A 72,089-nucleotide genomic window follows, 5' to 3' on the forward strand; every position below is an offset into this window, starting at 1 on the left:
GTTTCCATGCCCGGAGATGGCACCTATCTTTTCCATTCTATGTGCTACATATTGCAAGGCCATATCAGGCTCACTCTTGATATCTGGAGAAACATTGTGTCTTATGTATTGAATGACTGGGACAGGTTCAAGGTGTGGACTGATGACGGTACAGGAGATAATTATACTACACAGGAGCACTATAAGAGTGAAATGCGCCCTTCACCTATGGTTCTGCATGTGAGTTGATGGCTGCCGCTGAATTGTTCAGTTGTCGCTTTCAAGTGTACCGAAATGGCCAAATATTTTACACCTTTGGGCAACTGCCAATGCCTCTTAAATCGTTGTTTGGAACACACGCATTTCATGTCTGTTCCGTTTCTACAGTAATCTGTGTCAACACATTGTTAAAACAGAAACTTTTTATATTCTAGTAGTAGATGACAAAATGTAGGCATAAACTATATAATGTATGAAGCCTGAAGTCCAAATAGCAAAGAAACATTTTCACAAGAATAACACAATTGCACTTTTATTCAAACATATAACTGCAGAAAGAAAAGCCGCCTTAACATGCGACATTGACACCAGTTTACTATAACTGACTCGTGGTTCAATAGATACAGCCCCGCTTGGGAATCAAGGTCACGGGTTCGATCCTGCCCTCCCTTTGAGAAGTAAACTGTTCTTAGTCTTACTGTTTTAGAATAAAACATACATTTGATTTCAGTCTGTAACAGCCGTGCAATTTATGATCTTTGTAAAGGTTAGCTTTTTTTTTTTTTTATTCACTTTTCACTCTCTCAGTCGCGTTCAGAATCAATCCATACAACCCCATCTGACACGGCTGTTTTCACTAAAGACGCTATAGCTCTGCAGTGTACCACGATGCATACTAACGCCCCCCCCCCCGGTTCTGACACACAAACGCTGGCGAAGCTGCCTTCTTCGTATCTCACCGTCACTTGCTTTTCTTTTATTCAGTTTTATTGAGTGTTCCTGCCAGTCCCCGCATGTTGCTGTATGCTTTTTCTTTTGCACCCAGGACATGCAGAAGAAAGAATGGTAAAGACCAGTAACTTCGGCGCTATATGCAATCATCAGACACTCCCCATCTGCCCGTGTCGCTCAAACACAGGAACATATATTGGTGTAAAGTATAACAAAAGTGCACTTTTATTCAAGTGCACTTTTTCCATCGCCTTTTCCTGTAAGAAGCAGTGTACACACTTCTCTCTATGCTGTGGTTTCTATTACACACCTGAAAGAAAGACAATATATGTGAAAATATAATCGCACTAATGCAATATTATTTGAAAACGAACAGCGTCAGATCGGGTGTGAATTTATGCAGGAACTGGAAATTCTCTGATGCGGACCTTCCCCAGGGAAGAAAGTACAGTGTCAGGTGCTCATTCAGTGTAATAGAAACCATAGCACAGAGAGGTGTGTACACGGCAACAAGTACACGGTCGTAAATGTAGGAAGGACGGTCCTTGGGTGTGTGGGAACTGTTAATATTTGAATGTGATGATTTTATATAGCACGGAATGAAAATCTGCACTTCTTAGCATTGCACCATGCAAGATGTCGTATCAATCGCCTACTGTATCTTGCTTTTTTTTCTTCGGTTATACAGGTAGTTTTGAATAAAAGTGCACTTGTTTTGTTTGCGAAATGAAGTGTCTGCGTGCACTTTTCGTGGCATTACACGTGTATTTTTTGAGCATGCCCGTTTGAGCAGTATAAAAGTATTGAAAAGTATAACAAAACAACGGGCAGATGGGGAGTGTCTGATGATTGCATATAGCGCCGAACTTACTGCTCTTTACTATTCTCTCCTCTGCGTGCCCTGGAGTACAAAAGAAACAGAATACAGACGCGCTATAGCTCTGTGCTGTACCACGATGCATACTAACGCCCCCCCACCGGTTCTGACACACAGACGCTGGCGAAGCTGCCTTCTTCGTATCTCACCGTCACTTGATTTTCTTTTTATTCAGTTTTATTGAGTGTTCCTGCCAGTCCCCGCATGTTGCTGTATGCTGGATATGTTCACATGTATTGTCTCTTTCTTTCAGGTGTGTAATAGAAACCACAGCATAGAGAGAAGTGTGTACACTGCTTCTTACAGGAAAAGGCGATGGAAAAAGTGCACTTGAATAAAAGTGCACTTTTGTTATACTTTTACACCAATATATGTTCCTGTGTTTGAACGACACGGGCAGATGGGGAGTGTCTGATGATTGCATATAGCCGAAGTTGGTCTTTACCATTCTTTCTTCTGCATGTCCTGGGTGCAAAAGAAAAGCATACAGCAACATGCGGGACTGGCAGGAACACTCAATAAAACTGAATAAAAAGAAAAGCAAGTGACGGTGAGATACGAAGATGGCAGCTTCGCCAGCGTTTGTGTGTCAGAACCCCATGGGGCGTTAGTATGCATCGTGGTACACTGCAGAGCTATAGCGCCTTTAGTGAAAACAGCCGTGTCAGATGGGGTTGTATGGATTGATTCTGAACGCGACTGAGAGAGTGAAAAGTGAATAAAAAAAAAAAAGCTAACCTTTACAAAGATCATAAATTGCACCGGCTGTTACAGACTGAAATCAAATGTATGTTTTTATTCTAAAACAGTAAGACTAAGAACAGTTTACTTCTCAAAAGGGAGGGGCAGGATCGAACCCATGACCCTTGATTCCAAGCGGGGCTGTATCTATTGAACCACGGAGTCAGTTATAGTAAACTGGTGTCAATGTCGCATGTTAAGGCGGATGTTTGAATAAAAGTGCAATTGTGTTATTCTTGTGAAAATGTTTCTTTGCTATTTGGACTTCAGGCTTCATACATTATATAGTTTATGCCTACATTTTGTCATCTACTACTAGAATATAAAAAAGTTTCTGTTTTAACAATGTGTTGACACAGATTACTGTAGAAACGGAACAGACATGAAATGCGTGTGTTCCAAACAACGATCTATTATTTCACTCTAAAACTCCACTTCACTCCCAGATACTCAATCAAGGCATGAGCTGAGAGAAGTTCGTGCACGTTCTAAATTGGTGAGGGGATGGAATAGCCGGCTTCTCTTTATCAGCACATTTAGAAGACAAAGGGCGCTGGCGGAGAGGTGTGAAGGGATTTAAGAAGCAGTTTAAGGTGGGACGGAATTACGAGTTTTTTCGTAGGCTCTGGTAATTCTAGTGTTAAACATCTTAGATTCACAGGTGACGATTTCAGTAGTGGACACTACTTAAAAAAGTTCTTAATAAAACGTTTAAGGCAGTACTTCGCCACTGCGAAGCGCGGGTATTTTGCTGTATATATATATATATATAGATATAGATATAATGTGTGTGTGTGTGTGTATGTATATATTGTGGAGGATTGCCGGCTTCTCATGCCGGTCCTCACCCCCAGGCCGCCAGGAGGAGCTCTCCCGACAGCAGGATAGTGCCCCGAGGTCCAGCAGGGCCTCATGGACTTTGTAGTATTTATACACAGCCCTGCTGGATACCTTGGGGGCCACCAGGAGTCACTGTGGGGGGGCATATGGGCTCTTTTGTGCCTTATGACCCGGGAGTACGTCACGGTCACGTGACGGGAAGGAACGACATGCTCCCGGGGTGAAGAAAAGGACTGTTTGCCCTGAACCGGAAAGAATAAGGAACTGTGGTCTGATTGGACAGGAACGCCTCCGGGTCAGGGGCTATGAAAGGACTAGAAGCCAGTCCAGGCACTGAGCTGAGCTGGGAGGTAGAGGAGCAAGTTTCTGGGCGAGGAGGAGAGAGATTATTGTGTTTATTGTAGTAATTTATGAGTAGTGTGGAGGGTGCTTGGTGCACTGTGAAAAAGGAAAATAAAAAGTCTTGGACTTTTACCTGGTGTCTGGAGTTGTCCCTGAGGATTCAAGGGAGCACTAGCCCCCCTACTGCCACTATATATATATATATATATATATATATATATATATATAGAGAGAGAGAGAGAGAGAGAGAGAGAGAGAGAGAGAGAGAGAGAGAGAGATAGAGAGAGATAGATAGATATAATGTGTGTGTGTGTATGTGTGTGTATATATATATTGTGGAGGATGGCCGGCTGTTTATCGCGGTCAATACCCCCGAGCCGCCAGGTGGAGCCCTCCTTGCAGAATGGAGGTCCCCAGAAGACCAGCAGGGCATCATGGACAATGGAGTTTTTATGCACCGCCCTGCTGGATGCCATGGGGCCACGAGAGGAGCTGCAGGGAGGACCGAAGAGTTCTTAGGTGCCCTATGACCCGAAGTTCGCCATAGGAAGAGCGACGGCTTCCAGGGTGAGAAAAAGCATTGTTTACCCTGACCCGGAAGGAATAAGGACTTATGGACTGTTGGATTGGGAACACTTCCGGGTCGGGGGATATAAAAGGACTGTGGGAGCTCCCAGACGACGAGCTGAGTTGGGAGGCAGGGTGGCTAAGCGTCTGGGAGTGGAGGATTGGTTTATTTATTATTGTGGTTATTGTGATTTATTGAGTATTGTGGAGAGGAGGGTGCTTTGTGCACTTTATTATTATAATAAATAACTATTTGGACTTTTATCTGGTGTCTGACGTGTGGTCTGAGGGTGCAAGGGTGCGAGCAATAACCCTAATCTGTCACAATATATATAGATATTGTCAGGGATGCCAGAGGCCATGACCCGGCCGGGACGTCATGAGGGACCGGATGTGGGTCTGTGCCCACCCTGGATCACGTGGGGGTTGCCTTCCGGGTTGCTCTGGGGGCCACGGGTCGAGGGCATGGAAGCCCTACCCTGTAAGGGCCCGTGGTCACCGCCAGGAGGTGCCCCAATGCCTTGGGGACCTGTTACCTCAGCACTTCCGCCACACCAGGAAGTGCTGGGGGGAAGACTTTGGAGGATACCCGGAGAGCTGCCGGGAGAAAAGCCGGCACTTCTGCCACGCTGGGGCGTGGCTAGAGGAGGAATGCCGGGAACACCTGGGGCTCATCCGGGTCCTGTATAAAAGGGGCCGTCTCCCTTCATTCGAGGCTAGAGTCGGGTGGAAGAAGGACGAGGCAGAAGAGAGTGGAGGCGGCCCGAAGAAAGGCATTTGTGGCCAGGACTGAGTGTTTTGGGGTAATTGTGCACGTGATGGAGGTCTGAGTGACCATTGGCTGGGGTCTTAGTGACCATTATTGTAAATAATATATTGTAAATAAACGTGTGGTGTTTTAAACAACATGTCCGCCTGTCTGTGTCCGGGTCAACTTCCACAATGGCGCCCGAACAGGGACGATCCGTCTGGTTCAAGACGGGGACCCCCAAATTATAAATATTTTGTGGATGGCCTGGCGCAGCAGGTGCGCCCACACACGTGCCGCGGGTGCTGCGTGCACACAGCCCCGCGGGGTAAAGGAACCCCACGGACCGCCAGGGGTCCGCAGGAAGGCCATATTTCCCTGATGCGGGCGGGCGGCGTGCCTACTAGGAATGCAGCGGTCTCCAACGAGTGCGCTGTTGCTGGAGGCGCCCGGGACGGCATGGCGTCAAGAGAGGCCACGCCGAGGATGGTTCCTCGGTTGAACGAGTCCGGGGAGGTGAGTTCCCTGCCTTGTGGCAGCCAGCCCGCGGGGGCTGGGCGTGTTTTCTTTCTTACAGGCAGGGACTCCCCGGATCCACGTCGGTGGCGGGCGCATGCCGGTCTGCAGGGCTCCGGCAGCACGGCGGCAGCTGCGAGGGCTGCGGAGGAGACAACGCTGCAGCTCGAGAGGCGCTGGCAACAGCAAGGCTGCCGGCAAGCACGTCACCGCCGCAGAAGGGGAGGCAAGATGGCCGTGGACCAGAAGTCCCTCCCTCTGATAGGCCCGCGATTGGACGGTGTGTCTTGTGTGCCCGCCGATGACTGCAGAGAGGCGGGACCAAGGAATGTCCATCACGGGCAGGGGAGACCCGATTGGGCCGGAGGAGAAGGCCCACAGGAAGTGGCCGGCGTCGGAGGCTGACAGACAGGTAGGCTCTGCGTCGGTTAACTTCCTGTCTTTTCCGGCTGCTCTGGCGGAGCTGAAGGCGTCCCTTCAGCCTGCGGAGCAGTGTTTATTACAGATGCTACGTGCCCTCTGTGCTGAGGTGCTGGAACTGGAGAGGAAGGCGCTCGCGGCGCTGAGGACGTTTCGATTGACAACGGGACGACGCAACGCTGGAATCTCCAGCCGGAGAGGTACGGCGGAGATGGTTACAGCCGACTCCGTACAGCATGTGGGAGGGTCTGTTGAAAATGGCTGTGACGTTAACGATCAGTTCCGAGTAAGCAGCCCTCCGATAGGAGGTGCGGCGCCGCAGGCTGTATGCACGGTGAGGGGGGAGTCCGAGAGGACGATGAATGGACACGGGCTGCTAAGTGCCCAGTGTCCGAGCGCCCTCCGCCCCGAGTCGGCTGCGGTCTCGCGCCGCACTGCAGGGACGCAGACGGGACAGAGGCGCCTTCTTTTCCATAAGGAGTCTCAAACCATCATGGCGTCCCAGAGTGAACGGAGGAATAAGAGGCTGGGTGCCGATTCCTCCGATATGTTGGGACGCGGTGCTGAGTGCACGCGTCCGGGTGCTGGCCGCCCTCTGCGGGGGGCGAGGGAATCCCTGAGGCCGGCGGAGAGAGCACAGGCGGTGCCGGCGATTCCACTGTTAAGAGGGACACGGAAGCTGCGGAGAGGGTGCCGAACAGGCAAGTGCCGGGAAGCCGGTTGGAGGGGGGAACGCTGCCCGTGTGTGGCACGGGAAGGGTGCTTTGGCAGCGGTTCTGCCTCTGTCTTCTCTTTTATAGGGATGGACCCCAGGTGAGCCGTAGGACCCCCTTTGTTGGGGACCTGCCCTCTGATATCAGAAAATCTGCGGAAGGATCTCTCTGTTGGTGCGCGAATGTCGTCACGGCTGGAGGAGGCTGCAAGGGAGCGAGTGACTCCGACCAAAAGGGCGTGGAGGCCTCGGAGGGGGTGCCGATCAAGGAGGCCCCAGGGTGCCGGTAAGAGGGGAGAGCACAACCTGTGCGAGGCGCAGGGGAGCAACAAGTGGTGGTGCTCAGGCCGTGTCTCCGCCCCTGTCCCTGCTTGGAGTGCGGGGCCGGACCCCGGCTATCCTGGAGTTGGACCCGCCCGGCTGCGCTGCCCTCGCTGGGACGGGTCGCTCTTTCCCCCGAGTGGTCTTCGCTGGCTGTGGGGCAGTGTCAGGGATGCCAGGGGCCATGACCCGCCGGACGTCATGAGTGACCGGATGTGGGTCTGTGCCCACCCTGGATCACGTGGGGGTTGCCTTCCGGGTTGCTCTGGGGGCCACGGGTCGAGGGCATGGAAGCCCTATCCTGTAAGGGCCCGTGGTCACTGCCAGGAGGTGCCCCAATGCCTTGGGGACCTGTTACCTCAGCACTTCCACCACACCAGGAAGTGCTGGGGGGAAGACTTTGGAGGATACCCGGAGAGCTGCCGGGAGAACAGCCGGCACTTCTGCCACGCTGGGGCGTGGCTAGAGGAGGAATGCCGGGAACACCTGGGGCTCATCCGGGTCCTGTATAAAAGGGGCCATCTCCCTTCATTCGAGGCTAGAGTCGGGTGGAAGAAGGACGAGGCAGAAGAGAGTGGAGGCGGCCCGAAGAAAGACATTTGTGGCCAGGACTGAGTGTTTTGGGGTAATTGTGCACGTGACGGAGGTCTGAGTGACCATTGGCTGGGGTCTTAGAGACCATTATTGTAAATAATATATTGTAAATAAACGTGTGGTGTTTTAAACAAAATGTCCGCCTGTCTGTGTCCAGGTCAACTTCCACAATATATACTGTAGATAGATAGATAGATAGATAGATAGATAGATAGATAGATAGATAGATAGATCTATACTAATAAAAGGCAAAGCCCTCACTCACTCACTCACTCACTCACTCACTCATCACTAATTCTCCAACTTCCCGTGTGGGTGGAAGGCTGAAATTTGGCAGGTTCATTCCTTACAGCTTCCTTACAAAAGTTGGGCAGGTTTTATATCGAAATTCTATGCGTAATGGTCATAACTGGAAGCAGTTTTTCCATTTACTGTAATGGAGATGAGCTTCAACGCCGTGGGGCGGAGTTTCATGTGACATCATCACGCCTCCCACGTAATCACGCAGTACATAGAAAACCAGGAAGACCTCAAAAAAGCTCTGAAGAAAACATGCATTATATAATTGAGAAGGCAGCTAAACAATAAGAAGCGAGCGAGTGACATATACAACCATATTCATGAGTTCTGCTACTGAAACAAAGCACGATGTAAACCTACACTTTAAATTAAGTTCATAGACAGGCTGCGCTGGCGCTTGTAATTTAGTGCCTGCCCATATAAGGCCGTCCGTCAGCGCAATCCAATAGCAAACTGCCACGGGTAAATATTCACGGGTGAAGGACTGTGCTTATGGAGAGGAAGATGAGATGGTCAGGGTGGTGTTTGACACAAACTCAGCGAAACTGCGAGAGAAAGTTTTAAGTGCCAGGACTAAGGTAACATTAAATACAGCCATGGACATAGCACGAGATGGCACCAGCACAGCTGGGAACCTTCGATGCATGTACACCGAGCTCACGGAACTGACGCAGTGCACAGATAAAAGCAACAGTTCCAAAGAGCTGAACAAAACCAATTACACAATTGAAAAGGCAGCAAAAATATGAAGCGCCTGATACATACAAGCATATTCATAAATCCAAAACAAAGCACACGTGGAAAAAGTCAATGTCCCGCTAAAGGAAGACAGTGTAAAAAACCCGTGCATGCAGTGTGTCAGGTCTCAGATAAAGAAGAAGACGAGCTGTTTATTGATGCAGTAAGAAACGAATCGATGAATGAAACCTGTCATCTTTACAACGATTGACAAACACGGAATGTAACTTGAACACAACACATCCTACAAATACGAACCTGATTGAAAGAAATAATGATAATCAAATCCTTGATGACAGCAACACTCAGTAACACTCACAAAACAAATACTGTATATTGACAGTCATGTTACGCTATTTTTAAAATGTTCCCTTTTCTTTTCTAGCTTTTTAACACACTACTTCTCCGCTGATACGCTGGTATATATATATGTATATATATATCCCGATCTACATACTAATAATGGATACTTTATTCGCCATCAATGATTGTTTTGGTAAAGCCATACTCAGTGTATTCATTAGATGAACGGTAAAAAGTAAGAGCGAGGGAGGATGCAGGCTGTAGTGCGCCAACTCTATCTGAATTGCGCGATCACATTTGAAAAATATATCTTTTCAAGTTCTATTTAGTCCATATGTGTCAAACTCAAGGGCCACGGGCCACATCCGCCCGGCGTAATTATATCCGCCCGCAGATCATTTTATATACTGTATTATTGTTATTAATGGCCCAGGTATATGAAGCGCTGGTAACACAATAAACTACAGATCCCATAATGCAGCGCTTCAGCTGCCTTGCCAACACTTACCGCTAATCAAGTCTAGCTTATGATGCTGCAAGTTATTGCGGCTAGCTCACACGATGCTGAAGAGAAAAGTTGATTCTGAAAATAGAGCCTTTAAAACCGATGGGAGGCTGAGTATATGTTTACTGAACCCGTGTGTCTCATTTGTGGAGCTAATGTGGCTGTAATTACAGAATTTAATCTAAGACGGCACTATGAGACAAAACATCAGGGTAACCTGAATGCAATGCAGAAGATACAGAAAGCAGAATAATTAAATAAGAATCTGACACTTCAGCGGACGTTTTACCCGTGCACAATCACAAAGTGATTTCAAGTGAAGCTGCTTTTATGGGAGACACAAATGCACCTTGCCCCACTTTCCCTGTTGCCAAGTAATGTTAAACCAAGTCGCCACTACGGTGTTCCCAAATACGCACTTTGCTGATAAACTGAGCGCACTGAGTTTGCACGGCGCTTTGGTGACTTTGAAGAACAAAAAGTCCGTCTACATGCGGCTCGAACCTTGTGCATGTTTGGTAGCACATATCTGTGTGAGAAGCTCTTCTCAGTGATAAAGACTAACAAAACAGCACACAGGAGTCGCCTCACTGATGAGCACCTGCAATCCATCCTGAGAATCTCCACAACACAGAACCTCACACCAAACATAAACGAACTTGTTGCCAAAAAGATGCCAGGCGTCCAGCTCTAAAATGACATATGAGCAAAGACAACTGAATGATTTGATTTGTTATTGCTGAAAGGAACACATTTTATTTATATTTCCAGGTTTTGTTATGCAGCATGTTCATATTTGAATTTGTATAATTTTGACAGGATATATTTTTATGGAGAGCAAAATCTTTTGGGATATTTAAAATCTAAGTTTATTTTTATATAAAATTACATAAGAGTAAAGAAATTTGAATGTTTGTTCTTTTAATGTTTACTTTATTTCTAACTTGTATAATTTAGACAGGATATATTTTTATGGAGAGCAAAATATTATAAGTTGTTTAAGGTTTGAGTTGATTTATTCAGGAATAATATTCCTGTCTGTTTTACCATTCCTACCAAAGATATTTCTGTCGACTAAATAAAAATTCCTTCTATTTAAAATTTAAATAGAACTTGAACAAATACGATAGTTCATAATATCCACGCAGACTTGCACGTAAGAGCGGAGTTATCCATTTTAACAAGCAGCGTATTGCACTGATACTGAAATAGCTGTGTGTGTATATATGTAGATATGTATGTATATGTATATATATGTTTATATGTGTGTGTATGTATGTGTGTGTATGTATATGTATGTGTATATATGTAGTATATATGTATGTATATATGTGTATATGTATAGATATGTATATATATATGTTTATGTGTGTGTGTGTAATATATATATATATATATATATATATATATATATATATATATATATATATATATATATATGACAACAACACTCATCACTCACAACAGTGACAAAACAATTACATTGACAATCATGTTACGTTATTTTCAAAATGTTTCCTTTTCTTTTTATTGCTTCTTTAACACACTACTTCTCCGCTGCAAAGCGTGGGTATTTTGCTAGTATATATATATATTCACATACACACATACACACATTATATCTATATCTATACTAATAAAAGGCAAAGCCCTCACTGACTCACTCACTCACTCACTGACTCACTCACTCACTCACTGACTCACTGACTCATCACTAATTCTCCAACTTCCCGTGTAGGCTTATTCCTTACAGCTTACTTACAAAAGCAGGTTTCATTTAGAAATTTTACACGTAACGGTCATAACAGTCGACAACGTCCGCCATGTTGAACTTTCTTATTCATGGCCCCATCTTCACGAAATTTGGTAGGCGGCTTCCCTGTACTAACCGAAACCCATGTACGTACTTATTTTGATGGTATGACGCCACTGTCGGCCGCCATATTGAACTTTCCAACATCACTAATATTCCAACTCCCCGTGTAGGTAGAAGGCTGACCCCATCTTTACGAAATTTGGTAGGTGGCATCACTGCGCTAACCAAAACCGATGTAATGTATCTTATTTCGTGGTATGACGCCACTGTCGGCCGCCATATTGAACTTTCCAACGCTACTAATTCTCCAACTTCCCGTAGGTAGAAGGCTGAAATTTGGCAGGCTCATTCCTTACAGCTTACTGACAAAAGTTAAGCAGGTTTCACTTCGAAATTCTACGCGTAACGGTCATAACAGTCAACAACGTCCGCCATGTTGAACTTTCTTATTCATGGCCACATCTTCACGAAATTTGGTAGGCGGCTTTCCTGCGCTAACCGAAACCAATGTACGTACTTATTTCGGTGGTATGACGCCACTGTCAGCCACCATATTGAACTTTCCAACGTCACTAATTCTCCAACTTCCCGTGTAGGTAGAAGGCTGAAATTTGGTACTTATTTTGGTGGTATGATGCCACTGTTGACCACCATATTGAACTTTTCAACGGCCTTTGTTACTTATGGGCCCATCTTCAAGAAATTTGGTACACGGGTTCCCAACGCTAACTGAATCCTACTTACGTACATATATATGTCCATAGCCTGCAGCTCGGTCACGTGTGGCGCGTTGGGTCCCTCATCCCAACGCCTCCCACATTGTTGGCTGCCTGCCTATATAAGGCCGTCCATTGCTCCAGTCTCTACATTCCCTTCCTTGCTTCGCCACGGGATTCACGTCTCCCTGCTACTAACTACAGCCTTTTTATTTAATCCATGGCTTCTCCTCTGTTTTATTGTTCAATTATTACGATTATAGTTATTGTGTGGGTATTTTAGACTTACTTTACATTGTTCAGGTACCCATTTTCTTTATCATTCCAACCGTACCCCCATTAACATGTCCATCACCATCGATCAAAGAACTGTCACTTTCACTTACCGAGTGGTTTCCATGCCTGGAGATGGCATCTACCTTTTCCATTCTCTTTGTTACATATTGCACGGCCATATCAGGCTCAATCTTGAGGAACATTGTGTCTTCTGTTTTGAATGACTGGGACAGGTTCAAGGTGTGGACTGATGACGGTACAGGAGATAATTATTCTACACAGGAGCACTAGAAGAGTGAAATGCTTAAGCCCTTTACCTATGCATCTGCATGTGAGTTGATGGCTGCCGGTGAATTGTTCAGTTGTCGCTTTCAAGTGTACTGAAATGGCCAAATATTTTACACCTTTTGACAACCGCCAATGCCTCTTAAACATCTTAGATTGACAGGTGACGATTTCAGTAGTGGATACTTTGATGTTTATGAATGTTTAAACTCTCAAAAGCTGGATGTAAAGTTATCGATAAAACAGGTTGTATACTTGCAACGCTTGACAGATGCCGAATGTCTCTTCAACACAAGTCCTACAAATACTGTCGTAATTGAAACAAACCATGAAACTCAAACCGATTATGACAGCAGATTTGAGATTTGAAACAAGATTACTGTTCACATGGCCAACTATACGTTGCATGCTCAAGAGTAAGCTCAGCGCACAGCTTGGTCATATTACAACTGAAGGGCCGAACTCACAATGTGGTATACAAAGAGATCCTTAACAAATAATTATTGGTATATTTTCCCTCAGTTTAAAAAGGTTTAATTTTCTTCTTAATAAAAATTTTAAGGCAGTACGCCGCCGCGATGGCTGGTATTTTGCTAGTATATATATATATATATATATATATATATATATATATATATAAATAAGGGCGCATGGTGGCGCAGTGGTAGCGCTGCTGCCTCGCAGTTAGGAGACCTGGGTTTGCTTCCCGGGTCCTCCCTGCGTGGAGTTTGCATGTTCTCCCCGTGTCTGCATGGGTTTCCTCCGGCGCCCGGTTTCCTCCCACAATCCAAAGACATGCAGGTTAGGTGGATTGGCGATTCTAGATTGGCCCTAGTGTGTGCTTGGTGTGTGGGTGTGTTTGTGTGTGTCTTGCGGTGGGTTGGCACCCTGCCCAGGATTGGTTCCTGCCTTGTGCCCTGTGTTGGCTGGGATGGGCTCCAGCAGACCCCCGTGACCCTGTATTCGGATTCAGCGGGTTAGAAAATGGATGGATATATCTATATATCTATATATATCTATATCTATCTATATATGTATATATATCTATTTATATATATATATCTATATCTATATACACACACACATACATATACACACACATATACTGTATATATGCCTATTGGGGTGCGAGCAGCTGTTGCTGGGGGTGCCAGAATCCATGAAGGAAGAAAAATTAAAAACATTATTTGTACAAAATTTTAATTTATCTATCCATTCCTAAATAATTAAATGGGCAGGCTATTTCGTATCAGTGCAATAAACTGCTTGTTAAAACAGATGACTCCTGCTCTTATGTGCACTTAGTGCTGCGTGGGTATTATGAACTATCGTATCTGTTCAACTTTAGGGCTGAAAATGTCCGCTCGACAGAAGCAGTGTACATGGGAATGCTCACCGCCAAATATACCAATGTGAACAGCTGCCCCATGCTCTCATTCAGATTTTTCTGATGAAGGAAGTCAAGGAGATCAGTGGGAGATTTTCCTAAAAAATCATCCATGGCATACATTACAGTCAGTTCTGTTTTAGCCGAGACAGATCAAAAAGCGCTCCGTGGCTCTTGTGTTAAAGTGGAGAAGGCTGCATGCAAGAAATTTTTCTTGTATTCCCGAAACTTCTGGGGCTCGAGGAGCGTGACAAACATTAGGTTTTCGTGGTCTTGAAATCTGGTCTGTGTCTGGCAAATAATATTGTCCAGAATCCAGCCATGGAGTTGGCCGTAGTGCATGCCACAATCTTTTGCTCGGAGCATTTGTGGTGCGTTCAGTGGCCTCATAGAGTTCCTCATATCGGCTTCTATCCAATCAATGGGTCTGAATACGGTGACGTTGCACACGCCTGCTAGAGGGCCCGACTGACACCAACTCAAAATCTGATTGGTTGAAGTAACAGGTTAATCGACATTTATTCTGTGTTAGAGTGCCTAAACTACGGATTGTGAAAGCCTCTCTGCCTGGCAACAAATGATGGCTGAAATGTGTTTGGTTAAATGGTTTAATACGAAACTCCACCTCCCACGGCTATGGAGCTGCAGTCTATTCTCTCTGCCTGGCAACAAATGATGGCTGAAATGTGATTGGTTAAATGCTTTAATACAAAACTCTGCCTCCCACGGCTATCGAGCTGCAGTCTATTACAGTACAGTATATGGACAAAAATAGGTTCCAGTTATGACCATTACGCGTAGAATTTCGAAATGAAACCTGCCCAACTTTTGTAAGTAAGCTGTAAGGAATGAGCCTGCCAAATTTCAGCCTTCTACCTGCACAAGAAGTTGGAGAACTAGTGATGAGTGAGTGAGTGAGTGAGTGAGTGGGTCAGTGAGGGCTTTGCCTTTTATTAGTATAGATTCCTTAAGAAGACAGAACCATCAAACAAAATGATTTAGACTTGGGCCACAGTCTGCATCCAACAAAATGTGCCTGGGGTGACCAGTGATGCACAGAAATAGACAGTTTCAAATTTCAGATAAAGTTGCAAAAAAGACTTGCTACAAGGCGTGGGATTCAAAATGTTGTTAGCTCAGTTTATAACACCCATCCAGATTATTAGCACTTACTATACTGCCAGCAAAGTTTATTTAAGGGACTTGTGCAAAGATAAATGCAGGAGGGATGAAGAATTGGAAGTCAAGCACATTCAGAAATGGAAAACATGGGTGGATGACTTACAGCTACTAGCTGACTACAATGTAAACAGGTGCATCAAATCTGCACAGTTTGGAACTATAAGGTCTGCACTAATGCACCATTTTGCAGATACCAGTGAAAATGGATATGGCACTGTCATATATCTTCTCTTGTCCAGTGAAAGAGGTGAAAAACAGTGTTTATTCCTCATGGGGAAGTCAAGAGTTGCACCACTGAAGCATATCACGATTCCAAGATTGGAGCTCACAGCGGCCATCGTAGCAGTCAAAATGGACAATATGCTAAAAAGTGAACTCCAAACACCCCTACAAGAATCTACATTTTGGACTAACACTCAGTGCTAAAATACATTTCAAATGAAAACACTCAATGCAAGACCTTTGTTGGCAACAGAATCTCAGTGATCAGAGATCATTCATGACCTAAATCCAGCTGATCAAGCATCCAGGAGGCTATACATAGCTTTCTCAAAAGCATCACATGGTCACAAGGTCCAAGTTTCCTATTAAGGCCAGAACAAGAATGGCCAAAAAAACCAGATCAACTGAATGATTCACTTTCTGAAGATGACCCAGAAATTAAAATGTCGGCTGTCAACATAACAAGTATGAAATAAATTTCTGAACCTGTAAATAAACTCATTATCTGTTTTTCAGAATGTCTACATTTGGTACGGTTCCTCAAGTTTAAAGACATACTGCTGCATTTAAAAAATGAAAGAAAGACATTTCAACATTTTTCTCATAACAGAAGCACATGACAAAATACAAACTGACTTTAATACCAAGCCCAATTTCTCCAGAAGACTTGGCTAAAGTCAAAACTGAGCTTATCCGCCTCAGTCAACTACAAGAATTTCCAGAAGAATTAAAGACTTTAACGAAAAATGCCCCAGTGAAAAAGAACAGTCAAATCTTCAAACTTGATCCAGTCATACAAGATGGAATACTTAGAGTTGGAAGAAGATTTAACAAAACTGCAATGCCAGAGGAAGCTAAACATCCTGCAATTCTCTACAAAACGTTCACATGTTACATCTCTTTTATTGCAGGTAATACTCAAAGAAATTGAACACTTTGGGTGCAATTACATGCTTACACCAGTTTGCCTCAAGCAAACTCAATTATCAAAAAAATAATTTCAAAGTGTGCAACATGCAGAAGATACAATGTGAAAGCAGGAGAGCAAAAAATTGCTACCTGACCAACCACCTTTCTCCAGTGTTGGAGTTGATTATTTTGGTCTCTTTCAAGTTGAAAGAGGACTAAGTTTGGTGAAGAGGTATGGAGTAATTTTCAAATGTCTAACAATCAGAGCTGTACACATAGAGATTGGATACACCTTGGACACTGACTCTTGTATCAATGCCATATGTCGATTAATTTGCAGAAGAGGACAAGTTAAAATCATGCCCCCAGGTAATGGAACAAACTTTGTTGGAGCTGAAAGAGATAAAAAAAAAAAATCAGCAACATTATGATGAAGAAAGAAATCAAATGGATCTTCAATCGAGCATCGGCCTCTCATCAAGGTGGAGTATGGGAAAGGCAAATTAGAAGCATAAGAAAGATTCTAAACTCAATACTTAACCATAAAACACTTGATGATGAAAGTCTCCAAACAGTGGAATCAATCATCAATAACAGACCCCTTACAAAGATATCAAATGATCCAAATGATTTGGAGGCAGTCACACCTAATTACTGTTACTAAAGACACAGTCCAGCATGCCAAATGGATTCTTTTTTAAAAAATGGCCAGAACACTCGAAGACATTGGAAGCAAGTACAATACATGGCTGATTTGTTTTGGAAAAGATGGTCTAAAGAGCATTTTCCAGTACTTCAAGAAAATCAAAATGGGTAGCATCAAACCAGAAGACATTCTAATTGTAGATGATTCTGCACCATGTAGTTCTTGAGTAATGGGTTGAGTCATCAAGACAATGCCAAAGGCACAGTCAGAAGAGTTTGAGTGCAAACCAAAACCAGCACACTGGATAGGCCTGTGAATAAACCATGCCTGCTTCAAGAAACAGCCAATGTTTTAAATATTTTTTTAGATATTTGCTTGCAGTTAAATTACTAGATATTTAAAGTATAGAGATAATTTATGGTTCTTATTGAAGTAAAATATACTCTGCTCCTGCATAAACAATTAGGGGCAGGAAATGTAAGAGCCAATCTTTTAAAGTTAATACTTTATGTTAAACTCATGTTATAGTGATTGCTTAATTTGAATAGAATATAATTTTCTTTCATAGATAAATATTAAGGTATAGCCTATACACACTGTGGATAACGTGAAATGTGTTAATTGAGTCAGTTTGAAATTAATTTCGTTGCTAGCAAACTTAGAGAAATGAAACAAAATAAATCCATAAACTGAATTTTTCTTTAAACAAGGACTTTTTAATACCAACATTTTCTATATTTTTGTGTGAACTGTTTTACTTTGAATTTTTACTAAAGCTTTTAAAAACAAATATATCTTGTCTTTGAATCATTTCAACATGTCACACTATTGCCAGACTCTCATGAAGCAAACTAAGGATGCAGAACTTTGGTAATTTTGGGTAAACACAGCTAGAGGGAGCTATTACTCTAACAAACGCAGGATACAAGGAAGTTCCAATGATGTCATTCTGCATTCGCTTCTTTCTCAGATCAAAAGAATCTTGCCTTCCTGCAAAGAAAGGAGAGAGAAAGTGAGCCCAAGACAAGGTCAATGGCCAGTTTTAAATGTTCCACCCATCAACCAATGGGTGACAATTGTGTTATATAGTGAGCTGGCAAATTTGCAGTTGCACCGTCAGCGGGCAACCAATCTCTTCCTGCGTTAACAGGGTTTTGGTGCACAGCGAGTGTGCGACTCAGGACTCCCACTTAGGACACCGACTCAGGCTGCTCCATGTGTGACAGCATATCGATTAAACACACAGGTGTATCAGGAAGGCTTGCTTTGAATCGTCACAAAGGGAACAAAGACCAGCAGGCACATAATTTTCAGTATTCTTTAGTAAATGATCATGCTGCATTCAAATAACTGGTTCAACAGTGCAGTAATCAGCGCCTGGCCATTTTATCCCTTCAGACATATGTATAAACTCAAAACAGTTGTAACTTACTCATGAGCAAACAACATACATACATTTATATTTCTTCTTTAAATAAAACATTGAATTGCAAAAATTTAACTTGTCTCTGCCATAATGGAATCCCAAGTAACTCTGCCTTAATGTACTGTACCATGCCGCCCACTGCACACCAGCTATTTTTCTAAACACTCATATACTCACTGCATCCACTTCCTGTGTATGCAAACTCGAAGTGCTCTGCCTTTCTTACAGCGAGGTTTTGGAGTTGTTGATGTCTCAAAAATCTCATAATATAAACTGGAACTTTGTAAAAAAGAAATGCTTAGGTTAAGGTTATGTTAAATTGATAGAAGCATCTCCTTAGTTATGTTAATATATTTTCCTATATATTAATCAATAATTTATGGGAGATTCTAATTTGAAAACCAACACAAGCTAAATTAAAATGTAATAAGCTATTTTTTTCTGGTCATTCTGACTACGGATTAGTCCAATTTTATGATCTGCCTTGCAGTTGGTAAGGTGTGGAGGGCAAGCAGTTTTCAAACAATATCATAATGAATTGACCATATTGAATATACTGTATGTACTGAATGTATTAAGTAAAGTACATGTAAGTTTGCCATAGAGAAATATCACAACCCTTAAGTATAGAAAGTAAATTAAGTTTAGCAAAAAAAAGTGAAATTTGTAAAAGAACATTTTTTTCCTTTTTTGCCTTTTATCCTGCATATGTAACTTTTTTTCTCTATACTTGTGTGAACTGTTTTACTTTGAATTTTCACTAAACATTTTTAAAATGAGCATTATTGGACTGAGAAATTTGTTTTGTTATGAATTGTAGTACTGGGCTGCTTGATTCTGGGAACCTGGGAAAGACACAGCTACAGTAGCATTCGGTTTTGAACATAAAGTAAGTCATTAGGTAATTAACAAAAGGTTTAACATTTTTAAGTTAGAAAGGATCAAATAATAACTGACATATTTCAGGAAAGAGTGGATGTAATATTAAATGTACACTGGCATTACAGACAAGCTGCACAAGTAATGTGTTTATCACAAGAGAAAATGTTTAACATTATACTAGATAGTTTATTTTCCACAGATCAACATTCAATAGCAGATGCATGGATCACATTGGATATCAGCAATACAATATACATAAATTTAACTTAAAAAGAAGTGGGTAAAGAAATCAAAACTATATTAAACTCATGAGTGATGAATATTTATGCACTAAAACATAAATAAATAAATAGTTAGATTTGTATAATAAATATATGTATACTGGTGTGGCTGACACAAGTAGTTCCTTGAAGAGGCATGAGCCTGTGGTCAGGACAGAGAGATGTTTTTATTTTTAACATTTAAATTATAATTAAAGGCTGTCTTCAAGGTTTATCCTTTTATCAGTAAACAGTTTATGTTTCTTCATTTTAAAAGAATAGTTAACAATTTTAATACCACTGTTTCAACATTTTCTGTACGCTAAGGCAAACGGTCCTTCACCCATACATTCTGTAAGTACAGTATTTAAGCTCAGTGAGTGACTGCCCCTCTCCAGAAGAATGTATTTTGTATTTTGCTAATGTCTTATGCTTTTCTACGTGCGATGAGAATAAATGTGTTGGAATATACTCCGCTGATCCTTTTAGGTTTATTGCACACTCAGGTTTTATTGCTACTTTGAAATTTCCTATGGAATGTCTACCATCTTCTGCAAGTTTCCTCTGAGTTTGTGGCATAAAACACATTGATGAACATAACCTCTTGCCAGCAGCAATCCCCGGATCAGTTGCCATTATAGCTCTCTATAAACTACTGTTCCTGATGTTTCACCTTTTCATGATAATGGCTCGTTAATGGTCTGGTGACATTACTTTGGTTTGGAAGAATGACTGTATTGTTTACCTATGGATCAAGAGAAGCATGCTTTAAATGTTGTCCTATCCTCATCAGGTAATCAAATATTAAAAGGGTGAAGGTTCAAAAGTAAACTTGTGCCAGCAATCTTGAAAACTGGCCAATGCCAGCATTCATTGTTTTCTTAGATTACAGGTGCTTTCTCAGCATGCTTACTTTAAAAAAGCCTTTTCAATTAATTATTTTTTTCATTTAAAAGGCAAGTGTGCAACACAGTTGTCATGTTGGACTCTACAGAATTATCATTCCATGTTTTTTAAAAAGAGCTCATCCTCAAAGGAAATGGCATGCTTGTTGTTTTGAGTTCTCATAAATGCAGTGTGCCCAAGTTTGTTCTCCAATTTCACACTAATGGAGACCCTTATGAACACACCTGAACAAAGACACCATCACTTAGCTTCCTGGACAAGATGAGAGTATATCTATTTTGAATGTGTAAAGGTAAAAAAAATTGATCCATGGTGACCAGAATGGACAATGGTGAATTCAATTTATAGATGATGGCAGGTCAGCAATTTTAGATATGCCTGGCTTACTAATCCATTTTCTACACTCCACAGACGTTTTCTGGTGTTTCTCCACAGCCTTACACCCTCTATGTATTTAGCCAGTTCTTCTTAATTCTGCAAATACTCTTTCCATGGAGGCATATAAAAAAGGCATTGTCATAGTCTTGAATTATGAGTGTTGTGATCGGGTGTTGTGGAGCTAGAACAACAGGATGAAGTGCATCTTTTGATAGTGCAGTGGCCTTATGGAGTCTGCCACTTCTGATCACACCCAAAGAATGGTCTAGCACTGAAGCAAATGAACTTAAACAGCTGTTAGAAGGGACAGATTTGTTAACCCACAGAGCACTGATTTCTTCACAGAAAATCTCACACTATGATCTATAGATCTATCTCTGTAGACATGGGAGGAGCAGATACCTCAGGTAAAGCTCAATATTTAGCCATAATGAGGTTGTGCCACGATTTGCAATTAGTCCACTCAGATGTGGGAGTGATACATTACATAACTGATACATTACTACAGAATGTGAACTTATGGAGCTCATCTGATTCCTTTTTCTTCACTATAGGGCAGATAAGCAAATGAACTGGAAACTGATGTAGGGATGCTGGAATGTGATTCAATCTGCTAGCCTAATATAAGCCCTGAAAGGTCTTGATATGGGTAAAGTTGTCAACAGGATTACCATCTGAATCAACATATTTCCAGTCCTCAGCTCCAACCAGATCATGCATACCAGTGACTTGTGTACCCACAAATACTTTATAATGTCATGACTCAGACTGAACCCAGTACAGCATTGTGGTTGAATCTGACAACGTGGTTGGTTGACTAAGTTTGAATGTGAGATGCTCCGGATTCAGTATCTTGGCCAGTTGATGCTGTGCTTGAAATGCTTGAAATAGGGCATAATGTAGATAAATAACAACAACATTTATTTATATAGCGCGATTTCAAACAAATGATGTAGGTCAAAGTGCTTTACAAGATGAAAAAAGAAAAAAGAAAAATAAGATTAGGCAATACAAAGTAACAAAGAATAAAGTAAGGTCTGATGTCCAGGAGGACAGAAAAAAACAAAAAAAATCCAGAGGGCTAGAGAAAAAAAAAACTAAATCTGCAAGGGTTCTGAGGCCACAAGACCACCCAGCCCCTACTGGGCATTCTACCTAACATAAATAATCTAAATCAGTCCTCATGGTTTACAGGCTTCATGTGGAAGAATTAGATAATGATGGTCATGTGGACATCTGGCCTTCAATACATCAATGTAGGGACTGCATGGTGCCTTGATCGTGGTGGTAGTGCAGATCGCCACCACAGAAAACCTTACAGAACTGATGTTTCGAAAGATGCCATTATCTTCTACAGTGACACTCTGGATCTTCTGAAGTCTAATAGAATTATTGAAAATCACCATGCTAAATATTTCTTTTTACTAATATGGTGTGAAAACTGTTCTCTTTCCACCAGCGTGAGGCAGATGCTCCATCCTGCATCATACATTTATGAATGTTTTTACTTATTTTTTTGTACAATAATAGCAGTAAATGTGCAACATTGAAGTAAAAATATAATTGTAAGTGATTACACACCTGTTTTTCCTCTGAAATGTTTGAATGTTGGAGGACACAGTTGACTTTTGTCCACCCTCTAACATTGTAAGGTCATGGTTGATCACATGGACCACAATTGTTGCCCTCATTTAATCTGAGACAAATTGAATTACCTCTTCTGCCTATTCACCTGCCATGTTGTCTAACCCTCACCCTAGCCCCACCATGCATTCTTATTCCCCTTCCTCGTCTTCTTCTACCATGAGCAGACTGTTGCTCCTTTATAAAATTTTCCTGCGCTGGTTCTTCTATTGTAACAGCTCTGTTAGAGTTCCGGTGCAGACTGTGAATGTTTTCCAGTGTATAGTGTAATGCATGACGTACATCTGTGAAGTTGGTTGCATGCCCATCCCAATTAGTTGAGCCATGATAAGACACACGTCCTTCATAATTGGAGTTCATAATTAACTGTGATTGACGTTTTTATAATATCAGACATACCACAAACAATACCACATCACTGCAATGTTTGGAATATTATAATGAAAATTTGATTAATTATTTTGTATTTGCTGGCTTAAACAATAATTGCATACATACAGAGTTTTTCTAGTGGGACTAATTCACTGGAAACATACAGGATCCATTTTTATCAACAAGACTTAAGCACCTGAGAGCTATGCCAAATGATGATAATTGTACAATACCATTTTGAATATACTTACTAAACATGATGACATTTGTAGGAGACATTGAGAAATAACATTCTGTTATTCACAAGTGTCAGAATGGTGTGGAAATAAGATGAACTGTTTTGTAAAGATTATTAATTGAGAAATGTGACAAAGGAATTGTATAAAACTGTAACTAAAATGATAAATGTCCCTGCTAAATGGAACATGTCCCACTTAATTGGTTAAATATTGCACTTAGCTAGTCAACCTAAATGTTAAATGTCTGTGCTAAATGCTAAATACCTTATTTAAATGGTTTAATACCCCATTTATATGCTAACTTTCCAATGTAAATGGTTAAATGTCTAAGTTAAATGATACATATACAACTTAAAAATTGAAATATCCCACCTAAATGTTAAATATGCAGCTTAAATGTTAAATGTCACCCTTAAATCTTAAAAGTCACAACTTAAACAACAGGATTAAGTTTTGCCTGGTAATTACTGAGCAAATCTGACCATCTTACTGACACTGACAAGCCTGTGTTCAACAGCAGCAACTCTTACATTCAAGCCAGAAGTTTTTATGTGTGGGTGTTTTTTTTCTTGAAGTTCTGTTACTAAGCATTTTATTACAATGTACACTAGCCAGTTAGATTTGATTTGATTTGATTTGAATATCCAACTTAAATGCTAACTGTCCAACTTAAATTGTTAAATGTCTAACTTAAATAAAAAGATTACTTTTTGCATAGTATGTTTTCTTAATAAAGGGCGCATATCTTGTGTTAACGTTGCATGTAGTATTGAAAGATAATGTAAGTTATAATCTTTAAACTCCAAAAATAAAAAAATCCTTATTTGAACCTGGAACTGTGTTTGGCTTTACTGTGTCTGGGATTTGGGGAGGTCAGTGGCACCATCTACTGGTTACAGGGCAGAACCGTTTGAAGCACCAGATATTGAAGGACAGGTTGTGTGCTGCATAATTTCTGCAAGAACCGCAGTGTCTTGGTCGTTGTAAACTTGAAGAGCTTTTGGTCTCTTTGGTTTGTTTCCGCTTTGACTGACTGCACACTACCCAGTCTGATTTGATATTGTATACGATATGGCATTGTCAGACATGATAATGTTCTTATTGAGGCAGTATTCTATAAATGAGTCTTTATATTTAATGGGTAGTTTAGACAACACTGAATGTACATGAGACCAACAATGAAATTCAGACCTAGAGGGCATATTCATAAAGTTAAGTAAGGCCATAAAAGTGTTGACAGCAATAGCAAAGTCCTCAAATCCTTGAGCATTACATAGCCATAGTGTTGGAGTATTCAGGATTTACTACAATTCATACTGAATTGTTTGTCTTGATTGACTATATGTTTGTTCCAAAGCCACAGCACTGGTATATGTAAATGGACTATTGACACACCTTTAGCTACAGTAGCTGATACACAGCTAGTAGCTCTAGAGTATGTAACAGTGCTTGACACTTACAGTATACTCCTTAGTTAAATGGGGGTAAGGGGCTACAACATTAGTCAAACCTTTCTTAATCATGAGAATGTCACTCTGTTTACCTGATGAAAACAACCCTTTGTAACTGTGGCTACACTGGGGATAGTGCAAATAGCACAGGTGCTGACTGGGAATGTGGCTGCACTGGAGGTGGCACAAACTGAACAGAAGCTGGCTGTAGAAGTGGCTGCACTGGAGATGATGTAGACTACATGGAAGCTGTCTACAATTTTTGCTACAAAGGAGCCAGCTAGGGCTAAGAATATGATCTTGGGAATCAAGTTTAATGTCCATAGGGTTATAAGCCTGACAGGGCTGCTACACTGGGTGAAGGAGGTGGTGGAGAACATTAACTGTGCCCTGTGTTGCACAAACTGATGCATAGGGGATTCAATTCCTGTGTAAAACTTTCCACAGCAATCTCATCTCATTACTCAGAACTCTCCAAAGTGCCTCTAAGAAATGTATTTTCGCCCTTCTAGCACTGTGAGTAAAATAGTTCCCATATAAGTCATAATTTTTTTATGATCAATTATTTATTGAATATTGCCAAAACAGTTAATTAAACAAAATTGTACAGAACATTTATAACAGATACTGTACCCTAAAGGTGACCCCTGCACCCAATCTAAGGTGGGAAGCACTTAACCAAGAGTAAAATTAATGAGCATCAGTATTCTTAAGGACTGAACATCAGCCCTGAAAGGTTTCCATGGAACCTTTGTTAATGCACGATTTAGATAACTCCATATGTAATAAACGGTGAATTTTACATACCCAATTATCAGTAGTTTTAGTCTCAGGGAATTTCTACCAAGCAGCAAGAAAATGTTTAGCAGCACAGATAACAGTCTTCCTGGAAGGAGGTGAGATACAGGGAAGGCAGGTCTAAAAGAATGAAGAGACAATGGCCATAGGGGGAAAAAACAGGAGGGTAGAAAGAGTGGTTGAGGGAGAAATGTATCTGGGACACCCAATGTGCAACAGTGATAAAAAAGATCAGGATCAAGACTGATCAGATAGCACGGTGAGTAGAGTAGTCTTTGAACAAGCTTTAATTGGGTTTGTTGATAATTAGGATTTAAATTTTTTTTAATAATTTTTCATTATGAAATATCGTCATCAAGGCAGGAGGAGGAGTAGTACTAGGAGAAAGGTCTCTAAGCTAAACTTAAATCAAGGGGAGAGGTTTATAAGCTAGAGTTACATAATACAATATAAAGGCTGGAAATGTAGTTGTATGCTTAGATGGAGATAAAAAGCAAGATATGGAGTCAAGAGAATGAGAAGGCAGAGCAGAGGAGAGACACTGCATGTTCTTAACTATGAAAAAGAGCAAGGAAGAGGCAAATGTGGCTGGAGAGACTGAAATGACAGCAGCAAAGCATCATTAAATAGGTCACCGAATGTACTAATTCCTGTAGCTTGCAAAGCACAGTAGCCACTGGTGATAAGATCATTGTTATGAAAAAACTAAGGTGTGAGAATGCCATTTCATTAATGTCAAATGTGAAGGGCATAAGAGACAATAGGACCCAAATGTAAAACCTATAGCATGTGGGTTTCAATGGAACAAAGAAAGTCCACACTAGACAGCAATGGGTGACAATGGAGAGATTGATTTGAAACCACAAAGAAGGAGGAGGGGAAGGAAGAGATAGCCAGGATCAGATATGACGATGACAGCCCAATGATAGTATTCTATATTGGACAGAGATACCCCGCCATTAAACCTACTTTGAACTAATTTGGCATTTTTAAGATTAGGACTTTTTCCATTCCACAGAAATGAGCAAATAAGGGCTCTAACTTCAAACCAGTAATTAGATGGGGAGAAAGCAAAATCATCAAGCTTACAAAATTAAAGCAGAGGCTACATTCATTTTAATCACAGGTATTTCACTAATTGCATAAACGTCCACACCTACATTCCTAAAGCAGTTAGCAACAGGGGAATAGAGGTAAGAAGGCTTGGTAGGATAAATTATTAAGTAACAGGGAGGGTTTTGTCCAGTTCATTTTATAAAAAGATACGTTTTCATAAATTTTATACTTAATTTCCCAGAATTGCTTTCTGTCTATTTTCCAAACACCACAGAATTTTATCTAATCATAAAATCTGACAGTCTTTAAAACTAAATATTATGAATATTAATGATCTAATGAGGTCATTTGTACCTGCTTGGTATTTCAGTTAGAGAATATCATTTTACTAGGCTGACCCGCCTTTTAAGGCGAACGACTTTTAAGTTGACCACTTCTTAAGGCAATTCAATATGTAGATCAATTTGATATTTTATACAAACTCATTAATTTGGTTATATTGCATTTGGGCGGTATTACTTTAATACTCGTAGTTTCTGTTATTTTTGTGATGAAATTTAAACTTTTTTTCTATATTGAGGTCACCCTTTTGAACCCCCCTGATATTTACTACGCGGTGAGGCATTTGTACTCCATCAACATTAATTATTTCCAGAGACATAATTTTGTCTATTTTTCTAGCGCATCGCGCACAAAAGCAAGGGAACGATGGGAGCTCTGAACTCTGCTCACATCATGTCGCTTCGTACCACAAGCTGCAAGTAGTAAGTCTGTGATAAGCGGAATACCGCTACGCTTTCCACTCACAGGACAGAAGGACAATCTCGACCACTTTTATATAGTAAGAAAGAAGAAGAAGATATCGCACAGTCTGGAGTAGAAAATCATCTATTACCTGGAAAAACGAAACTACAAATCCCATCGTGCATTGCAAAATGAACAGGGCGTGTGTGAAACTCCGCGCCTGCGTAGCACTCACGGGACAGAAGGACAATCCTGACTGCTTTTATATAGAAGGATGAGTTCTAAGAAATAGTCTTGGTCACACAGTTTAAGGGCCATTAGATAGATAGATAGATAGATAGATAGATAGATAGATAGATAGATAGATAGATAGACAGACAGACAGACAGACAGACAGACAGACAGACAGATACTTTATTAATCCCAACACTAGAACAAAAAACACAAATTAATTATTACAAGTCATATTTAGCATACTGCAAAAGCTAAATTTTCCAACAGTATTATACTTGTGATTCGCAACCCAACCACAGGGGAAGCACAAACCAGTGTGTTTCTTCATGCTGGTCCCAAGCCCGGATAAATGGGGAGGGTTATGTCATGAAGGGCATTCAGTGTAAAATTTTGTCAGATCAACATGTGGACGACAATACAAAGTTCCATACCGGATCAGTCGAGTGCCAGGTTAACAATGACTGCCACCAGTACTTGTTAGCCAACAGAGTGCTGACAGAAATTGGGCTACTGTTGGCTGAAGAAGGAGAAGAAGAGGGTGGAGATGTGTCCAGAGGAAAGAGGAGAGGAGGAATGTAAAGAGAGTGGAATTGAGGGTAGGAACTTTGAATGTTGGCAGTATGACTGGTAAGGGGAGAGAGTTAGCTGATATGATGGAGAGAAGGAAAGCTGATATATTGTGCATGCAAGAGACTAAATGGAAGGGAAGTAAGGCCAGGTGGATTGCAGGTGGATTCAAATTGTTCTATTATGGTGTGGATGGGAGGAGAAATGGGGTAGGAGTTATTCTGAAGGAACAGTATGTCAAGCGTGTTTGGGAAGTGAAAAGAGTGTCAGACAGAGTAATGATTATGAAGCTGGAAATTGTAGGTGTGATGATGAATGTTGTTAGTGCATATGCCCCGCAAGTTGGGTGTGCAATGGATAAGAAAGAAGATTTCTGGAGTGAGTTGGATGAAGTAATGTAAAATGTACCCAAGGGACAGAAAGTGGTGATTGGACCAGATTTCAATGGACATGGAAGGGAACAGAGGAGATTAGGAGGTGATGGGTAGGTATGGTGTCAAGGAGAGGAATGAATAAGATCAGATAATAGTGGATTTTGCAGCAAGGATGGGCATGGCTGTGGTGAATACATATTTTAGGAAAAGGGAAGGACATAGGGTGATGTACAAGAGTGGAGGAAGATGCACACAGGTAGATTACATTTTATGCAGAAGAGTGAATCTGAAGGAGATTAAAGACTGCAAAGTGGTGGCAGGGGAAAATGTAGTTAGACATTATAGGATGGTCTGTAGGATGATATTGGAGATCAGGAAGAGGAGGAGAGTGAGGACAGAGCCAAGGATCAAATGTTGGAAGTTGAAAAAGGAAGACTGCAAGGTTGAGTTTAGGGAGGAGGTAAGACAGACACTGGGTGACAATGAATAGTTACCAGACAGCTGGGCAACAACAGCAGAAGTTTTAAGGGTGACAGCAAAATGTTGCTTGGTGTGTCATCTAGACAGAGGAAGGAGGAAAAGGAAACCTAGTGGTGGAATGAGAAAATACAGGAGAGTATATAGGATGGCGAAGAAGAAGTGGGATAGTCAGAGAGATGCAAAACGTAGACAAGAGTACAAGGAGATAAGGCACAAGATGAAGAGAGAGATGGTGAAGGCTAAAGAAAAGGCATATGATGAGTTGTATGAGAGGTTGGATACTAAGGAGGGAGAAAAGGACCTGTACCGATTGACTACACAGAGGGATTGAGCTGGGAAAGATATGCAGCAGGTTAGGGTCATAAAGGATAAACATGGAAACATACTCACAACCAAGAAGGTTGTGTTGAGAAGACGGAAAGAGTAATTAGAGAGACTGATGAATGAAGAGAAAGAGAGAGAGGGAGAGAGAGAAGCTTGGATGATGTGGAGATAGTGAATCCGGAAGTGCAATGGATTAGCAAGGAGGAAGTAAGGACAGCTATGAAGAGGATGAAGAATGGAAAGGTCGTTGGTCCACGTGACATACCTGTGGAAGCATGGAGGTGTTTAGGAGAGATGGCAGTGGAGTTTTTAACCAGATTGTTTAATGGAATCTTGGAAAGTGAGAGGATTTCTGAAAAAAGTAAAAGAAGTGTGCTGGCACCAATTTTTTAAGATTAAGGGGGATATGCAGATCTGTCGTAACTACAGGGGGGTAAAATTGATGAGCCACAGCATGAAGTTATGGGAAAGAGTGGTGGAAGCTAGGTTGAGAAGTGAGGTGATGATTAGTGAGCAGCAGTATGGTTTCATGCCAAGAAAGAGCACCACAGATGCAATGTTTGCTCTGAGGTTGTTGATAAAGAAGTTGCCTTGTGCCTTTTAGGACCTGTAGAAAGCATATGATATGGTGCCTTGAGAGGAGTTGTGGTATTGTACGAGGAAGTCAGGAGTGGCAGAGAAGTATGTAAGAGTTGTACAGGATATGTACGAGGAAAAAGTAACAGTGATGAGGTCTGTGGTGTGAGTGATGGATGCATTCAACATCGAGGTGGGATTACATCAGGGATTGGCTTTGAGCCCTTTCTTAATTGCAATGGTGATGGACAGGCTGACAGATGAGATTAGACAGGAGTCCCCTTGGACTATGATATTTGCTGATGACATTGTGATCTGTAGTGAGAGTAGGGAGCAGGTTGAGGAGAGCCTGGAGAGGTGGAGATATGCTCTAGAGAGGAGAGGAATGAAGGTCAGTGGGAACAAGACAGAATACGTGTGTGAATGAGAGGAAGGTCAGTGTAATGGTAAGGATGCAGGGAGTAGAGTTGGTGAATGTGGATGAGTTTAAATAGCTGGGATCAACAATACAGAGTAACGGGGATTGTGGAAGAGAGGTAAAAAAGATAGTGCAGGCAGGGTGGAATGAGAGGAGAAGAATGTCAGGAGTGATTTGTGACAGACGGGTAACAGCAGGAGTGAAAGGAAAGGCCTACAAGTCGGTAGTGAGACCAGCTATGTTATATGGGTTGGAGACAGTGGCAGTTGCCAGAAATCAGGAGACAGAGCTGGAGGTGGCAGAGTTAAGGATGCTAAGATTTGCATTGGGTGTGACAAAGATGGACAGGATTAGAAATTAGTGCATTAGTGGGTAAGCTCAAATTGGATGGCTGGGAGACAAAGTCAGATTGCGTTGGTTTGGACATGTGCAGAGGAGAGATGTTGGGTTTACTGAGGAAAGGATGTTAATGATAGAGCTGCCAGGCAAGAGGAAAAGAGGAAGGCCTAAGAGAAGGTTTATGGATATGATGAGAGAAGACATGCAGGTGGTGGGTGTAACAAAACAAGAAGCAGAAGCCAGGACGATATGGAAGAAGATGATATGCTGTGGCAACCCCTAACGGGAGCAACCAAAAGAAGAAGAAGAAGATTATACTTGTGATTCTTATCGACCAACAGAGGACATGTTCCTTCTAATACCAAAAGTCTAGATTCTTAATCAGAGATTGCTTGGCGTTTAACATCGAATTGGTGAAATGAAAACGTAATAGTGAAGTCCAGGTAAAACCCTTTAACTGTGCTAGGATCATCTACTGATTCCTCATGAAAACCCAGAAAATTGTTTAGTTTGTTTCCAATTTGCTCAAAAACTGCCTTGTTATTTAAAAGAGATGTGTTAAATTGCCAGCGAGGAACACATAAAGGGGAAGGAAGTGGGTGCAGCTGCATAAAAAAGACCCTGTGATCTGAAATGCATTTAAAACTAATAGGGCTTGACATTTATTTCTTCACAAACATAGTACATATTGTGATGCTTTGGTCACTGTCTTTAAGCCGAGATTAGATGCTGAGTCCAAAAGCTTCAATAAAACCAACTTTATTCCCATCAAAATAGGAACAGTCAGGGTATTTACGGGAGCTACCACTTCAATACACACAGCCACAGCAAACAAGCAGTGACGGGGTCAGGTCAGTGGCCAGGTTAAAATACTCTCTGCATCAACCATCAGGTGACAGACACGTGAGGCTACAAACTTACAGTTGCCTCAGTGGTTCAGTAAATCTGCGGTTTCTTCGCAGACAGATAAGCAGTTCTCGATAGACGTGTCAACTGTGTTTCGGTGAGCAGCACAGCTTTGTTCTCACCTGAAAGAATGAAGCAACAGTCCAAACCGGGCTTGACCAGACACATGAAAATGTCAGTGTTGACGTGCGCAGAATCAGGATGGTGGCTAACAACAAAAGTAAATGACTACACGCTAGTAAACCAAGTGAGCCGGGCATTCGTATCCTTCTATCTGTAGAGCCACTGGAGGATATCCACTGCCCCCTTAATAGCTAGATGTCCTGGTTGATCACAACAAAAGCCTTTGTGCTTAACCCCAGCTGTGGACTTCCTATGATAGCATCTTCTCCTTGCAGATTCACTTCGTGTGTCCCCACCAGTGGCGTCAGTGATGGTAGAAGCCTGAGCTTGAATAGGAGGGGGACAAGGAATGGAATAATAGCAGATAACAACAACAACAACATTTATTTAAATAGCACATTTTCATACAAATAATTGCTTTACATGATGAAGAAAAGAGAAATAAAAGACAAAATAAGAATTAAAATAAGACAACACTAATTAACATAGAATAAGAGTAAGGTCCGATGGCCAGACGGCTGGAGAGAAAAAAAAAATTCTGCAGGGGTTCCAGACCATGAGACTGTCCAGTCCCCTCTGGGCATTCTACCTAATATAAATGAAACAGTCCTCTTTGTATTTAGGGTTTTCATGGAAGGACTTGATGATGATGGTCATGTAGGCTTCTGGCTTTTAATCCATCAATGTAGGAATATCATGGTGCTTTGATTAGGTGGTGGTGGCACAGGTCGCCACCACAGAAAACCGGGAAAAGAAACATAAGTGACAGTAGAGATAAGTCTGGATTTTAGAGCCACCATGAGTAGTTATGATAATTAATTAAAAATACAGAGTATCAGGATTAAATTAAAATGAAGTTATGAGAAGGCCATGTTAAAGTAATGAGTTTTTAGCAGTTTTTTAAAGTGCTCCACTGTATTAGCCTGGCAAATTCCTATTGGCAGGCTATTCCAGATTTTAGGTGCATAACAGCAGAAAGCTGTCTCACCACTTCTTTTAAGTTTAGCTCTTGGAATTCTAAGCAGACACTCATTTGAGGATCTAAGGTTACAATTTGGAATATAAGGTGTCAAGACATTCCGATATATAAGATGGAGCAAGATTATTTAAGGCTTTGTAAGCCATAAGCAGTATTTTAAAGTCAATTCTGAATGACACAGGTAACCACTGTAGTGACATCAAAACTGGAAAAATATGCACAGATTTTCTTTTCCTAGTTAGGATTCTAGCAGCTGCATTCTGCACTAGCTGCAAACGATTTATGTCTTTTTTGGGTAGTCCTGAGAGGAGTGCGTTACAGTAATCTAGTCGACTGAAAACAAAAGCGTGAACTAATTTCTCAGCATCTTTCAATGATATAAGAGGTCTAACTTCTGTTATGTTTCTTAAGTGAAAAAATGCTGTCCTAGTGATCTGTTTAATATGCGATTTAAAATTCAGGTTACAGTCAACAGTTACTCCAAAGTTCTTTACCTCCGTCTTGACTTTTAATCTTAATGCATTAAGTTTATTTCTAATAACCTCATTATATCCATTACTAGCAAAATACCCGCGCTTCGCAGCGGAGAAGTAGTGTGTTAAAGAAGCAATGAAAAGAAAAGGAAACATTTTGAAAATAACGTAACATGATTGTCAATGTAATTGTTTTGTCACTGTTGTGAGTGATGAGTGTTGCTGTCATATATATATATATATATATATATATATATATACACACACACATAAACATATATATATACATATCTATACATATACACATATATAAACACAAATACATATATATATATATATATATACACATACATACATACATACACACATATATAAACATATATATACATATACATATATATCTACATATATACACACACAGCTATTTCGTATCAGTGCAAAATGCTGCTTGTTAAAACGGATAACTCCCACTTCTTACATGCAAGTCTGCGTGGATATTATGAACTGTCATATTTGTTCAAGTTCTATTTAAATTTTAAATAGAAGGAATTTTTATTTAGTCGACAGAAATATCTTTGGTAGGAATGGTAAAAACAGACAGGAATATTATTCGTGAATAAATCAACTCAAACCTTAAACAACTTATAATATTTTGCTCTCCATAAAAATATATCCTGTCTAAATTATACAAGTTAGAAATAAAGTAAACGTTAAAAGAACAAACATTCAAATTTCTTTACTCTTATGTAATTTTATATAAAAATAAACTTAGATTTTAAATATCCCAAAAGATTTTGCTCTCCATAAAAATATATCCTGTCAAAATTATACAAATTCAAATATGAACATGCTGCATAACAAAACCTGGAAATATAAATAAAATGTGTTCCTTTCAGCAATAACAAATCAAATCATTCAGTTGTCTTTGCTCATATGTCATTTTAGAGCTGGACGCCTGGCATCTTTTTGGCAACAGGTTCGTTTATGTTTGGTGTGAGGTTCTGTGTTGTGGAGATTCTCAGGATGGATTGCAGGTGCTCATCAGTGAGGCGACTCCTGTGTGCTGTTTTGTTAGTCTTTATCACTGAGAAGAGCTTCTCACACAGATATGTGCTACCAAACATGCACAAGGTTCGAGCCGCATGTAGACGGACTTTTTTTGTTCTTCAAAGTCACCAAAGCGCCGTGCAAACTCAGTGCGCCAGTTTATCAGCAAAGTGCGATTTGGGAACACCGTAGTGACGACTTGGTTTAACATTACTTGGCAACAGGGAAAGTGGGGCAAGGTGCACTGGTGCATTTGTGTCTCCCATAAAAGCAGCTTCACTTGAAATCACTTTGTGATTGTGCACGGGTAAAACGTCCGCTGAAGTGTCAGATTCTTATTTAATTATTCTGCTTTCTGTATCTTCTGCATTGCATTCAGGTTACCCTGATGTTTTGTCTCATAGTGCCGTCTTAGATTAAATTCTGTAATTACAGCCACATTAGCTCCACAAATGAGACACACGGGTTCAGTAAACATATACTCAGCCTCCCATCGGTTTTAAAGGCTCTATTTTCAGAATCAACTTTTCTCTTCAGCATCGTGTGAGCTAGCTTCGCAATAACTTGCAGCATCATAAGCTAGACTTGATTAACGCGTAAGTGTTCGGCAAGGCAGCTGAAGCGCTGCATTATGGGATCTGTAGTTTATTGTGTTACCAGCGCTTCATATACCCGGCCATTAATAACAATAATACAGTATATAAAATGATCTCGGGCCGGATATAATTACACTGGGCGGATGTGGCCCTGCGGCCCTTGAGTTTGACACATATGGACTAAATAGAACTTGAAAAGATATATTTTTCAAATGTGATCGCGCAATTCAGATAGAGTTGACGCACTACAGCCTGCATGCCTCAATAAGTCATCCTCCCTCGCTCTTACTTTTTACCGCTCATCTAATGAATACACTGAGTATGGCTTTACCAAAACAATCATTGATGGCTAATAAAGTATCCATTATTCGAGTATGTAGATCGGGTATATATATATACATATATATATACCCGCTATCGCAGCGGAGAAGTAGTGTGTTAAAAAGCTAGAAAAGAAAAGGGAACATTTTAAAAATAACGTAACATGACTGTCAATATACAGTATTTGTTTTGTGAGTGTTACTGAGTGTTGCTGTCATCAAGGATTTGATTATCATTATTTCTTTCAATCAGGTTCGTATTTGTAGGATGTGTTGTGTTCAAGTTACATTCCGTGTTTGTCAATCGTTGTAAAGATGACAGGTTTCATTCATCGATTCGTTTCTTACTGCATCAATAAACAGCTCGTCTTCTTCTTTATCTGAGACCTGACACACTGCATGCACGGGTTTTTTTTACACTGTCTTCCTTTAGCGGGACATTGACTTTTTCCAACGTGTGCTTTGTTTCCGCAGTAGCTGGATTTATGAATATGCTTGTATGTATCAGACGCTTCATATTTTTGCTGCCTTTTCAATTGTGTAATTCGGTTTTGTTCAGCTTTTGGAACTGTTGCTTTTATCTGTGCACTGCGCCAGTTCACGTGAGCCGCTCGTGTACATGCATCGAAGGTTCCCAGCTGTGCTGGTGCCATCTCGTGCTATGTCCATGGCTGTATTTAATGTTACCTTAGTCCTGGCACTTAAAACTTTCTCTCGCAGTTTCGCCGAGTTTGTGTCAAACACCACCCTGACCATCTCATCTTCCTCTCCATAAGCACAGTCCTTCACCCGTGAATATTTAGTGGGAGTTTGCTATTGGATGGCTGCTGACGGACGGCCTTATATGGGCAGGCACTAAATTACAAACGCCAGCGGCAGCCTGTCTATGAACTTAATTTAAAGTGTAGGTTTTAAATCGTGCTTTGTTTCCGAAGTAGCAGAACTCATGAATATGGTTGCATATGTCACTCGCTCTTCAGAGCTTTTTTGAGGTCTTCCTGGTTTTCTACGTACTGCGTGATTACGTGGGAGGCGTGATGATGTCACACGAAACTCCGCCCCCACGGCGTTCAAGCTCATCTCCATTACAGTAAATGGAGAAAAACAGCTTCCAGTTATGGTCATTACTCGTTTTTTCGATATAAAACCTGCCCAACTTTTGTAAGGAAGCTGTAAGGAATGAACCTGCCAAATTTCAGCCTTCCACCCACACGGGAAGTTGGAGAATTAGTGATGAGTCAGTGAGTGAGTGAGTGAGTGAGTGAGTGAGTGAGTGAGTGAGTGAGTGAGGGCTTTGCCTTTTATTAGTATAGATTACCAATCACAAAAATTTCTGCTTTCTCTTTATTTAGCTTGAGAAAATGACTATTTATCCATTTAGAAACACAAGTAAGACATTGTGTTAGTGAAACAACAGAGTCAGTGTCATCAAGTGCTATTGATAAATACAGCTGCGTGTCATCAGCATAGCTGTGGTAACTCACGTTATGCCCTGAGATAATCTGACCTAACGGAAGCATGTAGATTGAAAAGAGCAGCGGACCCAGGATAGAGCCTTGTGGAACACCATATAGGATATCATGTGTCTTTGAGTTGTAATTACCACAACTAACAAAGAATTTTCTACCCCTCAGGTAGGATTCAAACCAATTTAAGACACTGCCAGAAAGGCCCACCCACTGACTAAGGCGATTTCTAAGAATGTTGTGATCAATGTTGTGAAATGTGGCACTCAGATTTAAGAAGATGAGAACAGATAAATGGCCTCTGTCTGCATTTACCCGCAAGTCATTTACTACATTAATGAGTGCAGTTTCTGTACTGTGATTTGTTCTAAAACCTGACTGAAATTTATCAAGAATAGCATGTTTATTGAGGTGGTCATTTAACTGCATAATGACTGCCTTCTCTAGAATTTTACTTAAGAAGGCAGGTTAGAAATGGGTCTAAAATTTTCAAAAGCAGAGGGGTCAAGATTATTTTTCTTGAGTAGGGGTTTAACTAAAGCAGTCTTAAGACAGTCTGGAAAGACCCCCGTATCTAATGATGAGTTTACTATGTCAAGAATACTATCAATTAGCACACCCGATACTTCTTTAAAAAAACTTGTTGGTATTGGGTCAAGGACGCAGGTGGAGGGTCTCAGTTGAGAAATTATTCTATGTAATCAGGTAAATCTATCCTAGTGAAAGAATTTAATTTGTTTATAACGGAGTACTGGGGTTTAGGAGGATCCGCAGATTTGGGAAGATATACTATATTATTTCTAATATTATTAATTTTTTGATTGAAAAATACAGCAATAGCCTCATAGGTTTCACTGGAAGTATTTTGGAGGCATTCCTTTGCATTACCTGGGTTTAGCAGACGATCAATCGTAGAGAATAAGATTCTGGGATTACTAGCATTGTTATTTATAATCTTAGAGAAATAACATAGCCTCTCATGATGGACTGTGTTATTGTATTCTGTTATTTTAACCTTCAATATCTCATAGTGGATAGTTAGTTTAGTTTTTCTCCATTTAAAATCTGATCTACGGCATGTTCTCTTTAAATCAGACACTCTTTGGGTCTTCCATGGTATAACAATGCTAGAAGATTTTTTAACTGTCTTTTCAGGTGCAACTATGTCAACAGCAGCTCTCACCTTAGTATTAAATTTTCCACCTTACTATTTACATTATCCTCACTATTATAGTTAGCACTATAAATGGACTGATTGCTTAGAATGTTTGTACGTTTTAAAGCTGCTGATGAATCAAAGAAGCGTTTTTTAACAATATGCTTTTCATGAATGTTTTCTATCAATAGTTATATATTAAATACTAAAAGAAAATGGTCTGATAGACCAATATCAATGATCTGCTTTACATCAACTTTTAGTCCTTTGGTAATTACTAAGTCTAATGTATGACCTGCTTTATGTGTAGGCTGATTAACAAGCTGTCTCAAATCAAATGAGTCCAGGAGGTTCATGAATTCTTTTACTTTTTGGTCACACTGATTATCGATATGAAAGTTAAAGTTGCCGACTATTAAGAGTGTGTCATAGTTCGTAATTATAGTTGACATTAAGTCTGAGAATTCCTCAAAGAAAGACGCATTAAATTTAGGAGCCCTATACACGGATAATACTAGCAAGTGAGAATCTCCATGAATAACAATGGCAAGATACTCAAAGGACTTGAATTTACCAAAATTGACATGTTTACACTTTAACTGGCTTGAGTAAATGTTTGCCAAACTTGACACCCTTGTTTCCCTGGCGATCCGTACGAGTAAAACTGTAATCCGGAGTTGCAGATTTGATTAAAACAGCCGCGCCATCTGAGCTAGGCCATGTTTCACTTAGTGCAATAAAATCAATTTTTCTGTAACTAATAAGATCATTGATGAAAAACGTCTTGTTGGTTAATGCTGTAACATTTAATAGTGCCATATTTAATGTTTCGGAGGAGCATAGCTGATTTCTATGTGCGTTATTGATATTTGGAACAGAAACCAAGTAATTTTTATTACTGCTGCTCTGTGTGTATTTTTTATTTAATCTATAATCTGTTTTTATAGTTTTAATACATTCTTCATCTAAAGTAGTAATTGTATTTAAATTATTAGTGTTTATGCCTAGCTCTATCCTGCCTAGATTTTTTACGTGCATTGAGATTAGTTATTAGAGTATTAATGTAGTGCACTTTTACGGAAGACTTTGTTAAAGAATTATCATGTCCTAGCAAAGCATTAGCATTACGGAAGGGGTTAAGAGTATAAATAGACAGTCAAAAGAGACAAATTACCTTAGCGATGTTTTCAGAGAGGACCCGGGCGTCAAATCTATTCGGATGCAGACCATCCCGCTTGAAGAAACGCAGCCTTTCCCAGAAGAGGTCCCAGTTGTCAATGAACCCGATGTCTTGATTCTCGCAGAAACCTTTCAGCCTGTTGTTTAATCCCAGCAGACGACTGTAGTATTCATTTGATCTTCTAACGAGTGGTAGTGGACCCGAGATGAAGATCCTTGCCCACGGGGCCTTCTCCTTCATGTCTTTGATTAGTGCTGGGAAGTCAGCCTTGAGAATCTCCAACTGTTGGTACCTCAAGTCGTTTGTTCTTGTGCTTCTCAGAGACTTTCGGCGCACATTTCATAACATCTCGGACACGAGCACCGGGAAAAAAAGAAGCAAAAGATTTCCTATTAGGGCATGCAATGTTGAGATTTCTTACAATTGAATCACCCATCACGATTACATCACACAGGGTTGAAGGCAAAATGGGGGCAAGAGAGGGTCGAACCGGTTCTGGGTCGAGATGCTCGTCTGTGCTGATGGAGGTGTTCTAGCCTTGAACCCCTGCCTGCAAAGCTGAAACACGCCAAGGTCTTCATTGGTGGTTTCGTCGCTCCAACAAGGCGCAGGGGTGAAGCTTACATGTCCTTGGAAGTTAGCGGCACAACGTAGAGTCATTTTTACTGAAACCCGGCGTGTTACATCAATTTCAGATGGCGAGGATGGTTTTTCCAGCAGCCAAGCCTTCAAATCCCTAAGGTACGTTTGTCTGGACAGGAGTTTCTGGATCTGGTTGTCGAAAGCCTGGAGTTCTTCTACGATGACGGCAGCACGATTCATCTCACTGTCGGCCATTGTCTGCTTCTGCTTCCGCTTCGTGCCCTAGGAAAGAATGAGAGAGAGAGAGGTTAGTGCAAAGTGTGGAGACCTTGTGTGGAGATGTTGTTCTGAGGAGAGATGAGGACCCATAGCTTCGGTGATTGACCATCTGGCGGGGATGTGATGGTTGAGTTGAATTTGGTGCCAGGTTAGGACAGCCCCTCTGCTTCCAGGTGGCTTGGGTGCCCTCCAGTCTGTGTGTCAGATATAGCAGCAAGTAGACATTGTTCTCATCTCATCACAGAGGTCCTCATTTATCCCAGACAAGAATGTGTCAATAATGAGTTTTTCCACAATGTACTCGATGGTATCTCCACAAAGCCAGTTTTGAATCAGGTCTACTGAGGTCTACTAAATCTCACAATATGCATCTGACATGTGAAATCTTATTCTAAAGTTAAGTGTTCTTTAAAAATGAAAAAAAAATATCTTGCCCTCACTGGCATTTACAATGGAAGCCAATGGGACATGGGGCATCTCTCAAACGTAAAAGCTTAAAAACGTGCCAAAGACATCTAAAACAGTTGTTGAGTACTGATCTGTTTCTTGCGATTACAAACACACATTGTAAAATACTTTTTACACTCCATTTTTGAACAGAAAACACCAACGTTATGAGATTTAGTCATTTTAAAGAAGACCAGAAGTGCACTCCATCTCAGCATTTGCTTTCTTCCACAACAATTTTTTCACCCTCCCACTCACCCCCACTTACCTGAGGTGTGATTTCCTTTTGAAAGACCAAATTACAGTAAACGTTCCATGTCATATGGTTGGTTTTGTTTTGATTTACTTCTGTATTTGTGAGAGAATTAACACAAGCGAACAGAAAACCTTTCCTTAGCACAAACAAAATAGAACAAGGAATATGTGATAAAATTATTATTTCCAGGTCCCTTTTGTTGTCACAAACATGTAGGGCATGTTTTCGTTTGCCGCTACATCAGTAAGTTTTTAGGTTTTTATTTTTTGATTGTGCCTCAGTAGCCTCTATTATAAAGTGCCAGCGAGGACAAGATATTTGTTTAACATTTATAGAAAAATGCTTAACTTTGGAAATAATTTTGCATGTGAAATGCATACATACCATGTTTGTGAAGAAATAACTTTGACTTGAAATATAACAAATTCAACCTTTAAGGTCTGTCCAAAGTTTACACCAAGAAATGATGGAATGGGGAGTGTGTTGAAATAGCGGAGGAGGGGCTTTGATTAATAGTTGATTAATAATTGCATTTGCTTCAATTCCAACTAACAACTCATAGTCTTAAAATTTAAGAAGTTGACTGGCTAGATCAGGAAAGTAGCCTAAGACAAATGGTAAGAAGTTTAACCATATGCAGCTGCGATTGTCAGTTTACAGCTCCCCATTGCAGCTAAGACATAACAGAACCTGCCCATTTCATCATTACTTACTTCAATGATATTGATCTGCAAGCTTCTTTTGGAAAGAATGAGCACACCATGTTTTTTGGAGGAAGAATATGAAGAAGAAACAACACAATAGTATTTGTTTTGACACCGGTGAACATCAGAGGCAAGCAAATGCAATTCATGAATTAGGTTACATCTATATGATGTTGGTGAAGAAGTCTAGCACACTTATATGACAAGGGTCAGAGCTCATTGCCCCAAAATTCAAATCAGTAAATTTTACATTAGCTGCAATCAAGATAAGTAAAGAATAATAGAACAAATGTAAGAATAGGAAGAAAGAAGGGTGTTCAATGGTTCACAAACTCATAATATCATTGCACGTAGTACAAGATTTTACCAATTCAGGAATCCACCCATAGAACCTAAAACAATTCCTCGCATAACCCATAATACAGTGGAACCTCAGTTCACGAACGTCTCGGTACACGTACAACTCGGTTCACGACCAAAAAGTTTGACAAATTTTTGCCTCGGTTCATGACCACACACTCGGTATACGAACAAGCCAGTTTCCCTTTCGGTTTGTGCACGTCGATGATTTCCACACGTGTTGCCTTGTTCTCGGTCAGACCTGTCTACGCGTGCGTGCCTGCCTGCCTGCACATGCCTGCCTGCCTGCCTGCAAAAGAAACCCAAGAAATCATAACAGAGAAAACACCTGAAGGAAAACATCCCTCCATCGCGGAGCCGGACTCTCCCTCAAAACTGTAACCTCCTCTCCACCCAGTTCCTCCTCACTTCATGCCAGAACTCGACTCATGCAAGGTTAGTTTTCTTGGTGGTTTACAGTTTTTGTATTACGGATTTTTCAAAAGTTAATTTTTCAGTTCGTAGCATGAATTGTTGCAATGTTACTTTTCTCTTTTTTCAAATGTTCCTTTTTTTCCCTGTGCTTAAAACTCATTTTAAAAAAGTGTTTACTGTACAGTACAGCAATCGGGCTGTAAGGCTATTAGCATGAACTTGTGTTTTTAAATTAAAGTTCGGATTTGTTCAAATGTTTCTCTGAGAGAGAAAGCGCGAGTGAGCGCGTGCTGCTGAGAGAGAGAGAGAGTGAGTGCGTGCTGCTGAGAGAGAGAGCGAGCACGTGCTGCTGAGAAAGAGGGAGAGGGTGCGTGCTGCTGAGAGAGAAAGAGAGAGAGCGAGCAAGCGAGCCTGCTCATGCAGCTGAGCAGGGAGCCTGGGTGTTTTGTGTCAGTGTTATTCAATGTTTTTACATTAGTTTACTATTACACTGTGCATTCTATGGTGTAATTAACTATATTTGTGCTTAATCTTTAAAAAAAATATATTTACATACAGTTCGTACGGTCTGGAACGGATTAATTGTATTTACATACAATCCTATGGGGTTTGGAACGAATTATGGTCGTGAACCAAGGTTCCACTGTATTTCAAACAGCAAATACCCAATTAATAATCACAGATCCCCTATCAATGTTTTTAATATTCACCTTAAAACAGTAATAGAATGGAATGGAATCAGCAACCCCTACCCAATCTGGCTCCCCTGAACATAAAATTGATAAACAGCCAAGGATTACAGGAAATTACATATTTGTTGATAAAAATAACAGCACGCCACAAAGGAGAAGAATATGAAACTGCATTCAGTGATTCAAGATGATAATGTGGAACCCCTACCCCTACCCCACCCCATACCCATCCCTTTGTTTGAGCAAGGAAGATGGTCAATTAGCCAATATGAACAATGTCATGTAAATTAATTGCTAGAATGAAATAGATAAAGTCACATGTGTTGAATATAATAAACAGAAATCCTCCAAAAAGCACAAAATAATAATAACTTCTCAATGAACTTCAAACAGTGCATGAATTACAACAGGCTTAAAAAATACGAACTAATCTGCGCTAAGGAACAACTTAACACCCTGAGAATTAGCATAAAAATAGGAGACAAAAGTCACATGCATCAGTATGGAAAGGTGCCAAAGAGTCATACGTGGAGAGCACTGAACCTTGGCTTAACTTCATCTTAAATAACTGAAGGCAAACTTCTTTTGCTTTCCTAAGTGCAAGGCCCATCAAACATCTGTGCTGTGCCATTACAAGGCTAAAGTCATGAAAAAATTTAAGATATGAGTTCCAGATGTAGAGCATGCATTTCTGAGTCATGATGAGTAATGTGAGACTACAGAATATGAACTTCCCTGGTAATTTTTTCATGTTCTTCCTTAATTCAGGAGATTTAATTTGTGAGTATGGTGAAATTAGTTTGCATGGTTGTGTTCCTTGTAGTTATATGCTCCATCAGAAAGTTCTTCATGGCTTCCCAGTAGGAATTGTCACCAGCAGTGAGCTGAACCAGTTTTGGAGAATTTTCAGCTGCCGTATAAGTTCTGCATTCTGAAGAAGACATTACTTTAGACCAGAGGTGGGCAAGTGCAGCCTTCAAGGCCGCATGCGGCCTTCAAGGTATTTTTTTGTGGCCATCATGAAGGTATCAGTGAAACAAGTGATTTCGGCCTTTTGGCTTGTTACACTAGCTGAAAATGTTCAATGAAACAAACAATGTAAACAAAGATTCGTTTGGTCTCCGTGTTCATACCTGACGGAATGGTCAATGACAGCTAACGAAATACAGCCAAACTGAATGCAAGTTATGCCAATAGCAGTTAAGCTAGATATTTACTGCAGATAGAGTGATCCACATACTGATGTAGAGCTATTCAAATCATGCATGCTTGTTCAGTTGTTCAGTGTCTCAAACCATATCAACTTCAAAAATTTAAAGATTTACCTCTATCATGAAGGACAATTGTGAGGCGCCAAGGTGAGATTGCGGTTGACTTAAAAAATCAACTGAACAACATACAATATGTCAAGAGTCCAATACTTTGTATTCTGTAGCATTGGATGAATCCTGTGATACAACAGATACAGCACAACTGCTTATTTTCATCAGAACAATGTCACCAACATTTGACATCCATGAAGAGTTGTTGTCCTTTATCAGTCTCAAATCAACAACAAAGGCACAAGATATTCTCACAGCATTTAACAAAACTTTTGTAGAGAAGAAATTAGATCTAAAGAGACTTGTTGCTATGTGTACAGATGGAGCTCCTGCAATGGTAGGAACAACGGGCGGTTTTGTGACTCTACTTAAACAACAAATTCACTCTCAATATCCGGAATCTCCCACATTATTATCACTGCATTGTATTATACACCAACAAGCTCTATGTGCCAAGTCTGCAGCCTTGAACAACACATTGGAAGACGCTGTTGGTATTGTGAATTTCATTTGAGCTCGAGCCCTCAATCATTGCCAGTTTAGAGAATGCGGATTCAACTGAGAAAGAGATTTTATATTACTCAAATGCTTGTTGGTTGTCAAGACGATCTGTTATAAATAGAATTTATGAATTGCAAGGCACTATCAAAGAGTTCTATGCATCCAAAGGAGTGGTTTGTAAACTTGATGACATCAGCTTTTGCATGAACCTGGCTTTTCTCAGCGATCTTCTGAGTGAACTCAACAGTCTGAATAAGCAACTCCAAGGCAGAAATCAAAGTGTCTGTGACCTCTGGCAGAGTATAAAAATTTTTCAGCGCAAGTTGAAATTGTTTCATGGCAAGTTTCAAAAGCAGCAGCTCTCCAAATTCTTTCCGTGTCTGAGTAATTTTGCCAGTAACAACCCATCTGTAAAAATACATTTTGATGAGTTCTGTGAAGTGCTTGGTTCACTAGTCGCTGAATTTGAGGCTCAATTCTCCAAAATCCATGTCAATGCCAATGATTTATGGGTGGTGTCAGAGCCACACCTGATGTAACCTGACAATGTGCCAGAGAAGTTCCAGATGGAATTGTTGGAACTTAGTGAAGATCCAAATGCTTAACACAAGCTATCCCAAAATTCCGTGGATTTGATTTCATTTTGGCGTGATGCTCACATATTCCCCATTCTGCGTGAACAAACTCGACGGGTGTTAACATGCTTTGGTAGCCCGTACATTTGTGAATGTACATTCTCTCATATGAAGTACATTAAAAATCGATACCGCACAGTCCTGACAGATGACCATTTGGAAGGCCAGCTGCGTTTAAGAACATCCACTTTTGAGCCAAGTTTTAATGAATTGTCAACCAACAAACAGACTCAAAAAAGTCATTGAAAAATGACAGAATTATTTCGTATTATGGATTATTCTTACACTTTTACACACTTTGGGGTCAGTATAAAGTTGAATAATAAATAATAAAAGCATGCCCATATATGTTGTCAATGACTTCATAATGGTGCGGCCTTGTTCGAGTTAAAGCAGTAGTCATTGGCCTTAGTGTGAAAAAATGTTGCCCACCACTACTTGGGACTGTCAGGTAAGCAGGATGTTCTGGCAGCTTTGTTCATAGTAAAGGTGGGAACTAATATTTAAAGGCAGGTTCTGAAGTGAGATGAAAAATCCCAAGGTTTAGGCGGCCATCAACATGAAGCATCACATGACTTCCCTACAGTCATAGCTTGAACATATAACTTACATTCTTGTGGGCATACCTACTGTTGCAGAAGGGATGTTGTGTTGTAGTGGATGGTCAGTCACAATAGTCAAATGTAGACAAGAATTTGTTGTTTGTTTCCTACTGTAAAAATATCTGCATGTAAACATGGTGCAGCCAATATACCATCTGGCTCGAAGGACCATTTGTGAGGGGCAGTTACTGAGTTTATTGTACACTAGCAAAATACCCGAGTTTCTCAGCGGAGAAGTAGTGTGTTAAAGAAGTAATGAAAAAGAAAAGGAAACATTTTGAAAATAACATAACATGATTGTCAATGTAATTGTTTTGTCACTGTTGTGAGTGATGAGTGTTGCTGTCATATATATATATATACATACATCCACATATATATACATATCTACATATACACACATACATACATACACACACATATATACACACAAATATATATATATATATACATACACACACACATATATAAACATATATATACATATACATACATATCTACATATATACATATACACATATACATATATATATATATATATATATATATATATATATATATATACTCTTTGTGCCAGAATCCATGAAGGAAGAAAATGAAAAACATTATTTGTACAAAATCTTAATTTATTTATCCATTCCTAAATAATTAAATGGGCAGGCTATTTCGTATCAGTGCAATACGCTATTTGTTAAAACGGATGATTCCCGCTCTTACGTGCAAGTCTGCGTGGATATTATGAACTATCGTATCTGTTCAAGTTCTATTTAAATTTTAAATAGAAGGAATTTTTATTTAGTCAACAGAAATATCTTTGGTAGGAATGTAAGTTAAATGTAGGCATCATTGCATACATTTTTCTTCACCATACAAATGTAAAGAGTAAATTCGCCTTACATTCCAACCAAAGACATTTGTGTCGACTAAATAGAACTTGAAAAGATATATTTTTTCAAATGTGATCGCGCAATTCAGATCGAATTAACACGCACCGACGCATCAAGCCCGCGTGCTATTGTGGTTTCGCCTGCGTGCCTCAATAAGTCGCTCTTACTTTTTTACCGTTTATCTAATGAATACACTGAGTATGGCTTTACCAAAACAATCATTGATGGCGAATAAAGTATCCATTATTTATAAATCTTCAATAGGTGATCTGTCTTTCTGCGTTAACCGCATATTTTTTGATACGTCTCAAACCAAGGGGATGCGAGAGTAAAATGAATCGGGAAGCGCGCGTACATACTCAGTTCACTCACTCTCGGGAATCGAACCTCGGACGTCGGCGCTAGAAGCAAAGCCTCTACCATTGCGCCACGGCATGTGGTTTGTCTATTTGAGAATCTATACTAATAAAAGGCAAAGCCCTCACTCACTCACTCACTCACTCACTGACTCATCACTAATTCTCCAACTTCCCGTGTGGGTGGAAGGCTGAAATTTGGCAGGTTCATTCCTTACAGCTTCCTTACAAAAGTTGGGCAGGTTTTATATCGAAATTCTACGCGTAATGGTCATAACTGGAAGCTGTTTTTCTCCATTTACTGTAATGGAGATGAGCTTGAACGCCGTGGGGGCGGAGTTTCGTGTGACATCATCACGCCTCCCACGTAATCACGCAGTACATAGAAAACCAGGAAGACCTCCAAAAAGCGCTGAAGAAAACATGCATTATATAATTGAGAAGGCAGCGAAACAATAAGAAGCGAGCGAGTGACATATACAACCAAGTTCATGAGTTCTGCTACTGAAACAAAGCACGATGTAAACCTACACTTTAAATTAAGTTCATAGACAGGCTGCCGCTGGCGTTTGTAATTTAGTGCCTGCCCATATAAGGCCGTCCGTCAGCGCAATCCAATAGCAAACTCCCACTAAATATTCACGGGTTAAGGACTGTGCTTATGGAGAGGAAGATGAGATGGTCAGGGTGGTGTTTGACACAAACTCGGCGAAACTGCGAGAGAAAGTTTTAAGTGCCAGGACTAAGGTAACATTAAATACAGCCATGGACATAGTACGAGATGGCACCAGCACAGCTGGGAACCTTCGATGCATGTACACCGAGCGCTCACGGAACTGACGCAGTGCACAGATAAAAGGCAACAGTTCCAAAGAGCTGAACAAAACCGAATTACACAATTGAAAAGGCAGCAAAAATATGAAGCGTCTGATAAGCATATTCATAAATCCAGCTACTGCGGAAACAAAGCACACGGTGGAAAAAGTCAATGCCCCGCTAAAGGAAGACAGTGTAAAAAACCCCGTGCATGCAGTGTGTCAGGTCTCAGATAAAGAAGAAGACGAGCTGTTTATTGATGCAGTAAGAAACGAATCGATGAAAGAAACCTGTCATCTTTACAACGATTGACAAACACGGAATGTAACTTGAACACAACACATCCTACAAATACGAACCTGATTGAAAGAAATAATGATAATCAAATCCTTGATGACAGCAACACTCAGTAACACTCACAAAACAAATACTGTATATTGACAGTCATGTTACGCTATTTTTAAAATGTTCCCTTTTCTTTTCTAGCTTTTTAACACACTACTTCTCGCTGCGATACGCTGGTATATATATATGTATATATATATCCGATCTACATACTCGAATAATGGATACTTTATTCGCCATCAATGATTGTTTTGGTAAAGCCATACTCAGTGTATTCATTAGATGAACGGTAAAAAGTAAGAGCGAGGGAGGATGCAGGCTGTAGTGCGCCAACTCTATCTGAATTGCGCGATCACATTTGAAAAATATATCTTTTCAAGTTCTATTTAGTCCATATTTGTCAAACTCAAGGGCCACGGGCCACATCCGCCCGGCGTAATTATATCCGCCTGCGAGATCATTTTATATACTGTATTATTGTTATTAATGGCCCAGGTATATGAAGCGCTGGTAACACAATAAACTACAGATCCCATAATGCAGCGCTTCAGCTGCCTTGCCGAACACTTACCGCTAATCAAGTCTAGCTTATGATGCTGCAAGTTATTGCGGCTAGCTCACACGATGCTGAGAGAAAAGTTGATTCTGAAAATAGAGCCTTTAAAACCGATGGGAGGCTGAGTATATGTTTACTGAACCCGTGTGTCTCATTTGTGGAGCTAATGTGGCTGTAATTACAGAATTTAATCTAAGACGGCACTATGAGACAAAACATCAGGGTAACCTGAATGCAATGCAGAAGATACAGAAAGCAGAATAATTAAATAAGAATCTGACACTTCAGCGGACGTTTTACCCGTGCACAATCACAAAGTGATTTCAAGTGAAGCTGCTTTTATGGGAGACACAAATGCACCTTGCCCCACTTTCCCTGTTGCCAAGTAATGTTAAACCAAGTCGTCACTACGGTGTTCCCAAATCGCACTTTGCTGATAAACTGAGCGCACTGAGTTTGCACGGCGCTTTGGTGACTTTGAAGAACAAAAAGTCCGTCTACATGCGGCTCGAACCTTGTGCATGTTTGGTAGCACATATCTGTGTGAGAAGCTCTTCTCAGTGATAAAGACTAACAAAACAGCACACAGGAGTCGCCTCACTGATGAGCACCTGCAATCCATCCTGAGAATCTCCACAACACAGAACCTCACACCAAACATAAACGAACTTGTTGCCAAAAAAGATGCCAGGCGCCCAGCTCTAAAATGACATATGAGCAAAGACAACTGAATGATTTGATTTGTTATTGCTGAAAGGAACACATTTTATTTATATTTCCAGGTTTTGTTATGCAGCATGTTCATATTTGAATTTGTATAATTTTGACAGGATATATTTTTATGGAGAGCAAAATCTTTTGGGATATTTAAAATCTAAGTTTATTTTTTATATAAAATTACATAAGAGTAAAGAAATTTGAATGTTTGTTCTTTTAATGTTTACTTTATTTCTAACTTGTATAATTTAGACAGGATATATTTTTATGGAGAGCAAAATATTATAAGTTGTTTAAGGTTTGAGTTGATTTATTCAGGAATAATATTCCTGTCTGTTTTTACCATTCCTACCAAAGATATTTCTGTCGACTAAATAAAAATTCCTTCTATTTAAAATTTAAATAGAACTTGAACAAATACGATAGTTCATAATATCCACGCAGACTTGCACGTAAGAGCGGAGTTATCCATTTTAACAAGCAGCGTATTGCACTGATACGAAATAGCTGTGTGTGTATATATGTAGATATGTATGTATATGTATATATATGTTTATATTTGTGTGTGTATGTATGTATGTGTGTATGTATATGTATGTGTATATATGTAGATATATATGTATGTATATATGTGTATATGTATAGATATGTATATATATATGTTTATGTGTGTGTGTATATATATATATATATATATATATATATATATGACAACAACACTCATCACTCACAACAGTGACAAAACAATTACATTGACAATCATGTTACGTTATTTTCAAAATGTTTCCTATTCTTTTTTATTGCTTCTTTAACACACTACTTCTCCGCTGCAAAGCGCGGGTATTTTGCTAGTATATATATATATTCACATACACACATACACACATTATATCTATATCTATACTAATACAAGGCAAAGCCCTCACTGACTCACTCACTCACTCACTGACTCACTGACTCACTGACTCATCACTAATTCTCCAACTTCCCGTGTAGGCTTATTCCTTACAGCTTACTTACAAAAGCAGGTTTCATTTAGAAATTTTACACGTAACGGTCATAACAGTCGACAACGTCCGCCATGTTGAACTTTCTTATTCATGGCCCCATCTTCACGAAATTTGGTAGGCGGCTTCCCTGTACTAACCGAAACCCATGTACGTACTTATTTTGATGGTATGACGCCACTGTCGGCCGCCATATTGAACTTTCCAACATCACTAATATTCCAACTCCCCGTGTAGGTAGAAGGCTGACCCCATCTTTACGAAATTTGGTAGGTGGCATCACTGCGCTAACCAAAACCGATGTACGTACTTATTTCGGTGGTATGACGCCACTGTCGGCCGCCATATTGAACTTTCCAACGTCACTAATTCTCCAACTTCCCGTGTAGGTAGAAGGCTGAAATTTGGCAGGCTCATTCCTTACAGCTTACTGACAAAAGTTAAGCAGGTTTCACTTCGAAATTCTACGCGTAACGGTCATAACAGTCAACAACGTCCGCCATGTTGAACTTTCTTATTCATGGCCACATCTTCACGAAATTTGGTAGGCGGCTTTCCTGCGCTTAACCAAACCAATGTACGTACTTATTTCGGTGGTATGACGCCACTGTCAGCCACCATATTGAACTTTCCAACGTCACTAATTCTCCAACTTCCCGTGTAGGTAGAAGGATGAAATTTGGTACTTATTTTGGTGGTATGATGCCACTGTTGACCACCATATTGAACTTTTCAACGGCCTTTGTTACTTATGGGCCCATCTTCAAGAAATTTGGTACACGGGTTCCCAACGCTAACTGAATCCTACTTACGTACATATATATGTCCATAGCCTGCAGCTCGGTCATCAGTGAGGCGGCGTTGGGTCCCTCATCCCAACGCCTCCCACGTTGTTGGCTGCCTGCCTATATAAGGCCGTCCGTTGCTCCAGTCTCTACATTCCCTTCCTTGCTTCGCCACGGGATTCACGTCTCCCTGCTACTAACTACAGCCTTTTTATTTAATCCATGGCTTCTCCTTTGTTTTATTGTTCAATTATTACGATTATAGTTATTGTGTAGGTATTTTAGACTTACTTTACATTGTTCAGGTACCCATTTTCTTTATCATTCCAACCGTACCCCCATTAACATGTCCATCACCATCGATCAAAGAACTGTCACTTTCACTTACCGAGTGGTTTCCATGCCTGGAGATGGCATCTACCTTTTCCATTCTCTTTGTTACATATTGCGCGGCCATATCAGGCTCACTCTTGAGGAACATTGTGTCTTCTGTTTTGAATGACTGGGACAGGTTCAAGGTGTGGACTGATGACGGTACAGGAGATAATTATTCTACACAGGAGCACTAGAAGAGTGAAATGCTTAAGCCCTTTACCTATGCATCTGCATGTGAGTTGATGGCTGCCGGTGAATTGTTCAGTTGTCGCTTTCAAGTGTACTGAAATGGCCAAATATTTTACACCTTTTGACAACCGCCAATGCCTCTTAAACATCTTAGATTGACAGGTGACGATTTCAGTAGTGGATACTTTGATGTTTATGAATGTTTAAACTCTCAAAAGCTGGATGTAAAGTTATCGATAAAACAGGTTGTATACTTGCAACGCTTGACAGATGCCGAATGTCTCTTCAACACAAGTCCTACAAATACTGTCGTAATTGAAACAAACCATGAAACTCAAACCGATTATGACAGCAGATTTGAGATTTGAAACAAGATTACTGTTCACATGGCCAACTATACGTTGCATGCTCAAGAGTAAGCTCAGCGCACAGCTTGGTCATATTACAACTGAAGGGCCGAACTCACAATGTGGTATACAAAGAGATCCTTAACAAATAATTATTGGTATATTTTCCCTCGGTTTAAAAAGGTTTAATTTTCTTCTTAATAAAAATTTTAAGGCAGTACTTCGCCGCTGCGAAGCGCGGGTATTTTGCTAGTAATAATAATAAAAGGCAAAGCCCTCACTGACTGACTGACTGACTCACTCACTCACTTACTCATCACTAATTCTCCAACTTCCCGTGTAGGTAGAAGGCTGAAATTTGGCAGGCTTATTCCTTACAGCTCACTTACAAAAGTTAAGCAGGTTTCATTTCGAAATTCTACGCGTAACGGTCATAACAGTCAACAATGTCCGCCATGTTGAACTTTCTTATTCATGGCCCCATCTTCACGAAATTTGGTAGGTAGCTTCCCTGTGCTAACCAAAACCGATGTATGTACTTATTTCGGTGGTATGATGCCAGTGTCGGCCGCCATATTGAATTTTCCAAACATCACTAATTCTCCAACTTCCCGTGAAGGTAGAAGGCTGAAATTTGGCAGGCTCATTCCTTACAGCTTACTTACAAAAGTTAAGCAGGTTTCATTTCGAAATTCTACGCGTAATGGTCATAACGGTTGACAACGTTCGCCATGTTGAACTTTCTTATTTATGGCCCCATCTTCACGAAATTTGGTAGGTGGCTTCCCTGCGCTAACCAAAACCGATGTATGTACTTATTTCAGTGGTATGATGCCACTTTCGGCCGCCATATTGAAGTTTCCAATGTCACTAATTCTCCAACTTCCCGTGTAGGTAGAAGGCTGAAATTTGGCAGGCTCATTCCTTACAGCTTACTGACAAAAGTTAAGCAGGTTTCACTTCGAAATTCTACGCGTAACGGTCATAACAGTCAACAACGTCCGCCATGTTGAACTTTCTTAATCATGGCCCCATCTTCACGAAATTTGGTAGGCGGCTTCCCTGCGCTAACCGAAACCAATGTATGCTTATTTCAGTGGTGTGACGCCACTGTCAGCCGCCATATTGAACTTTCCAACGTCACTAATTCTCCAACTTCCCGTGTAGGCAGAAGGCTGAAATTTGGTACTTATTTCGGTGGTATGATGCCACTGTCTGCCGCCATATTGAACTTTTCAACGGTCTTTGTTACTTATGGGCACATCTTCAAGAATTTTGGTACGCGGGTTCCCAACACTAACTGAATCCTACTTACGTACATATATACGTCCATAGCCTGCAGCTCGGTCACCATGTGAGACGGCATTGGGTCCCCCATCCCAACGCCTCCCACGTTGTTGGCTGCCTGCCTATATGTCGCTCCAGTCTCTACATTCCCTTCCTTGCTTCGCCACGGTATTCACATCTCCCTGCTGATAACAACAGCCTTTTTATTTAATCCACGGCTTCTCCGCAGTTTTATTGTTCATTTATTACGATTATAGTTATTGTGTAGGTATTTTAGACTTACTTTACATTGTTCAGGTACCCATTTTCTTTATCATTCCAACCGTACCCCCATTAACATGTCTATCAAGGTGATCACCATCGATCAAAGAACTGTCACTTACCAAGTGGTTTCCATGCCCGGAGATGGCACCTGCCTTTTCCATTCTCTTTGTTACATATTGCACAGCTATATCAGGCTCACTCTTGATATCCGGAGGAACATTGTGTCTTATGTATTGAATGACTGGGACAGGTTCAAGGTGTAGACTGATGACGGTACAGGAGATAATTATACTACACAGGAGCACTAAAAGAGTGAAATGCTTAAGCCCTTCACCTATGCATCTGCATGTGAGTTGATGGCTGCCGCTGAATTGTTCAGTTGTCGCTTTCAACTGTACCGAAATCGCCAAATATTTTACACCTTTGGACAACCTCCAATGCCTCTTAAACATATTAGATTCACAGGTGACGATTTCAGTAGCGGACACTTTGATGTTTAGAAATGTTTAAACTCTCAAAAGCTGGATGTGAAGTTATCAATGAAACTTGTTGTATACTTACAACGCTTGACAGATGCCAAATGTCCCTTCAACACAAGTCCTAAAAATACTGTCGTAATTGAAACAAACCATGAAACTCAAACCAATTATGACAGCAGCAATCCAAGCTGTGAGATTTGAAACAAGATTACTTTTCACATGGCCAACTGTACGTTGCATGCTCAAGAGTAAGCTCAGCGCACAGCTACAGCTTGGTCATATTACAACTGGACGGCCGAACTGACAACGTGGCATACAAAGAGATCCTTAACAAATAATTATTGGTATATTTTCCCTCAGTTTAAAAGGTTTAATTTTCTTCTTAATAAAAATTTTAAGGCAGTACTTCGCCACTGCGAAGCACGGGTATTTTGCTAGTACATATATATATATATACCCGCGCTTCGCAGCGGAGAAGTAGTGTGTTAAAGAAGTTATGAAAAAGAAAAGGGAACATTTTAAAAATAATGTAACATGATTGTCAATATACAGTAATTGTTTTGTGAGTGTTATGAGTGTTGCTGTCATCAAGGATTTGATTATCATTATTTCTTTCAATCAGGTTCGTATTTGTAGGATGTGTTGTGTTCAAGTTACATTCCGTGTTTGTCAATCGTTGTAAAGATAACTGGTTTCATTCATCGATTCGTTTCTTACTGCATCAATAAACAGCTCGTCTTCCTCTTTATCTGAGACATGACACACTGCATGCACAGGTTTTTTTTTTACACTGTCTTCCTTTAGCGGGACATTGACTTTTTCCACCGTGTGCTTTGTTTCCGCAGTAGCTGCACTTATGAATATGCTTGTATGTATCAGACGCTTCATATTTTTTGCTGCCTTCTCAATTGTGTAATTCGGTTTTTGTTCAGCACTCTTTGGAACTGTTGCTTTTTGTCTGTGCACTGCGTCAGTTCACATGACCCGCTTGGTATTCATGCATCGAAGGTTCCCAGCTGTGCTGGTGCCATCTCGTGTGATTTCCACGGCTGTATGTAATGTTAGCTAAGACCCGGCACTTAAAAGTTTCTCTCGCAGTTTCGCCGAGTTTGTGCCAAACACCACCCTGACCATCTCATCTTCCTCTGCATAAGCACAGTCCTTCACCCGTGAATATTTAGCGGCAGTGTTTCTATTGGATTGCCGCGGCAGTGTTTCTATTGGATTGCCGCTCACGGACGGCCTTATATGGGCAGGCACTAAATTACGTGGGAGGCGTAACTCCGCCTCCCATGGGCATCGAGCAGAAGTCTATTATAGTATATGGACGAAAAATTAGGTTCCAGTTATGACCATTATGCGTAAAATTTCGAAATGAAACCTGCCCAACTTTCGTAAGGAAGCTGTAAGGAATGAGCCTGCCATATTTCTGCCTTCTACCTACACGGGAAGTTGGAGAATTAGTGATGAGTCAGTGAGTCAGTCAGTGAGTGAGTGAGTGAGTCAGTGAGGGCTTTGCCTTTTATTAGTATAGTTTAGCTGACCTAATTCTTTGGTTAAAAAGAACAGCAGATACACTAGAGAGTAATTTGAACTCTTTTTCTGGTTTTGCATTAATAAAAGTAATACTATATCTTTTGAGTTGTATGTATGTGTATAGTATCCAAACAAAAATAAATACAGTAAATACTCAAATACCAATTGTGTGCATATACAAATGAAAAATTAAAATGTCAAACTGATTATCTATGAAGAGTAGTTACAACTACCCATTTTAATTAATTTAAACTTGAAATGACATTCTTTAAGCTAACCAGTAGATGGCACTATTACCATAATGTCCAAATACAGGAACTGTGTAAGACCCAGAATGGCGTTAGTGTGCAATAGACAAAATGCCATTTGGTACTTTTCTCTACACTCAAAACAGGCAGTAGTGTGCTAATAATGAATGAAAAAAAAACAGTCATGTGCACAGAAGGAAACTATAAATGTGTTGATAGATATTTTTCTTAAAGATGTCTTTTTGTCTGGAGTTGAATGTGACCCTAGTGTAATATGTGAGCATAGCACTTTAATAGTACTACCCATTGTGATGTGCAATTGATGCAAACGTGAATAAGTAAAAAATCTATGTGCTTTGATGTTGTGCTTATTTGGAAGCAGGAGCAGCAAGCAAACAAAAGCATCAGGGGAGAAAAAACAACTTAATTTCAAGAGAATTGAATACCTGCTGTCAAATCTGGGGGACCACACTTCAGGGAATTCATGCTTCCTGACTCTGTTACCAATGCTTCCAAGAAATTGTACTACTCTGATAATTAATTCAAATAATTTTATCTCTGGGAGGCATGGTGGTGCAGCAGTTAGTTTTGGCCAATAATCTAGCATAGTTGGTAGACGCTTCCTCTGCCCTCAGGACCAATTGAAAAACAGCTGTGGCATTATGATCCACTAAAAACCATTTTAATTTCTCCTCCGCTTTTGACTTCCTACTTTGGGATATGTATATTTCACATTGCCACTGATCCTCATGTAAAAACATAATAATTTAACTGCTTCTTTTTTTTTAATTTTATTGATTTTATTGTAATCATTCCATACAAATAGATCAATTTTTACAAAAAATAGGATTTAAAACAAATCAACCCCCACCCCTGAGAAAGAGAGCATGGCCAATGGAGTAAAACTTAAAGCTACCAAAAATTTATACATTTATGAATTTAATAGGCAGATAAAGATAAATGGAGAAGAAAAAGAAATGGGAAGAGAATCTGCTTCCTCAGAGCTTTAAGAGCTTACTCTAAAATATCATTGATTAGATCCTGCCAGGTTTTGAAAAAGTTCTGCACATATCCTCTCAAGTGAGAATTTGTTTTTTTCCAATTTCAAGTAATATAAAACATCAGTTACCCACTGACTTAATACAGGAGAGTTAGGATTCTTCCAGTTAAGCAAAATAAGTCTGCATGCCAATAGTGCAGTAAAGGCAATCACAGTTTGTTTGTCCTTCTCCACTTTAAGCCCATCTGGAAGAACACCAAACAAAGCAGTTAATGGGTTAGGAGGGACTGTGACACCAAGGCTCTCTGAAAGGCACTTAAAATTTTTGTCCAGAATGATGTTAATTTGTTGCAGGCCCAAAACATGTGACCTAATGAGGCTGGGACTTGATTGCAGCGTTTGCTGGTTGGATCTTGCCCTGGAAACATTTTGGACAGTTTTAAGTGAGACAGATGTGCTTGATATATAATTTTGAGTTGAATAATTGTATGCTTTGCGCATATGGAGCTCGAGTGAATTCCTTGCATTACTACCTTCCACTCCTTTTCTGATATGTTGAGTGAGAGATCCTTTTTCCATTGTCCTCTTGGATCTTTGAAAGGGAGGGACTGTAAAATAATTTTATATATTGCACAAATGCTGTCTTAGTCCTCGAAGCTGAACAATATTTTTTCCAGCATAGAGGAAGGTGGGAGATGAGGGCAGGTTATGCTTAAAAAAGTTTCTAATTTGAAGATAGTGAAAGAACTGTGTTTCTGGAAAGTTAAATTTGGAATATAATTGTTCATAGGATGCAAAGATGTTGTCTATATAAAGATCTCTAAGTAATTTAATCCTAAATGTTTTCCAGATATTAAAAACTGCATATGTTTGCGAGGGTTGAAAAAGGTGGTTCTCATGCAGAGGTGCCACAGATAAAAGATTCTCCATCTTGAAATGCTTTCTACATTGGTTCTATTCTGAGTGAGTGAAGCTCAATTAGGTTATTATTATATTGGCGATAACTTGCATTAACAGGGGCACAAAGCAGGGAATATAAAGAAATACTGCAGGATTTAATTTCTATTGCGCACCAAGCCTGTGTATGTTCATCTATTTGTGTACAGGTTTTTATAGCTTGTATGTTTGCTGCCCAGTAATAAAACTGAAAGTTGGGTAGAGCCATGCCACCTTCTGCCTTAGGTCTTTGTAGGGTCGCTCTTTGAATATGTGGATGTTTTGAGTTCCAAATAAATGAGGTTATGGTTGAATCTAATTGCTTAAAAAATGATTTATTGATGTATATTGGAGTGTTTTTAAATAAAAAAAGAAGATTAGGAAGGATATTCATCTTTACAACGTTAATTCTTCCAGCTAGAGTGAGATGAAGGATTGACCATCTATACAAGTCTTGCTTAATTTTTTCCATACAGACGGCGACATTTTGTTGATAAAGAACTTTATGTTTACTTGTGATATTTACCCCTAGGTATTTAAACTGATATGCAATGATAAAAGGGAAGGTGTCCAATCTAATATTGTATGCTTGAGAATTCACTGGAAAGACCACACTTTTATTCAAATTAATTCTGAGACCAGAGATCTTTTGAGATTATGTAAGTGCTGTTAAGACTGCAGGCACAGTATTATGTTAATACAAACTGAAGCTTCTGGATTGGTATGAAGTAGTTTGATCCATGCACAAATGTTTGGGCCAAACCCAAATTTCTCTAATGTGGTGAAAAGGTAGTTCTATTCAATCATAGCAAATGCTATTTCTGCATCCAACGATAATAATATCTCTGGGATGTTTGACTTCCATCCATCCATTATCCAACCCGCTATATCCTAACTACAGGGTCACGGGGGTCCGCTGGAGCCAATCCCAGCCAACACAGGGCGCAAGGCAGGAAACAAACCCTGGGCAAGGTGCCAGCCCACTGCAGGGTGCACACACACACACACACACACACCAGGTACACACTAAGGACAATTTAGAATCACCAATGTGTCTAACCTTTACATTTATCTGTTCTCATCCTCTTAGATCTGAGTGCTGCATTTGACACCATTGATCACAACATTCTTAGAAATCGCCTTAGTCAATGGGTGGGCCTCTCTGGCACAGTCTTAAATTGGTTTGAATCCTACCTGACAGGGAGAAAATTTTTTGTTAGTTGTGGGAATTACAACTCGAACACACATGATATCCGATATGGTGTTCCACAAGGCTCTATCCTGGGTCCGCTGTTATTCTCAATCTACATGCTTTCGTTAGGTCAGATTATCTCGGGGCACAACGTGAGCTACCATAGCTATGCTGATGACACACAGCTGTACTTATCAATAGCTCCTGATGACCCTGATTCTATTGATTCACTAACAGAATGTCTGACTAGTATCTCAGAATGGATGAATAGTAATTTTCTCAAGTTAAATAAAGAGAAAACTGAAATTTTAGTGATCAGCAATAATGGATACAATGATGCTATCAGAAATAAACTGGATACATTAGGATTAAAAGTCAAGACGGAGGTAAAAAGCTTAGGGGTGATTGTTGACTGTAATCTGAATTTTAAATCACATATTAATCAGATCATTAGGACAGCATTTTTTCACTTAAGAAACATAAGTAAAAGTTAGACCGCTTATATCACTGAAAGATGCTGAGAAATTAGTTCACACATTTGTGTTCAGTCGACTAGATTACTGTAACGCACTCCTCTCAGGACTACCCAAAAAAGATATAAATCGTTTGCAACTAGTGCAGAATGCAGCTGCTAGAATCCTAACTAGGAAAAGAAAATCCGAACACATTTCTCCAGTTTTAATGTCACTACACTGGTTACCTGTGTCATTCAGGATTGACTTTAAAATTCTGCTTATGGTTTATAAAGCCTTAAATAATCTCGCCCCATCTTATATATCGGAATGTCTGACACCTTATATTCCAAATCGTAACCTCAGATCCTCAAATGAGTGTCTCCTTAGAATTCCAAGAACAAAACTTAAAAGAAGTGGTGAGGCGGCCTTCTGCTGCTATGCACCTAAAATCTGGAATAGCCTGCCAAAAGGAATTCGCCAGGCTGATACAGTAGAGCACTTTAAAAAACTGCTGAAAACACATTACATTAACATGGCCTTTTTATAACTTCATTTTAATCGTAATTTAACTTAATCCTGATACTCTATATGTTCAATCTCCTCAAAATAACTATTCATGGTGGCTCTAAAATCGGTACTGACCCCTACTCTCTTTTCTGTTTCTTTTTCCGGTTTCTACTCAAAGCTTCATGATGCTCAAACAATGATGGACGGATTAAAAGGCAGAAGTCTACGTGACCATCATCATCATCAAGCCCTTCCGTGAGAATCCTAAATCCAAAGAGGACTGTTTCATTTATATTAGGTAGAATGCCCAGAGGGGACTGGGCGGTCTCATGGTCTGGAATCCCTACAGATTTTATTTTTTCTCCAGCCGCCTGGAGTTTTTTTGTTTGTTTTTTCTGTCCCCCCTGGCCATTGAACCTTACTCTTATTCGATGTTAATGTTGATTTATTTTGTTTTATAATTGTGTCTTTCATTTTTCTATTCTTTAATATGTAAAGCACTTTGAGCTACTGTTTGTATGAAAATGTGCTATATAAATAAATGTTGTTGTTGTTGTTGTTGTAACCTGCATGTCTTTGGACTGTGGGTGGAAAGCGGTGTACCCGGAGGAAACCCACGCAGACACGGGGTGTAATGGAAGGATTTTTCTCTGTAAAAAGCAAAGGTGAAATAAAGAGAGGGAGGGGGAATCAAGAAAGCAGATGGGCATTAGTCGCTTCAGCGCAGAATCAGCTATAGAAACTAATGTTTTGGGAGAAACAGTCGGAAATGTTCTAAAGATACAGCCAAGGCTATGTAAGGAGTTGTTTTTCACTTCGAGAGGCTTTTTTCACATGTAAGCATATTACTGTGTCTTCTGGTATCAGGCACTAGTCTCAAGGCCAAGTAGAAGAAAAACATCGCCCCTTGTCCCGTGGAAGGGGGGTGTGTATGCTGAAACTGATCACTTCTGCATACACTGCTTCCACGTAGGCCGCTTTTGGGCAAGGACACCTAATTAGTATATAAGGGAAGGTTCTGCCTTCAGTTTCTTTGGACGCTCAACTGTGGGGAAAGGCGCACACCGCCCGGTCTTATCTGATAAAAGGCACATGGGTTGATCCTCTGACGAGACTGACATGCGGGCTCCCTCTGTCTACTGGTCTAGGATGATGGCTCTGGGCCTTTTGATGTATGTTACTGTATGTATGTATGTTTTTGTAAGTATAAGTTTGTCTCTTTAAGCATATATATTTATTTCTATAACCCATTCATATGTATTTATATGTTATAATTGAATAAGTAAATTTTATTGAAGTATCGGACCTCTTCTCTCTGATTTTTGCCTACTTATGTTTTAATCCCTTGAACCATTTTCCCAAATCAAAACATTTTGGCGTAGTCGGCAGGATTTTGGGGAATCTGGTAAAATATTGAACTATTGAGTGAGGCAAAAAGAAAATCAGAGATGTCTAAGAAAAAGGATAAAAATCCTGGCACGGCTCCTTTACCTCTTCCCGGCTGGGAGGAAACGGTATGGGAAGACTGCGCTAGAGAATTGAGACGTGGGGGGGGATTAGCACAATATTGGCAAAGTTTAGGCCCCCCAACACCAGTGAATGTACTAGCCGCACTTAAGAAATGTCAGGTGTCTGTAAAAGAACCCATAACGGGCTTGCAGACGCGGGGGCGGGTTTTACTAACGGCAGTTAGATGTCTGGACAGCTTGGTAGACGAAAAAGAAAGGGAGATTAAGAAAATGCAAATGGACTTGACGGATGCGTTAGGGCGAGCCTCAATGGCCGAATCCCAGGTAGCTGTATTATTGCCGCGGGTACAGAGAGCCAAGGGGATAGCGGAGGAGGCAGCCTTATGCATAGCCAAGATAAATACCTGGCTAAAAATTTGCGAGCAGCTAGCAGTACACGTAGCAATGTATAAAGAGAATGCCGTATGAAAGGTACAGAAGGGAAAGCTAATTATTTGTAAACAAAGCAGAATATAGGGATTCCTAAATAATATGTATTTAAAGAATGTTTGTATTAATGGGAATACTATATAATTTTGTATGAATTCATAGTGGTTAAGAATAGATATTTTTAGATAAATGTTTTGATATGCCTTCTGATATTTTGTATGAGATAATAAGTCACCTTTAAGGACCAATGATTTGGTTATTTGTAAAGTTAATTGGAATTGAGTCTAATCTAACATAAGGGACCTATTAGAGATTGTTAAGTGATTGTCATTGAAGGGACAATGCACTATTACTAGTTAGGGTCAGTCTCAGTTTAAAGTTTTAAATTGGCAAAGATAAAGTCAAGAAAAAAGCTTTTCACTTTCTATGATTTGTATTTTTATAATTATAGAGCACTTCATATTATTTTTAAAGCTCACTATGTAAAATTGAACTGATTATACAATTCAATGTTTATTATATTTATAGATTATTATACATGTCTTTACACTTGTTGCATAAATATTTAATAAATGTAATAAACTTAACCAAGAATGTTTAAAAAATCATTCAAAAAATGTGCAGGTAAATGTAATTATATCTGCACAAACTGACATTCTTGAAGTAGGTAAAAATAAATATTTGGAAATATTGCAAAGGGAAATGTTTATATACTTAGTGCAAAATAACTATATGTGTTCTAGTAAACAAGCATAATTAACTATATATATATATATATATATATATAATATATATGCTATTCTACTGCATGATATATATATAAATATATATATATACATGTATAAGATATATATCTATATCGATAGATAGATAGATAGATAGATAGATAGATAGATAGATAGATAGATAGATAGATAGATAGATAGATAGACACTCAGTAAAAAGAAACGTCCTCTGACTTTCAACTGTTTTTACTTTCAGTAAACTTAATGTGTAAATATTTGTATGAACACTAAAAGAGTCAACACCATAAGACATAAACTAAAAATGTTTCACAATGTGTCCCTGAATGAAGGGAAATTCAAAAGTACCAGTCAGTATCTGGTGTGGCCACCAGCTGCTTGAAGTACTGCAGTGCATCTCCTCCTCATGGACTGGACCAGATTTGTCAGTTCTTGCTGTGAGATGTTACCCCACTCTTCCACCAAGGCACCTGCAAGTTCCTGGACATTTCTGGGGAATGGCCCTAGCCCTCACCCTGCGATCCAACAAGTCCCAGACGTGCTCAATGGGATTGAGGTCCGGCTCTTCCACTGCGAGGATGATCAGCAGTCCTCATGCCTCCCTGCAGCATGCCTAAGAAACGGTCACGCAGATGAGCAGGGACCCTGGGCATCTTTCTTTGGGTGTTTTTCACAGTCGGAAGACAAGTCTCTTTAGTGTCCTGCGTTTTTAGAACTGTGACCTTAAATGCCTACTTTCTGTAAGCTGTTAAAGTCTTCACGACCATTCCACAGGTGCATGTTAATTTATTGATTAGGGTTAATTGAACATGCATGGAAAACATTGTTTAAACCCTTTACAATGAAGATCTGTAAAGTTATTTGGATTTTTAAAACATTATTGTTGAAATACACAGTCCTGAAAAGGGACGCTTTTTTGCTGAGTATATATATATATATATATATATATATATATATATATATATATAATATATCCATCCATCCATTGTCTAACCCGCTGAATCCGAACAGGGTCACGGGGTCTGCTGGAGCCAATCCCAGCCAACACAGGGCACAAGGCAGGAACCAATCCTGGGCAGGGTGCCAACCCACCGCAGGACACACACAAACACACCCACATACCAAGCACACACTAGGGCCAATTTAGAATCACCAATCCACCTAACCTGCATGTCTTTGGATTGTGGGAGGAAACCGCGGAGGAAACCCACGCAGACATGGGGAGAACATGCAAACCCACGCAGGAGGACCTGGGAAGCAACCCGGTCTCCTAACTGCGAGGCAGCAGCACTACCACTGCGCCACCGTGCCCCCCTTATATAATATATATATATATAATTAACTATATATATCTATAATATGTATGCTATTCTATGGCATGATATATAATTAACTATATATATAATATATATGGATATATATATATATATAATTAACTATATATATATCTATAATATGCATGCTATTTTACAGCATGTATATCTATAATATATATGCAATTCTACAGCATGAGTAGAATCATCAGAGTATTAAAGGTGTAGGTCTGCTTTATAAGAATAATTTAGTGTTAAGTATTAAAAAAAAAAGCATACCAATCTTTTGTTTTTACAGGTACATATATATACATATATATTTATATACCAGAAAGACTTCCCAAGGGTCTTTTGTAGAAAATATGTACACATAGTTGATTTTCTATGATTTGTATTTTAATAATTAATGAGCACTTCATATTATTTTTAAAGCTCACTCTGTAAAATTAAATTATGATTATACAATTCAGTGTTTATTATACTGTATTTATACATTATTATATCTGTCTTTACACGTGTTGCACAAATATTTAGTAAATGTAAGAAACTTAACCAAGAATGTTTAAAAATCATTCAGAACATGTGTAGGTGAACGTAAATATATCTGCACAAACCGACACTAGTGAGTAACATTTTTAGACAGTTCAAAAAGCAACGCAAATCGCGAAGCGTCTCTGTGTGCCGACTCGAAGAAGCTTTTGCAGAATACATTAACTGACAAGAGGTTGGCCCGCCCTCTCCGAGTTTTGCTAGTCGTGATTCGTCAATTCTTGGTAGCAGAGCGAGCCGTCATTGGCCAATTCTTGGTAGCCGAAACGGGGCGCGATTGGTCAATTCTTGGTAGCCGATACGGGCCGCGATTGGCCCGTGCTTTCAATTCTTGGTAGAATCTTGGTAGCGGAGAGCGATCCGATTGGTTCTCGCTACCAAGAATGACCTCGACTCACGGCTGCTGGGAGCGCCTTGTAGAGTCTTCGCCTCTAATGCCGACATTCGAGGTTCGATTCCAGAGAGGGGATGCACTGAGTATGTACGCGCGCTACTGATCCATTTTACCTTCGCATCTCCTTGGTTTGGGACGTATGAAAAAATATTCGGTTAACGCAGAATCATGTTACGTTATTTTTAAAATGTTTCCCTTTATTAGCACAAGCACAGCTGAGAAGCTTCGATGCATGTATTCCATAACGCGTTAAAAATAACGCATTTAATCACACTTTCAATTCCAAGCAAACGGGAACTTTTGTCAATGCATCATTTCCTGGTACATCCATTACACTGATGCACACATCACAGCTACAAAAATGTTAGAGTCGGAATAAAGCGCGTTCCTACGACTGATCATTTCGACTTCCCGAGCGAAGCCTTGATAAAAGCATGGTTTTGTGCACAATGAAAAGCAAGCAAAATTAGATGCATTACAGAAAGCAGACTTTGTGGCTCTTACTGGGGATCATTGGACTTCCGTGACCGTTAGTAATTCTAATTACATCTAATTACAAAATGTTCAATGATCACACTGTTTTAGCCTAATGTACAAAATAATTTTGGCTAAGGTTACTCAGAGTTTAAAGATTAAGTTGGTCAAATTACCTTTTATGTTTCTGACTTATTTTTTTAAGAAGAAAACTGCACTTTATGTTGAAATTTTGTTTATTATTATTTAAAGACAATACTATTCTGAAAATCTACTTAAAGTACTTAAACTACCACTTTATTTTTAAGTCTGCCCAATTTTAACCAGGGATGATATTTTTGTTTCTGTTTTGAATTCAAATGCAGTTTAAAGGCTTTTTTTCAGAAATTAAAACGGCTTCAGTTTACAATATTCATGTACATGTCTATTATTTGATTCTGTCGCCCACTAAAACACTTTTAAATTAAAAAAAAAAAACATTTGCGATTTGGAGCAAATTTACGTGTGCTTACATACATTAATCAAGATTAATTCTTACACAGCCTCTAATTAATTGGATTAATTTTTAATCGAGTCCCACCCCTAATATATATATATATATGTGGATATATATATGTAGATTTGTATATATAAATGTGTATATACAGTATATATGTAGATATGTATATGTGTATATACAGTATGTATATATACAGTATGTGTGTATATGTATATATATATAACTGTGTATATATATGTATAGATGTATATATATATATATATTTATATATATATGCCAGCAACACTCATGACAATGGCAAAACAATTACATTGTCAATCATGTTACGTATTATTAAAATGTTTCCTTTCTTTTACTCTCGCTGCCAATCGTAGGTATTTTGCTATATATATATATATAAATATATATATACAGATATATATAAATATATATATACAGATATATACAGATATATATAAATATATATATATATATAAATAGATAGATATGACAACAACACTCAATATCAATGACAAAACAATTACATTAACAATCATCTTACGTTATTTTTAAAATGTTTGCTTTTCATTTTCATAACTTCTTTAACACACTACTTCTCCGCTGCGAAGCGCGGGTATTTTGCTAGTATCTGATAAAAGGCACATGGGTTGATCCTCTGACGAGACTGACATGCGGGCTCCCTCAGTCTACTGGTCTAGGATGATGGCTCTGGGCCTTTTGATGTATGTTACTGTATGTATGTATGTTATTGTAAGTATAAGTTTGTCTCTTTAAGCATATATATTTATTTCTATAACCCATTCATATGTATTTATATGTTATAATTGAATAAGTAAATTTTATTGAAGTATCGGACCTCTTCTCTCTGATTTTGCCTACTTATGTTTTAATCCCTTGAACCATTTTCCCAAATCAAAACACGGGGAAAACAAGCAAACTCCAAGCATGGAGGACCCGGGAAGCTAACCCAGGTCTCCTAACTGTGAGACAGCAGTGCTACCCACTGCTGCACCGTGTCACCCATGTTTGACTTTGCTGGTGAATATATTACATTAAACAGGTGTCGAAGACTGAAAGCTAAGTGTCGGCCTTTAATAAATCCAGTTTGATCTTGTGATATTACCAAAGGCAGCACTTTCTCCATCCTTCTAGCTAGGACTTTGGAGAGTATCTTAACATCATTATTCAGAAGTGAAATTGGTCTGTATGATGCACATTGTAATAAGTACTTATTTTGCTTAGGAAAGACGGTGATTAATGCTTGGTGAAAAGTCTGAGGTAGAATTTGATTGTCTCTAGCTTCTGTAAATGTTGCTAATAAGAGGGGAGGTGGCTGAGTGAAGAATTTCTTATTAAATTTGACAGGGTAGCCATCAGGACTTGATGCTTTCCCACTCTGAAGTGACTTTATAGAATCTAGTAATTCTGGTAGTGCCAGAGGTTTATCCAGTTCCTCTGCTCTAAGAATATCTATTTGTGGTATCTGTAATACTGTACATCCAGAAATGCATTAGATTGTGTGTTGTCTTCTTTAAACTCAGTAGAATATAAGGATTTACAGTAGTCTCTAAATGGGTGCATTATATTTTTATAGTCAATGATTTTATCTCTGTTCGTGTTAGTGATTGCTGGGGTTGCATTGAAAACTTCTTGCTTGTGGATTTGTTGAGCTAAGAGCTTATTAGCTTTCATTCCGTGTTCATAGTAATGATGGCTTGATTTAAAAATGAGTTGTTCAGTTTCTTTAGTTGTTAAGAGGTTGAGCTCTGAATACAGAGCCTGCCTTTTCCTATGAAGAGCCTCACTTGGACACCTGGCATGTTCTTGATCTATTCTAGTAATTAGATATCTCTGATAACATCTTGGTTTCTAATTTATTTCTGTGGGAAAGATATGAAATAATATGTCCTCTTAAGAAGGCCTTTAGAGAAGGCATGTCAAACTCACTATCATTGGTGGGCCGCTTCGACTGCCATACGTGCGTCAGCGGGCCACACTGTAACAAATACTATTATACTATTATACAAATTTACTGTAGCTTTCTTTCCAATACTGAAAACTTTAAAAAATGTAACACTTAAAGTTTAAAGAAAAGCAATTTATTTCCATACAATCTCAGTACAACAGCTGCACAATTAGAGCCTTAGCCTCTTAGCTAAGTCCTTATATTATTATATTATATTCATTGCTTATATAGGAGTCTTACAGTGTGAGATTATTTCTTTTGTCCCGACAATTGGCATCTCTTGTTAGTAACCAGTTTGTCAATATCAGACTTGAAATCTTGTGCAGCTGCAACTTTTATGAGGGATGAAATGTGGTCAACAGTAAGTCTTGAGGATGTGGGGTTTTGGTAGCTTTCATTAACGAAAACAATTTCTCACAAAGGTAAGTGTTTCCGAACATAGACAGTACTCTCGATGCCAACTTATGGATCTGCACATACGAGGGTGGCAGGTAAGCATTCAAGCCAGGCACACCAACTTTGTTGTATTTTGCCATCAGAATAGAATCTGATTGGAGTTCAATCAATTCCATCTGGATATTCTCTGGCGCATTCTCAATGTTGTAAGAGTATGGTGACGTAAATAGCACAAAGTCCTGTTCGTGTGAACTGAAATCGCGAAAACGCTCACTGAATTCATTACTCAGTAATACATGTTGGAAAACAAATCCTCCAAAAATCAAATTTTACTTTACTAAGTTTACTTCAAAGTTAATATTGTAAAATAAGCCGATATGCAAAAGCCCCTGACCTGCACTAATTATACAAACTCAAAATCACAAAAATCCGTTAATTAACAAATCACCACCTTTCGCGTCCACTTCAGATCTTCAGCTGTAGTCTGCATTAACTGTTCGTTACAATACTAGCACAAAATTACATAAAACTAGAGTAAAAAAACGTGAAAATATGCGAGCTAGCTATTACTACTCGTGATGGTCAATTCTGCCCAGTGGCCAGTCTCAGCAGCCCAGCCAGTAGTGTAGTCCAGTGGTCTGCAACCTGTTTGACACCAAGGACCGCTTTACTAGAAGCAAATTTTTCCAGGGGTGGGTGGGTTGTTGGAGGTTATGGGAGGGTTCGTATGGCAGTTTTATACACAATTTACATTACATTTCTATTATTATTAAGTTATAATATAGTAATAGAAATTATACAGCTTACCATAATGCAGAATCAGTGAGAGCCCTGAGCTTGTTTTCCTGCAACCAGACGATCCCATCTGGAGAGGATGGAAGACAGTGACACACGAAGTGTGTTGCTTATGTTCAGTCTACTCCGTAATCTCGTTTTGGTTGCTGTCACTGCAGAAAACGTGCATCACAAAGATAGGATGTTGGAAATGGAAGCAGCTTCAATAGCTTCTTTCGCGTTAGTTTAATCTTCTCCTATCTACAAGTTATGCTGACGAGAATTTTTCTCAGCATTTCCTTGCGACAATACATTTTCAGGGTGCGAATGGTGCCCAAATCCAATGGCTGAAGCACTGCCGTGCAATTGGGTGGGAGGAATTCAACGTGAGGTTTCTGAACTCTTTTGGGATCTGGGATCCACCCCACCCAACGGGAACGACACGCTGAAGTACGTCCCGAAGCGCTCTTGCCACGTGTGAGATTGTCCGAGTCCCAAGAGAGTTTAAAAACGTCATAGGCTATATTCTTGAATGAGTGCCGCATTAATTGGAATGTTTCTTGAAAAAGCATCACTGCAACCACATAAAAACGGCTTTTTCGGCGTCTTCAAATGCAGCAGTTCGCATACGTAAGATTTTTCTTCTTTACTGCATATAACAAGTATGCCGTTTCTATAGAAGGGTGACAATGAGTTAAATTCCAATGGATGTTTTTCAAATGTTGACGAGAAATAAGGAAAAGGTATCACTTAAAACCACACAAAACAAAAACAGCAAAAACAGTACGAGGAATGTTCGAAGAAAGAACATTTTTTACAGTGTTTCTGTTTGGGGATCGTTGTGCAAATGTCCTCAACTGAGCTGTGACCACAGAACTAACTGCTCTGTGGATGATTCATTCAAGCATTTCACGGTCACGTCGTTGTAATGAAAGTATCTGCTGCTGAATGTACTTCGTAGTAACGAGATTTCTGTGGACTCGTGTGTCATATGGGGAAACTGTCAGAAACATAAAAATACTTTGTTGTAATACTCTCTCACCTCGGTCTCTCCTCTCTCTGGGCCGCTGCAAAGCCCCGTCCACCTAACGTTCTGAAAAGTGTCCTCAGTGAAGGGGGCAGCCTTTTTGCTGTAGCCCTTCACTGAGTGAGTCTCTGTTGCTGGCAGTTCTCTCGCGGCTCGTAGTGGGCCGAGACCGCAGCCTAGCACTTCAGTTGCGACTTCGCGGCTGCAACTATACTAGCAGATGACGTTTCTGGTACCGTAATGCCATGGGAAAACGTGCTTTTGTCAGAAGGCAGAAGTAAGAAAAGTCAATATGTAACGCCGAAGATGCAGAATGATTCGATAACAAACGATAATAATCATTTTGTACAAGTTTAGTGCTAACGAGGATCTGTCATGCGGGCCTCACAGATTTCTGTTGCGGACCGCACGTGGCCCGGGAGTCGCGTGTTTGATATGTCTGCTTTAGAGTTTCCCAGAGTATTCCTGCAGAGACCTTTGGGGATGTATTTGTCTCTAGAAAGGAATTGATTTGTTTTGATATATATTCTGTACAGTTCTCGTCTGCTAATAGAAGGGGATAAGACACCATCTGCAGATGAGTATGTGGGGCATAATGATTTTAGCTCCAAGATCAGAGGGCATGGTCGGAAATAACAAGTGTCGTACTTGCAAGATTTAACCGTATAGGCAAGAAATTATTATCTAAAAAGAAATAAATCAATTCATGAGTAGCAATGATGCACTGGTGAGCAGAAGGAATATGTTCTTGAGTTTGTGTTTAGAAACCTCCAGGGGTCTGATAAATTGTGGTCAGCTAAAAACTGTGTTATTGTCTTTGCAGTGTTAGATGTCATCACCACTGTGACAGGAGACCTATCTAAGAGTGGATTTAAAACACAATTAAAGTCTCCAGCCATTATAATTTTATGAGTGTTCACATTGAGAATGGATGTAAATACATTTTGCATGAATTCCCTATCATCGACATTGGGTGCATAAACATTTATCAAAATCACTTTATAGGTAAATAAATCACCCATGACAATCACATATCTCCCTTCAGGATCAGATACTACATCTGATGCTACAAATGAGGCTGTTCTATGTATGAGAATTCCCACACCTCTAGTTTTCTTTGTAAAGCTGGAATAGAACATTTGGCCAGTCCAGTCTTTTTGTAGCTGGCACTGATCCTTGCTTAGTAAGTGGGTCTCCTGTAAAAATACTGTTTTAGAGTTTAGACCTGTTAGGTGAGAGAATACTTTCTCTGTCTTTAATTCGTGATTCAGTTCTTTAACATTCCAGCTCACAAAGTTAACTGCTCCATCATGGAGATATTGATTCTGAATTTTTGATGTAATTTTGTAGTCTTAATTTCCAATTTTCCCACAAGTTATTGCCATGCAGTTTACCTTGGTAATTATAATTATAAGGGTTAAAAGGATGGATTAGATATAGCTTGCTCTCTTTCTCCCCCCTTATCCCCCACACCCCCATTTTGCCTACCCATGTGAGGCTGGACCCCACTTCACAAAGTCCTCTGACATACCTAGAGACAGAGCACATCCAAAACAAAACAAGCCCCCCAGCAGCAGCATTTGAGGATTAAAAAGTAGAGATATCTATTGCAGATTAAATCTAAATACTATATGCATAAAATATAATTTTCAACACTCTTGAAATATTAAGATAGTAAACCCAGGGAATGGTGTTAAAAAGTGACCCTGGATAAGAATAGTAAACCCTAATGCAATAATGAAAATAACAATAAACCAAGGGTATGATGTTAAACAGTCTCCTTTAGAGTAGTAAAAAAAAAAAATTACTTTAATTTCTTCCACACTGTAAGAGCCATTTTCCTAGTTCTAATTCGTGAATATTTTACTAGATGATAATGCATAATATGGGAGGTTCCTATAACCCCTGAAAATAGAATTGTGTTGGTATTTTCCTGTAATTTTTCTAACAGCTTTGAGTGAACAATGTTCTCCAGTTAGTGTCTAGCCTTGCCTTGTGTAAGGTACAGAGGTATACGGTTTTTAACCATGTTCTTGTTTGTGCTCGGGTTCGTGCTTGTGCACGTGACTGTGCCTGGGTGCATGTCTATGTGCCAACAGCCTACGGGCCTTTTGAGTGTGAAGTAACTTGTAAAATAAAAGATTTAATTGTTGAACCGTATGTTTAAGGCATACAGAAGAAATTAAGAATCTTTAAGTATAGAAAGAAATAAAGAACGTTTAAGTATAGAAATAACTAAAGTTTCTCAAGAAAGGCTAAGTTTATAGAAGATACATTTTTCCTTTTTTTTTTGCCTTTATTCTACGTGTAACAATTTTTCTTTTTATTCTTGTGTGGATTATTTGCCTTTAACTTTCACTAAATATTTTAA

Source organism: Polypterus senegalus, chromosome 13, assembly GCF_016835505.1.
Source record: "Polypterus senegalus isolate Bchr_013 chromosome 13, ASM1683550v1, whole genome shotgun sequence".
Taxonomy (NCBI): domain Eukaryota; kingdom Metazoa; phylum Chordata; class Cladistia; order Polypteriformes; family Polypteridae; genus Polypterus; species Polypterus senegalus.